A 72,089-nucleotide genomic window follows, 5' to 3' on the forward strand; every position below is an offset into this window, starting at 1 on the left:
GAAGGAGGTTATACCCAATTGTTCTTAGTAGTTTTTGATTGTTTTAAGCTAGATTCGTTATTCAATTTAATTTTCAATCATTTTAACACTTATTTATTCATTTATAGTAATATCTGTTGTATGTTTGTTTGCATTGATTGTTTATTTAATTACTTTTCCTTTTGCGTTTCATTTATACTTCAATAGTAAACCATTTTTATTTCGTTTTAAGCTTTACTTGCATATTCAATTTAATTATTGATTGTTTTAAGATTTATTTATTCATTTATATTTGTACTTGTTATTTTTTTTGCCATGATTGTTTATTTAATTTCTGCTCGTTTTGGATTTCCTTTGTTCTTTAATCGTAATTTCTGGTCGTTTTAAGTTTGGATTTTAACAGGTATTTGTATCTGCTGATCTTAAGTTTACTATGACTTTTTCTTTTCTTTGTAAAACTTCTTTTTCGGATTTTTTTTTTAAATTAATTTTTGTTCATTTTTGATTGCAAAAAGTTTTGATTTTCAAAAATTTCCTTATTTCAAATTTCTTTTTTCAATATAAAACTTTCATCAGAGTATCAAAACTAATATCAAAGCAACAATATCAAAATTAAAAAATAACAAAGTAAAGAAAACATCAAAGTAAACAAGATATCAAAGTAACAATAAGCAGCTTGCGCAGCTTATAGACCTTGCACCGTAAACCGAAGTTGCCACGTAAATCACTAAAGTGTCACAGTAAACAAAGTATCAAAGTAACAATAAGCAAGTTCTATAAATCAGAGCCATTTCCCCGAGGCCTGGGGTGGGATAAGAGACCACCACTCATAACCGGTATAAAGAGCTATCCTCTCATTTGTGCTGCAAATGGGAGGATATTCGGAGATTGAATTCGATGTTAGGGTGTGAACGGGGATGGCTGTGAACAAACTTCCATCGGTCGCCCTGTTTTCACTAATCTTATTGCTTAGCTAGTAACGAATCCAAAATATCCAGCATCAAACGAGCCCTTTTTTCTTAGCAAATAACCTGAAAAAGGAAACTAGAACTTTCAATTTCTAATTAATTGATTCCCCTCTAAAGTGCATACGACCACCTCTTTCCTGAAACCTTTTTCCCCCTGGGTATAAGTTAAAACCCTTCCCTTGTACTGGAGGAGGGTCAAGTTGAACCTCAGTTTTTGTCATCTGATCGTTGGATTAGTTCAAACTTAATGGCTACCTCGAAATTTCGGTCAAATACATTTTGAGAAATGAGGGCGTGGAGGAGAGATACCCTCCTATCATTTTTGATGACTCTTAAAAAGTATCTAGAACTTTCAGTTTCCAATGAAATGATTCATCTTTGAAGTCTGTACCACCACCTCTTACATTAAATCTTATAGGGCCCCGGGGAATAACTTAAAACAATTGCCCTTCGACTCTGGGGGGTTTTGCTGACCCGGGAGTTTTCGTTATTTGATCTATAAAGTATTTTGAACAACGTGGCTGTATCGAAATTTTGATCGGATGCATTTGGGAAAAAAGAGGTTTTTTGAAGGAGGGGTCTAGTTCCCCTTCGATCACTTTTGACTCTTAATAAGGGCACTAGAATTTCGGTTTACAATCGAATTGCAATCGATATTTGCAATCGGATCACTAAAAAACGAACTGTTGACTCTTAAAAATGACTCTTAAAAAAGAAATTATAACTTTCAATTCCTAATCATTTGAATACCCTCCCAAGTTTATACAACCACCTCTTCCATGAAAAACTCTACAGCCCTCAGGGTATAAATAATTTCTTAGACCTTACTGCTTTTCCTTTTTTTTTTAGTTAAAGTGTAGTTTTTATATTTTATTTTTGTTCACTGGTTTGTAGAAATTAAACCCGTTTTTTCTTTGCTTAATTTTTCGCCTCATGGTACAAGTTACAACCCTTCCCCCAGGATCAGGGGGGAGATTATGTTGACGACGAATTTTTGTTATATGATCATTGGACTATTTCAAACATACTGGCTATCTCCAAATTTTGATCGGATGCATTTGGGGAAAAGAAGGTGTGTGTTTGGGGGGGGGGGGTAAATGCCCTCCGACCACTTTTGACTGATAAAAAGGAAACTAGAACTTTCAATTTTCAATTAAATGAGCCACTTCTGAAGTTTATGCGACTACCTCTTACATAAACATTTATATGCTCCTGGCGCATAACTTAAAAAACTTACCCAAGGGACCTCGGGGGTTGAGTCGACTCCAGAGTTTTTGTTATCTGACTTTTTAACAAACTGGCTATCTCAAATTTTTACCGAATGGCTTCGGGGGAAAAGGGGCATGGGGGGGCTAGTTTCCCCCGGCTGTTTTTTAGTCTTAAAAAGTGAAATATGATTTTGAAGTTCCAATCAAATGAGTACCTTTAAAGTTTATATAGGCACCACTCCAAAAGACACCAAATATACCCCAAGGGCATAACTTACAACACCCGCCCCAGGACTCTGGGAGGTTATATGGACCTTGGAGTTTTTTTTATCTGATTTTAGAACTATTTAAAAAAATCCCTATTTCCAAATTGTGTCAGATTTATGTCGGAAAAGGCGCAGGGGGGAGCTAGTTGCTTTCTGAGTACTTTTGACTCTTAAAAAGGGCACTAGAACTTTGGATATCCAATTGAATGAGCCCCCTCTGAAGATTACACGCCCACTTGTTGCATTTTAAGTGATTGGGGAAGAATTAATAAACAATAAAACATTGAAGCCTTATGGTGTGGGGGGGAGACTAGTTGCCCCCCTCGGATATCTTCTGACTTTTAGAAAGTAGAAATAAATTTACAATCAAATGAGCCCTTTCTGAACTTTATACGAGCATCCCTTCCGTAAGAACTCTGTATGCCCCCCGGTCATAACTTACAGCTCCTGCCCTTGGGCCTTGGAGGGTACCCGAGCTTTTGTTAAATGTCCTTTCAACTATTTTTAATAAAATAGCTATCTCAAAATTTTTATCTGATACATTTGAGTAAAAATTGGTAGGGGAGGGGAGTAGTTGCTCTCTGATATCTTTCGACTCGCAAAATTGAACAAGAACTTTAAATTTCAATCAGATAAGCCCTATCTGAAGTTTATCCGAGCATCCCTTCCATAGAAACAATATATGCCCCCAGGGAATAATTTACAACACCTTCCCCTGGGACCTGGGGGCTGCCTCGACACAGGATTTTGTTATCTGACTTTTGAGCTATTTTTAACAAAACGGTTTTCTCAAAATTTTTATTTGATATATTTGGAGAAAAAGTGTGTTTTGGGGGTGTAAGTTGCCCCCGATCACTTTTGACTCTCAAAAAACGTACTAAAACTTCCGATTTCCAGTGAAGTGAGCACCCTCCAAAGTTAATACGGCCACCGCTTCCATATGATGTGCCTCTGGGGAAAAAAAATAATAAAACAATGAAGTCGTATGGCTTTTATACGACTATGTATACAGGGGGATGTGTCGACACCATAAATTTTATTATGTGACCTTTGAACTATTATTAACAAAATGGCTATCTCAAAATATTTATCTGATACATTTGGGGGAAAAAATGTGGGGGACCAGCTGCCTTCTTATCACTTCTGACTCTTAAAAATTTAACTACTACTTTCAATTCCCAATCAAATGAGCCCTCTCTGAAGTTTATGCGAGCAACCCTTCCATAAGAATCATATGTGCCCCCAAGACATAACTTATAATGCCTGTCTCCGGGCCTTTGGGGCCGTATCGACACCGGAGCTTTGCCATCTGACCCTTGACCTATTTTTAACAAAATGTCTATTCCAAAATTTTTATCTGATGCATTTGGGAAAAAAATGGCGTAGGAGGGGGGCTAGCTGCCCTCCGATCAGTTTTGAATCTTTAGAAGTGAACTAGAGTTTTCAATTTCCAATCAAATAAGCCCTCTCTGAAGTTTATGCGAGCATCCCCTCCATAAGAACGTTTTTAATTATTTATGGGCGGAGAGCCAAAATCAAAACATGCATTGATTAAAAAACGTTCAGAAATTAATAAAAAAACAAGTTTTTTTAACTGAAAGTAAGGAGCGACATTAAAACTAAAAACATTTTAGTTTTAATGCCACTCCTTACTTTCAGTTAAAAAACTTGTTTTTATTTATTTAATAAAACAATAGAATCAACAGCCTTTACTATAGGCAACGCTATGGCGTTACCATGATCTGACCTGATCTGCAAATATAAACTTGTCATTATATGAAATTGCAGCCAAGAAACAGAAAAGGTCGTAAATATTATTTTCAAGAAACTTGTAAATTCACAAAATTCTTGTAACGTCTTGTATGTCAAGCAATTTGAGTGTTTCAGCAGACTGTATAAAAAATAGAATTGGGGGCACCAGTTTCATATTATTAAAAGAGCCATATCTACTCAAATCAATAAACAAAATTAATCTTTAAATTATGAACTGGAGCAACCACCACTGTCATATACACCCCTTCCCATAAATCTGACAGTATTTGTAAATAAAAAGTCTCCCAATTTCAAAAAGATTTTATGACATGTGGGCCGCTGTGCTTGGGCCAGGAATCTAATGCAAGGAAACCCGTATATGCAAGTCTGTATTCCTCTGATAAGCACTGGACTTGGAACATTTCATAGATTTGAGGTGTTTTTTTCTAAGCTTATGATGGATTACGTTTACTAATGACAATACTGCTTATTTTTCTTGTTTCTGGCTGTGTTTGGTTGTATTGTTTGTCCTAGTCTATTGGATTGTTCATTAGGATCAAGACCTCGTTCATGTTCTTGTCTGTCTGAATTACTTAAGCAGGATAATAGTTGTCTTTTATATTTTCATTGTCATCGAATAATTAACTCTAACACATTAAAAAAAGAATTATTGACATAAGTGTTATACTGTCAAAGAGCCATACTGACTTAAATAAATAAATTGAAATAATTCAATTCTAAAGAAGGTCGTTGAAATGGGGTAATCAGTCCCACCTCATATGCCCTTCTTCCTTAGTCTGATAGCATCTGTAAAGATAAGTTCACGAGGAGTGTATAAGTTCAAGTATAAGTTATAAGTTCAAGAAGAAGAAAGAGCGGACATGGTATGAAAGAGCCCGTAAGTAGCATTTTTAAAAACTAGCAAGTTCACAACATACTTGTAACGTGTTTCAAGACAGGCTGTTTGATAGTTTCACTGAAAATAAGAAAAAGGAGGACTAGCCGCATATAAGAAAGACTATAGCCGCATATAGAAATATAAGAAAGACTTGCCGCATATTCTTAAATCAATGAAAAAAACTAATTAGAGTTAGGCCTTAATTTTGTGGGCATTAAATTTCGTTTTGTTATTTATGATTTCAGTCAGATTATTAATTAGATTACTTGAATTTCATGAATTTTTTTCATAGAACTGAAGCTTAGTATTTTTTTTCCACTAATTTTTTATATGGTAACTAAAAAGTAACACACGTTTTTTATTTACTAGATTTTCTTTTGCTAACTAATTTTAAACAGTATTTTTTCTGTTAAATAAAATCTGATAAACTTCTCTTTTCCAGAATATTTTTTTTTGGCTTCTCCTGGCCCAGGAATTTTTCCTTTTTTTAATTATTTTTGCTTCATAGTTTATTTCAATTTTATCCAGATGCACTATTGAGTTATTTAGCTTAAAGGAAAATTAAAAAAAAAAATCAGCAGTTTTACTGCTGATGATGAACACTGTATATGAGTCATGGAACACGTTTTACTTTCGTCATGGAAAGGCAGTGTGGTCTTCGAAGTTATCTATATTAAATCTAAATCGACCAAAAGTAAGTCATATTAAATTCAAAGTCAAAACTAACTGAAATTACTACCAACAAATGAAAGAAACTCAAATTGAAAGGAAATTGAAATAAACAATCACGATTGAGTAATCACTTCAATGCTCTTTGCATAGACGTTTCAATTTCAATTTATCCAATTTCATTTATCAATCTCAATTAATTTCAATTTTATCCAGCTGCGCTATTGAGTTAATTAGCTTAAAGGAAAATTAAAAAAAGATTAACTTACAAAAAAATTAAAACGTATATTAAATCTAAAATCGTGCAAAAGTTAAGTCATAAAAAATTAAAACGAACTTAAATTGCTACCAACAAATAAAAGAAACCCAAACTAAAATGAAATTGAAAGGAACAATCCCGAATGAGTATTCACTTCAATTGCTTTTTGCACAGAAACTGCAAGCACTATCTCGGATTCATTTATTGAATAATTGTTAGTATTGTCTTCATATTTAACCTTCAACCAGTTTCGAAAAACACCTGAGAAAATTGTTTCAAATTGATTTATTTTGCGTACGTCATTCTTTTTTTTCATTTAAACAAAGTAACTGCAAGGACAGACCAACAAAATAATTTCATAACACGAAAAGGCAATGTAAGTTAATTACAACTGGTACTAAATCGGGAGATATTAGTCGATATGTAATGTCAAGTAAAATAAAAACAGCGAATATTTTAAAATAGACTAGGCCAGTAAAATATAACAACTATCTACTGCTACTACTAACAACTCTCCGCAGCACCAAGCCGCCAGAGGCCGTCACAGCAATGCACGCTCCTCCTCTATCCTGATCTATTCAGAGCCTCCCTCTTTCAACCCTCCCAAGAAGTTTCCATTTCTTCATTCTTTCTTTATGACATTCTCCCACCCCAGACGAGGACACCCTGCTTTCCGTTTAGCCTTAGACGGTTGGCCGAAAAAGATAATCTTCTGTAATCTGTCATCCTTCATCCACAGAACGTGCCCTAACCATCTCAACCTTTCTTTCATTATAGCCCTCGAAAGCAGGATTGAACCACACGTTTTGTACAGCCTACTGTTTGAAATACGATCAGTCAGCCGGGTTCCCAGAACAATCCGTAGGCAATTTCTCTGGAAAACATTTAGTAAATCTTCTTCCGCTTTTCGGAGCGCCCATGCTTCAAGCCATATTTGACCACTGTCATCACCGTACCTTCCAAAATTCTAATCTTGGTTTGCAGACTTGTCTTCCTATTCTTCCAAACTTTTTTTTTAATGTGAAAAAACACTCTGAGCCTTGGCTATTCTACTTTTAACATCTTCACTGTTCCCACCTTCTTTACTAATAATCCAACAGTTCGTGGTAACGAACTGTAGCAAGGAGCGACCCGGCTCAATAGTAACCGAAACTCTAAAAAACAGAATTTTAATACCAGTAGTTACACCAAAAGAATCGCATTTTAATGCTGATTTTAAATATATATAAGTTTAATCAAGTTTAGTCTTACCCATCAAAAGTTACGAGCCTGAGAAAATTTGCCTTATTTTAGAAAATATCGGGAAACTCCCCCTAAAAGTCATAGAAATTTAACGAAATCACACCACCAGATTCAGCGTACCAGAGAATCCTATCTACAAAAATGTGGAATTTTGTATTTTTTGCCAGAAGACAAATCACAGATGCGTGTTTATTTGTTTTTTTCTTGTTATTTTTTTCCCAGAGGTGATTGTATCGACCCAGTGGTCCTAGAATGTCGTGAGAGAGCTCATTCTAACGGAAAATAAAATTTCAAGTGCCCTTTTTAAGCGACCGAAAAAACTGGAGGGCACCTAGGCCCCCTCCCACACCCATTTTTCCCCAGAGTCACCGGATCAAAATTTTGAGATAGACATACTGTTCAACTTAGTCAAAAATTTAATAAATATGTCTTTGGGGATAACTTAATCCCCCACAGCCCCTGGGGGAGAGGCTGCAAGTTACAAACTTTAACCATTTTTTAGATATAGTAATGGTTATTATGAAGTGTACAGACGTTTTCAGGGGGACTTTTTCGTGTCGGGGTGGGGGTGGATTGGAGAAGGGGGGAGGGGTTTAAGTGGGAGGATCTTTCCAAGGAAGAATTTATCATGAGTGAAGAGAATTTCTATGAAGGGGGTGATGGGTTTTCTAGCATAATTTAAAAATAACAATGACAAAATAAATTTAAAAAAATTTCGCCTGGAGGTAATGAGTAGCAATAAAACTTAAAAATAAACATAAGATATTACGTATATAAGGTGGTTCGTCTCCTCTACAATACCTTGCTCTTTACGCTAAAGTATTTTTAGTAATTTATTCTACGGCCTTTGTGATTCAGGGACCATTCTTAAAAGATTTGGGATAAAATTCAAGCTTTAGTGTAAAGAGTGAGGTATTGACGAGGGGACAAACCCTCATTTACGGAAAAAAAATACACAAATATAGAAGTTCGTTACGTAAGTTAGTCCGTAAGGTACGTATGTTTATTACTAACAAAAACGTTCGTACAAAAAATATAAAAATCTAGTTGCATTTTTAAGTAACCAAGAATTGGAGGGCAACTAGGCCTCCTCCCCCACCCCTTTTCTTATCAAAATCGTCCGATCAAAACTATGAGAAAGCCATTTAGCAAAAAAAAATAATATGCAAATTTTGTTTTAAATATTCATGTGTGCTGAGCCAAAATCTAAACAAGTATTAATTCAAAAATAAATAAAAAACAACTTTCTTTAACTGGAAGTAAGGAACGACATTAAAACTTAAAACGAACAGAAATTATTTCGTGTGTAAAAGGAGTTGTCCCCTCCGCAATGCTTCACTCTTTACGCTAATTTTTTTTATTGTTTTAAAAAGCAGAGTTGTGACAAAGTCAAACTTTAGCGTAAAGAACGGGGTGTCACGGAGGGGACAACCCCTTTCATATACGGAATAATTTTTGTTCGTTTTAAGTTTTAATGTCGCTCCTTACTTGCAGTTAAAAAAATTTGTTTTTTTTATTGAATACTACCAAGGTATGTAAAGGTACAGTTGAGCTAAGAAAACCCTGGTAATGAAGTGAGAGCCATATAAAACCAAATTTGAGTTGCTCAAACCAGACACACAAGTACAAACTTAATTTAAGGGGGGCAGAAAATGTACGAGATTATGCAAAACATCCTAAAAACTTTGAGAGTCCGAGGAAGATTGGAATGTTTTTGCCCACGTCTGCATTCCTAGCCTATTTTTACATAAATAAGCAAGCATCGATCTATGGGGACACCCACTTTCAGAAATCACGTACACGGGGTGATTTCTACTAAACGTGAAATAAACTATGCCGCACGTGGCGGAAACTGTACCAAGCGTGGTGGAACTGTACGGCATACATGGTGTTCTGAGATGTACACCAGACGGGTACGAAGTCGGCAACCCTTCGAGTCGATTAAATTACTTTCAGAAGATGATAAAAGTCATACTTACAACTGTTGAGTTTTACATCAAAGCTTGAGTTAATACATAGGAAAAGTCCCATCAAACAAAAGAAACAGTACTGGTCACACAAATCATCATCCATAAAATAACCATTTCCGAGTACTAAATCATCCGAAAAAATACAAAAGCCGTTTTGACCGCATTAACATTCAAATAGCATATTTGTCTATAACTATGCAATACGGAAGACAATACATTAATTTTAAGCATCAAGAATATATATGAGTAAATGAAAACAAGTCACTACTTCTATTAATATTCTGTTAGTAAAATCCTTCTTGATTTCTGTAAATTCTGAGTGGTCAAACCAAGGCTCGCATGTTTTTTTGATTTTTTTTTCTCATGGGGCAAGGTTGGGGTCCGATTTTCAGTGGATAACTTTTTATCTTAGCCAGGGCTATATCCAGGATGTTTTTGGGATGGGGGTGTTTTACAAAGAATTATTCTCCAAGTGTAAGGGGGCTAAAAGATTAAAAAAGCTGTCAATTTTTTTCTATTCATTTTTGTTGCAGTTTTACGAGTTGGACAAACATTTGAGGTGGTGGGGGGCATGATTCAGACCCCCATCTCCCCATTGATACGGCCTTGAACTCAGCGATTCTCAGCTAAACATACAAGTTCTTGAAATATTTGCTTGCGCGCAGTTGCTTTTACTCAGGGAAAGGGTTCTTAGCTCCGGTAGGTGGTGTACATTGGTAGCCAAGGATAGACCACAGGGACAAGCATTGTCTTTCATCCCTTATTGTTCAGAAAAAAGCTCTAACCGTAAAGTTGTAACCGTTTATTAAAAAGGATATAATCTTGCACTTGGTGACTGGGCCTCGATAATACCTCCTCCCTCGTTACACCTTTGCAACAGCTTAGTCCTTGGATCTATCTCACTTATTCCGTTACCATTGAAAATAAGGAAGTTAAACTTATGCAATTTACAACCCTAAATCACAAAGTAAAATCCCCCTTGATTCTCTTAAATGATTCTGTCTATCGGAAATTCCTGTAAAAATTTATTTTGCTTGAAAAAAAAAAAAACGTTTTTGACTAGTTCTAAGAGCTGTTTTTGAATCTTGGCTGTCCTAATGGTGGTATTCATACCTATGAGACTAGTTTTAGGATTATAATTGTAGTTGAGCATAGGGGGAACCCGCGGTCCGGACTTGAACTATAGTTTCTTGCAAATTCCGTGTGGATAATGCTACCGTTGAGCATCAAGGCAGTTAAACATTGTTTAGCTTCTAAAAGAAAATTGAAATAGTATTTATTAAATGAAGGGTATATTGATTTACGTAGGTAAAAAGTGAAAAAAGAATCATACTGTTGTTAGATGGAAAGAGTGGTAGGAAGGCGAGGTGGTAGGGTTGGTTGTGGTTTTGGTATAGGTTCGTGGAAATGATTTTATTGAAAGAGTCTGCTTTATTGTACATTATTTTGCTCCTGTTTTACTTTTTCTTTTTTATCAATTATTTTTGTAGGCTATTTGAGTTGACGAAACTAGCTAGTCCCAAACCCTGCACGGTAGCAAAAGCGTCAGTTTTTGCTTAAGTGCTGAATTTGTATTTTGTAAAAGTTTTTTTTTCTATTTGTGAATAAAAAAAATCTAAACATAAACCTGATCAAAACCTTGTGATATAAACTGGGGTAGGAGGCAGGGCCAGATTTAACGTTTTGACGCTTCAAGGTTCAAGCATTTTTGCTGCTGCATTCACACCGTAGGGGGAGGGGTCAAATTTCCTTAAGAAAACTATCTTTATGTTGAAAATTTATATTTTATCGCAATTCGCAACAAAATATCACTTATGGTAACAAATCAGAATCAAATATTTATACTTTGAGGGAATTAATTAAATTATACAAACCAACAACGTATTAGAAATAAGTTTAATCCATTCGTAGCCAGCAACATATAAATACATGTGTGCATTGTACATTATTCTGTAAGTAATACTGTTTATCTTCACAGCCAATTAAGTCTTCCTCGTTGCTTTTTTTCGTGTGAAGGTGTCTATGATGTTATCGTTTGGCATCTCTTGGGTCAACCTTCCTTCTATAGTAATCAGGAACAATTATGTCAATCTGTCCTTGCTGATTGAAGATTTTAACTAGTCTTTACCCGACGAAGGGTGGAGAAGGATTTTTCCCCAGTGGAGTTTGTGGCAGGGACACAATGAACCGTTGTTAATACCATATCAATGCTTGGAAAGATGCCGACAGCATCAGAATGTCACGAAGCCTTGCTACCGTCAGTTAGACTCAAGCCTTTTCCCCCTTCTTCCGTATTCTATACCAAAAAGGGTTTCGAATGTAAGATTTCGTCTGGGTACAAACTTAATAGGTCACTTGCATACTTCGGGATATCTGAGACATGAATTGTGTGGCAGTTAAGTGCACCGGGCATTTTGACGATAATTCACATTTGTTTAGTTTTTTATGGCACTTGGTATCTGCCAAGTGACATATAGCTATCGGAAATTCTGTCGGTCTGTCGGTCTGTCTTTCCCGGGTTTGCTACTTTAGGCACTTCCAGGTAAGCTAGGACGGTGAAATTTGGCGGGTGTATCAGGAACCAGACCAGATTATATTAAAAATTGTCGTTTCCCCGATTCGACCATCTGGGGAGGAGTAGGGGTATGGTTAAATCGGAAAAATTAGAAAAAATGAGGTATTTTTAACTTATGAACGGGTGATTGGATCTTAATGAAATTTGATACTTGGAAGGATATCGTGTCTCAGAGCTCTTATCTTAAATTCCGACCGGATCTTGTGACATTGGGGGGAGTTGGGAGGCCTAAAACCTTGGAGAACGCTTAGAGTGGAGGGATCGGGATGAAACTTGATGGAAAAAATAAGCACAAGTCCTAGATACGTGATTAATATAACTGGAATGGATCCACCCTATTTTGGGGGAGTGGGGGGTGGTTAATTCTGAAAAATTAGAAAAATGGGCTATTTTTAACTTACGAAGGAGTGATCGGATCTTAATGAAATTTGATTTTTGGAAGGATATCTTGTCTCAGAGCTCTTATCTTAAATCCCGACCGGACCTGGTGACTTTGGGGGGAGCTGGGGGGACTTAAAATCTTGGAAAACGCCTAGAATGAAGGGATCGGGATGAAACTTGCTGGAAAAATGAGCACAAGTCCTAGATATGTGTTTGACATACTCGGAACGGATCCACTCTCTTTGGAGGAATGGGGGGAGGGTTAATTCTAAAAAAATTAGAACAAATGAGTTATTTTTAACTTACGAAGGAGCGATTCGAATCTCAATGAAATTTGATTTTGGAAGGATATCGTGTCTCAGAGTTTGGAATGATATCGTGTCTCAGAGCTCTTATTTGATATCCCGACGAGATCTGGTGACATTAGGGGGAGTTGGGAGGACCTAAAACTTTGGAAAACACTTAGAGTGGAGAGATCGGGATGAAACTCGGTGGAATAAATAAGCACAAGTCTTAGATACGTGATAGACATAACCGAAACGGATCCGTTCTCTTTTGGGGAGTTGGGAGGGAGGGTTAATTCTAAAAAATTAGAGAAAAACTAAAATGCATTCTAGAAAACTAGAATGTATTTAACTTACGAAGGAGTATCGGATCTTAATGAAATTTCATATTTAGAAGGACTCGTAACAAGGATCACTTGTTTTAAATCCCGACTGGATCCAGTGTCATTGGGGGGGAGGGGACCGGAAATCTTGGAAAACGCTTAAAGCGGAGATATCATGATGAAACTTGGTGGGAAGAATAAGCACAAGTCTAAGATACGTGACTGAAATAAACGGACCGTATCTGCTCTATTTGGTGGAGTTGGGGGGAGGGAGTAATTCGGAAAAATTAGAAAAAATGAGGTATTTGTTACTTACGAACAGGTGATCAGATCTTAGTGAAATTTGATATTTAGAAGGATCTTCTGCTTTAGAACTCTCATTTTAAATTCCGACCAGATCCGATGACATTGGGAGGAGTTGGAGGGGGAAACCGGAATTCCGGGAAAACGTGAAAATTGAGGTACCTTACGAAGTCTTAGATACGTGATAGACATAACCGAAACGGATCCGTTCTCTTTTGGGGAGTTGGGAGGGAGGGTTAATTCTAAAAAATTAGAGAAAAACTAAAATGCATTCTAGAAAACTAGAATGTATTTAACTTACGAAGGAGTATCGGATCTTAATGAAATTTCATATTTAGAAGGACTCGTAACAAGGATCACTTGTTTTAAATCCCGACTGGATCCAGTGTCATTGGGGGGAGGGGACCGGAAATCTTGGAAAACGCTTAAAGCGGAGATATCATGATGAAACTTGGTGGAAAGAATAAGCACAAGTCTAAGATACGTGACTGAAATAAACGGACCGTATCTGCTCTATTTGGTGGAGTTGGGGGGAGGGAGTAATTCGGAAAAATTAGAAAAAATGAGGTATTTGTTACTTACGAACAGGTGATCAGATCTTAGTGAAATTTGATATTTAGAAGGATCTTCTGCTTTAGAACTCTCATTTTAAATTCCGACCAGATCCGATGACATTGGGAGGAGTTGGAGGGGGAAACCGGAATTCCGGGAAAACGTGAAAATTGAGGTACCTTACGAATGGGTGATCGGATCCTAATTAAACTTGATATATAGAAGAATCTTATGTCTCAGAAGCTCCATCTTCAATTCGAATCGGATCCGGGGACTTAGGGGGTTAGAGGCGGCGAGAAATCTGGGAAACCGGAAATCTTGGAACATTTTTAGAGTGGTGAGATCGGGATGAAACTTGATGGAAAGAATAAGCACAGGTTATAGATACGTAATTGACATAATTGGAACGGATCCTTTCTCTTTGGGTGAGCTTGGGGTTTGGAAAAATTAGAAAAATTGAGGTATTTTTAACTTAAGAACGGGTGACCGAATCTTAATGAAATTTTATATTTAGAAGGAACTCATGTCTCAGAGCTCTTATTTCAAATCCCGACCAGATCTGTTGACATTGGGGAGAGTTGGAGGGGGAGTCGGAAATCTTGGAAAACGCTTATAAATGTTGCAGATACGTAATTGACACAACCGGACTGGATCCGCTGTCTTTGGAGGAGTTAGAGGGCGGGGTCCAGTGTTTTGGCGGGTTTGGTACTTCTGGACGTGCTAGGACGATGAAAATTGGTAGGCGTGTCAGGGAGCTGCATAATTGACTTGATAAAGTCGTTTTTCCCGATTCAACCATCTGAGGGGCTGAAGGGAGAGGAAAAATTAGAAAAATTGAGGTATTTTTAACTTACGAGTGGATGATCGGATCTTAATGAATTTTGATATTTAGAAGGAACTCGTGTCTCAGAGTTCTTATTTTAAATCCCGACCGGCACTAAACCTCTGATTTTCCTTTTAAAGCAATCTTTTGATTTTTATAATTTTGCTAGACCTTATACCATATGAGTTCTTGGCTCTTCCGACCTCGTCACAAGGGCCATATGAGCTCTTAACTCTTATTTAAGAAAAAAAAAATCACTCAGTCATAATTTATTGCACCCTCTAGCATTGTGCACCCCTAGGCCCCGACCAAGTGGGCCTATTGGTAAATCTTTGCCTGGTATGTATTAGCAACAAACATGAGTATAGTACAAGAGATGCATCATTAGCATAATCCAGCCGGCATCTCATATATTCAACCTTCGCTGAATAAGAGGAATTAATAATGATTATAATTCTTAATATGCATTAATCCCATGACAATCATATAATTATGAATAATTCATATGAATAATTCAACATTATAATAATAAACTATAAATACATTTTGTTTTCTGCATTGAATAAAATTGGTATTATGAAACGCGCTTGGGTAAAGTAAACCAGCCAACTTGTGTTCCCCAATGAATCAATTGTTATGCTATTTTTTAGAAGGAGCTTATGGTCATCCATATTCCAACTCCAACGGCCCTAATGACCCTCCCCTCCCTCTTATTGCCTCCTTTATTGGATTTAGAATTTTATAGACTTTGAATCAAATGTGTGGTTCAAAATCTTTTGTACTCTGTTTTGCCCAAAGCTGGATGAAGATACTTTTCTTTGAATCAAATGTGCGGTCCAAAGTTTTTTGTACTCACCCCTTAGACCCCGCCTCTTGTGTTCTACATAAAAAAAATCCCCCTCCTTGCCCAACAAAAATTGCCACTGAAAGATATAGAACTACTTTCATTCCTTACATGGTTGACATATTCAATCAGTTAACCCCCTCCTCTTATCTCCCTTTTCCCCTTATATTTTTGGTGTTCATTTTGTAATTGTCGATCTTTTTATTTTTTGGTCGTATAGCTAAATTGTTTTTGTTCAAATTATTTTATTCCCGTTTTAACTTTACGAGTTTTTTTGTTTTAACATTTTGCTGATTTGGCATTGATCTTTTAGTTTTTGAGTTTTAATTGTTTAATTATTTTTGAAATATTTACTTATTTGACATTGACCCTTTTATAACTTTGTTGTTGTTGTTTGTTTTTGGTTTTTCTTTGTTTTATTGACGCTAAATGCAAATTTGGCCCATTTGGGCTCGTGATAGTGGTTTTTCAGCAATAAATCTTATCATATGTTATACGTTCTTTTTAATTAAATGTATGGTTCAAAATGTTTTGTACTCTGTTTTGCACAAACCTCGATGAACCTACCAGTTCTCTTCTAGCATCAATAGGATCTCTCTCATCTAGCATGTTTTGTACAGAGCTCAATAGCGATACTTTTCTTTGAATCAGATGGGAGAAAGAAACCAGCAAACAGCCAGTTAAACACACAGGCACAAAGAAGGGAGACAAATACACCCACTAACACACAGAGCTGGACATCAAAACCAACAAAGATAGACACACAGACAAACAAGCACTCGCTCAGACATACAGGCACAGAGAGAGAAAGAAAGACAAAAACTCCACAAACACAAAGAGTTGCACGCACAAACACACAGGGAGAAACAAGGAAAGCCCCGCTCAGACATACATGAAAAGAGAGTGAGATACACAAAAACACATAAAAGCACACCGATTTAAAACCAAAAACACACAAACCCACTCAAACTCATAGGCACAAAAAAGGAGAGAGACAAGTAAACGGCCGGTAAGACACAGAGAGAGGGAGAGAGAGAGAGAGAGAGAGAGAGAGAGAGAGAGAGAGAGAGAGAGAGAGAGAGAGAGAGAGAGAGAGAGAGAGAGAGAGAGAGAGTGAGAGAGAGAGAGTGCGAAAGAGAGAGATAAACATAAAAACACACAGAATCAGACATGCAAATACACAAAAAAGACACAGTAGCTTGCAAACACCCACCAAGATACACAAAACACAGTGAGAGAGACAAGCAAACAGCCAGTCAAACACACGGGCACAGAGAAAAAGACAAGCAAACACATAAAAACACACAGAGTTAGACATACAAACTCACAAAGATAGACAGAGAGACATGCAACTAGAGTACAAATTATTTTGAACCACGAATTTGATTCAAAGAAGCGTATCTTCATCGAGCTTTGGGCAAACAGAGTACAAACATTTTGAACCACAAATTTGGTTGAAAGAAGCGTACCTTCATTGAGCTATAGGAAAAAAAAATTGAACCACAAATTTGATTCAAATAAACTTACCTTCATCGAGCTTTGGGCAAAAGAGACTACAAAAAATTTTGATCAACACATTTGATTCTGAGTCTAAAAAATTCCAGAGTACAAACAATCCCAAAACTTCTAAGTTATAGAAAAAAAGAGAAGGGGGAAAAAGAAGAGGGGAGAGGCATTGATGTTCATGGATGTGGGACAAAGCTGACCTTAAGTTTTCTCTAGAAAAAGAAATAAAAATTGATTCATAGAGGAACATAAATTCTTTGGTTTACTTTACCCAAATGGGTGTCGTAGTATCAGTTTCATTCAACCCTAAAAATGAAATTCATACATACACACACACACACACACACATATATATATATATATATATATATATATATATATATATATATATATATATATATATATATATATATATAAATATATATATATAAATATATATATATATATATACACTTATAATAAAAAAGCTATATGGACAAATTGCTTTAATACCACAGTTAACTTGAGATGTTACAGCTTGGATATGATTTTTGAGTTATTAGAATTTGTTTTATGCAATACTTATATAAGATTTGGTGGTGATTTGTACAAGCAAATCGTGGTAATTCCCATGGGGGGGGGGGGGGGAATGCCAGCCCATTTATAGCTGACTTGTTTTTAAGTCAACTAGAATATAAATATATGATGGGAATAATCCAAATAATTTAAAACATGTTTTGTCAAATAATAAAAGATATTTAGATGATATTTTGGTCTTAAATTGTAAGGATTTCATTGATATTTCTAAAAATATATATCCATCAGAGCTTACTCTTGAACCTAGTCATGGCGCTGGTCATGAAGATCATTTCTTAGATTTAAATGTTAATATTTGTGATAATAATAAATTAAGTTTTAAAATGTATAATAAAACGGATGATTTTGATTTTGAAGTGATTAATTTCCCATTCCCTGAAAGTAATATACACTCAAATGTCACGTATTCTGCGTTTTTCTCACAGTTACTTCGTTATGCAAGGATTTGTAGTAATTATATTGATTTTGAAAATAGAAGTAAAATCTTAAGCCAAAAATTGATATCAAGAGGTTTTTCTGCAAATAAATTAACCTGGCAATTAAAAAAAATTTAGTTTTCATTACAATGAACTTTTAAATAAATATCAAAAGAATTGTCTGGAAATACTTAAAGAAATTTTCAACTAATTTTGGAGGTTTGACAAATGATGATGCAGCGCCATTTATTTTAGAAATGTTTCTAATAGATTGGATTTTTTTAAAAATAGCCACATGGTAAAGATGAATTCTATAATTGTTTAGTTCATTAATTTTTTTTTTGCAATGTGTTAATATTTGTGATTTGGTAAATTTTATCATATTTAGTTTACCTATTGTTGCTAAAAAGAGGGATATATTAACAGGATAAGCTTGCTTTGGTGTTACTTGGTTGTTTTACATTTGCTGGGTTTTTTTTCATAGGCATGTATTTTGGGGGTGATACCTGACACGGGGATGCCATGGATATTCTGTGGTAGCCACAACACTTGGCTGGGTAGAGAATCTATAGTGGCGAAACCCTATAGGCCAGTGTATTCTCCTGATGAGCCCTTGTGTTGGGTTGTCGCCTCTGAATTATTTGTCTTTATTATTTTTTCTATTGTTTGGTAAATGACGACTTATACTTATTGACGACATGGCTGCCTGTCCGTGGATTATTCTTTATGGTTGATTGTGTTTGGCTATGCTGTTTGACCTATGTGATTGTATGGATGAGTAGGGTTAGGGCCTCATTCAAGTTCTGGTCTATATTAATCTCTAATTTAGGAAAACAGTCTTCCTTTTCTCCTTCTATCTCTTTTTTTTTATTATTTTTTTTTTATGTGTTTGTGCTGTTGCATTGGTGATTTCTCTTTTCATGATATATATATATATATATATATATATATATATATATATATATATATATATATATATATATATATATATATATATATATAGTTTTATAATGACTGATAATTCCTCTTATTCAGTGAAGGTCGAATATACGAGATGCCGGTTGGATTATGTTAATGATGTATCTTTTGTACCATGATCATGTTAGTAGGTCATTTCTCTAATTTTGTGCTAATTCGGTTATCCTAAGGAGGTAAGAGGGGCCTTGATAAGACCATACTACTATATCACCCCCTGAATCGGCACTTATATAGATAAAAAAGAAAATAAAACTTTGAAGCAGCTGTTCACAAAATGTTCAAACCTTTTCAGATATATCCTTTGACAAAGTAAAGCAAGTCTATTTTCTCATTTCACTTCTGCTTATCTGCCATTTCACACTAAAGAGAAACCGAAAAAAAGATTCCAGAGAATTCCTAAGAAACAGCTTCAAAATCTTCCTAAAAAAAGCATCAAAATCTTATGAATCACTTGTTATTTTTTTTCTTTTTACCTCGGGTTCTAGAAAACGAGTAAAATAAATGCTTAGTAAGGCGTGGCAGTGGATGACAAAATTTGGCTCAACTTGTAATTACCCAAAGTAAATGGCCGAAGAAGCTCCAAATTTTCTTTTTTTATATATATATATATATATATATATATATATATATATATATATATATATATATATATATATATATATATATATATATATATATATATATATATATATATATACGTATAGCCAGGAGTTGAAAAAAAATCGCATATCACTGAGATTGTTCTTAATAACAATTTCTACCTTTTTCATTAGAAAAAAAATAGATTAGAAAGAATAGAAGTGGAAGGTTGAAAAATTCAATAAAATAAGAAAATAGGGAAAAACAATCCCATAATGCTTAAGATTTTACGCCTTTCAAATAGTTCGTGGTAACGAACTATAGTAAGGAGCGACCCGGCTCAATAGTAAACGAAACTCTAAAAAACGGAAGTTTGACACTAATAGATACATCAAAAGAATTGGATTTTTATGCTGATTTTAAATATGTAAGTTTAATCAAATTTAATCTTACTCATCAAAAGTTAAGAGCCTAAGAAAATTTGCCTTGTTTGGGAGATAGTAAAAACTCCCCTTAAAAGGCACAAGATCTTAACGAAAATCACACCATCGTATTCAGAGTATTAGAGAACCCTAGTGTAGAAGTTTCAAGTTTTCTACAAAAATGTGGAACTTGGTATTTTTTGCCAAAAGACCGATCACGGGTGCGTGTTTATTTGTTTGTTCGTTGCTTTTTCCCCAGGGATGATCGTATCGACCAAGTGGTCCTAGAATGTCGCGAGAGGGCTTATTCTAATGGAAATTAAAAGTTCTAGTGCCCTTTTTGAGTAACCCAAAAATTGGAGGGCACATAGGCCCACGCTCATTTTCCCCCAAAATCATCGGATCAAAATTTTGAGATAGCTATTTTGTTCAGGATAGTCGAAAAACATAATAACTATGTCTTCGGGGATGAATTACTCCCCCACAGTCCCCGGGGGAGAGACTGCAAGTTACAAACTATGACCAGTGTTTACATACAGTAATGGTTATTTGGGAGTGTACAGACCTTTTCAGGGGGATTTTTGGTTAGGAGGAAGGTTTGATGGGAGAAGGCTACGTAGGAGGATCTTCCCTTAGAGGAATTTGTCATGGAAGAAGAGAAATTCCATGAAGGGGCGCAGGATTTTCTAGCATTATTAAAAAAAACAATGAAAAAATAAATGTGAAAAAGTTTTTTCTACTGAAAGTAAGGACCAGCATTAAAAATTAAAAGGAACAGAGATTATTAAGTACATGGGGGGTTCATCTTCCTAAATCCTTGCTCTTTACGCTAAAGTATTTTTAGTAATTTCAACTATTTATTCTACAGCCTTTGTGATTCATGGATCAATCTTAAAGAATTGAGACAAAATTAAAGCTTTAGTGTGAAGAGCGAGGTATTAACAAGGGGGCAAACTCCCTCAAATACATAATAAAAATATACGAATATAGAAGTTCTTTACGTAAGTTAATTTGTAAGTTGTGTATATTTTTTACTAATAAAAACGCTTGTTAAAAATTAAGAATTCTAGGTGCTTTTTTAAGTAACTGAAAAATTGGAGGTCAACTAGGCCTCCACCCCCACCTTTGTTCTCAAAATCGTCTGATCAAAACTAAGAGAAAGCCATTTAGCAAAAAAAAAAAAAATTAATACGCAAATTTCATTCTAATTATTCATTTGCGGAGAGCCAAAGTCAAACATGCATTAATTCAAAACGTTCAGAAATTATATATATATATATTTTTTTTTTAACTGAAATTAAGGGGGAACATTAACACTTAATAGCAATTACTCCGTGTATGAAAGGGGCTGTTCCCTCCTCAACGCCCCGTTCTTTACGCTAAAGTTATTACTGTTTCATAAAGTAGAACTGAGAGAAAGAGTCAAACTTTAGCGTAAAGAGCGGGGCGTTGAGGAGGGAACAGCCAGTTTTATACAGTAATTTCTGTCGTTTTCGGTTTTAATGTTGCTCCTTACTTTCACTTAAAAACACTTGTTTTTTTATTTAATTTGATTTAAAAATGGATTACAAAAAAGTGCATTAATGCTTGGCCCTTATGGAAGGGAGACACGTACTTTGAATACAGGCTCGGCGCACGATTTGAAGTTGTTTGCGCTCAAGGTGAATAGAAAAATCTTAAATTGACCTACTTTATTACGTTTTTTTTTAATCCGGGAAAAATCTCTTTGCCCAAAAGTTTAAATAATAAAATGGGGAGTAAGGTTCAAATCTTAGATAAGACAAATTTTCCTCTTAGAGTAAAATTAAACACTTTTTGCTCTTAGAGAAGATTAAAAAATCAAAAGTGGTAAAAAAGGATTTCTTCAAAAGGTCATCACCAGAAATACTGCTGGTAACAGTTACTGTAAATATCTAGTAATATCTAGATCAAAATATCTAGTAATGTGATTGTTATTGTCAAATAAAAGAATTTATGCCTCTTTCGACTTTTAATAGCCCCCCCCTAAATTAGAGACTTACCCAATTCATTTTGCTTGGGACTTGACGAACGCTGCACATTTATGAAAAATGATTAAAAATGTTCATTAAAGTTATCCCTCTGATACGGGTAAGGGCAACTATTTCTCGTCTTCTTCCCGCAAAATAGACAGTTTGATTTAGCACCTTATGCCTTAGTGATAGAAAACTAGAAATAGAATATAGCCTGAAGTAGCTTACGTTGTAACTTTTAGTTAGGGTGGCTTCCACTGCATTTAGTAACCTTTGAAATTTACCCCTCATTATCTGGGCAATGAACTTCCTCAACACGAATTTAAAACTAAAATAAACAATGATATGAGCACAATACTATTTTACATTTTCCTCCCAAATTTTCCTCGATAAAATTTTTTTGACTTGCTTATAAATGGAACCTATTCCATTTTCGTAACTAAAATTTTTTTTTCCTGGTATGTTCTTTAATTTCCTTTACTAATAATCTTAAAGGAAAGGAAATGCATGGCCAAATATAGCGGTGTATATAAACTTTACCTGCCTATTAAAGCCAAGTCTGAGAGAAGAAACTTATTTTGGTGCTGACTTAATGTGGCTCGTCGTTACCCGGGCTGGCGCTCTTTAGGATCTAAAGTCGGAGTAGAAGTTTGCTAATTTTGGGGCCCAAAGACATCCTAAATTGGGATATCCCTTTGCCAATCCCAGTACCTGAGCAAACTAAAAACTGCAAAATACAATAATATCTACTTGTAAGTAAGGCAGTATATAAAGTGGGTAGTTCATAAGCAGTGGTTTAAATTTGAGGAGAAACTTTTCCTTCCATATATTGGCCTCCACTAGATTTTGATTTAGTGCTTGTCTTTGAATTTTTTTTGTTCTTAAGACATTTATCTGATAATTTTTAACTATTAATTTAGTTCTGTGGACAGATGACGGTCAAGTGGAGGTCTCGATCATTATTCTTCTTAAATTTTTCTTTTGCCCTCTGAATATTTTCTCCCCTCTGAAATTTTAAAAAGGAACCATGTTGGTATTTTTTTTTGGAAATACCAGAAAAATACCCCCCCTTCCCCTAGACTGAAAAAATACACTTAGCCACCCTATTATTTCTGTGAACTATCGCCATTGCATATAAGGCCTACATATAAGGTAGGCTTATTGTTAATCTCAACACATATCCAAGAACATTCCCTCAAGAATATTAAATTTGGGAATAACTGACCTCACCACCCTGAACTAAGGTACCTCTACAAAAATTTAACTCCAAGAATAAACTGCATGAAGCTTCAAGCCCCTCCTCCAGCACAACCTTCGTTTATTATTGTGACTTTTGGGGGAGGAGGATAGGAGTAGTAAACGAACAAAAGTTTACCACCATTTTTCTTTCATATCCTCATGGAGGAGCTAGCAAACTATTTATGGTAGTTCATTGATTCTCTTCAGCCTCAAAATTAATAATTAGTATTTACAGTTTAGAGACACCTAAATATATTGAGTCCCAGAATTAGCAAAATACCCCCCCCCCCAAATTTTAGATCAAAAGAGGCCGACCCGGGTATTTAAAAGGCTTAAAATTATTTTTAAGCTTTATTGTTTCCCGGCTAAGTAACTAAACAGCATCGCTGTCTAACTAGTTTAAATGCCAACTTATGCATCCAATTGAAAAAAAAATTTAAGAAAATTTCTTATATATTTTGCTTACAGTAAATATCCCTTGATAAGGATATTGGAAATATGCCTGTAGGATATGTGACTTCAAACCCTTCTATCAGCCTAGTTTTTAGAAAATTCAATACTCTCACTTTATTTTTAAGTTTGTTTTTATCATAGCGCTTCGAAAAAAGAGCTCGTTCCATGTATTAATTAAAAAGAATTTTCCAAAAAAGGATTTTCAAACAAAAGTAAAGAATAAGAAAAAGAAAAGCGGGAATGAAGTTATAAGAAAAACAGAAATGAAGTCATAGTTATAAAAAATAAAGGAGCTAAATTTAGTAATAGACGAGCAGAAATAAATTCAAATGTTAATGCAAACTCAGAACGAACCGAAATCCCTACCAACGGATAAATGAGATCAAAATCGAAAACAAGTTACAATTATCGGGACAAATTTAAAACAAACAAAAATTACCACACATAGGAGTAGAGCTAACGCCCTCAAAACCTTCAAAACTCCAGAGCGTCATTTACGCTTTACTGAAAACAACTTTTTATTTTGATCTGTTTGTATTTGTTGTCTGAGCATCAGCAACAACACAGCAATAACATTTTTTCTCAAGGCTAAACATGATTTAAAAACAAGAGCGGCCCTATCTATCGCCTTCTTTCCCTCGCAGAAGACTAACGAACATTTATTAGACTAATGAACTTTATTAAACACAAAATACTGAATATATATTTGTTTTAGTAAAGTGCAAAAGACGTCTTGGCTTTTAGAAGGCTTTGTCTGACTTGGCTTTCCGTTGTGATTTCTAACCATTTTAGTTACTCCTTCATCAGAGGTATTTCTATGAGGGGGGAAGAGGGGGTAATTGCCCCCTTTTATTCAGATCTATACCTTTATTTTTGTTTGAGCACCATATTTTAAACAACATTTTTGTTGAGTTTCTAAATCCTTTAGAAGTTTTAACTAAATACCATTAGCTATTCCTGAGACATCGTAGATATTTCTTCTTGGCAGCCTGGTTGCACACAATGTCTTGATCTATTTCAATATCTTCCCTATATGCCATGAAATTTACATACCCTTAGCTGTTCCTGAGATATTGTATATATTATGAGGAAAAGTTTTGTGATGAAAAGTTTATTATCAAAAAAAGTTTTATGAGGAAAAGGATACACATAGTACATTTTAATGTAGCTCAATATGCCCAAAAAGTTTCAGCTCAATGTCTTTAGCCGTTTCTGAGATATTGGCGATCCTTCATTTTGACAAACTGAATGCACATAGTGTGCTAATGTCAGCTCAGGAAGGAGAGAAACCTTAGAGCAAATGGGCAAATGCTGGCATGATCCCAACTTTCCGTACGAGTATAAACTGAGATAGCACGGCCCATCGACCTTTTACGCCCTAAGAGTTTTAGCAAGCGTTGTCAGAAAAGCTACGACAGTGATAACTGACTTGTGGTGACCAAACGTTCATAGCGACGTCATTTTTCGCTCCTTCGATATCGGCTCTTCTGACAATTGCAAATCAGTTTTCACCAAGTGTAGGATAGTTCACCCACCTACAGGTAAAGTGAACTTGGTTTAGACTTTCGTGGGATAGGTTAGTTTTAGCTTTGTCGACGCCCTATGCGCCACTGATGGTTCAGGAGGGTTTAAGGTAAGGGATAGGTTAGTTTTACCCTATAGACGTTCAAAGCTGTTTCTATAGCCCTCCTGCAAATTACGATTGCAAATTTTGCTACGGGTGCTAGTGCAGTGTACCGAGTGCCTAGGGACGAACAAGCAGAAAGAGTAGCCCAAAGATAAGTTTGTAAGAAAAACATAGGTGCAATGGGAAGGGTTCTAATACCCCTTCTTACCATTATTAAAGGTGCAGGCACAAAATATTCCGGGAATTCGAAGGAGCTTGATATCAATTATTATCAAGATCTTTTCCCCAGATATCATTATATATTTATCTAAAGGCTAAACGAGAGATGGAACATTAAAGTCTTCTATTTGAGGTATCGGGCAGATGCCTTAATATTTTTCTGGCAAAAGGGAAATTAATTATCTTCTCAAATCCCATTAGCCTTTTCTATATTTATCTGAACCTTCATTAGATGAGAGTTAGATAATCTGGACATTGAACTACATTCTTTTCAGTATTCGTCCTCCTTCACCAGGTACGCAATGACCCGCTACCTCTCATTTTTTAATAGCCGATGCGAAAATATACCTCACTTAAAATAATTTAAGAGAATTAAGCGTTTCAACATAATTAGATCAAGCATTAAGATAAATGTTTATATTAACCAATGGTCTTGTATGGGCTACGTGTCATTTTGGGAACCAATGCACTACCGTGCAGCAATATCTCTTCTGCAACTGGGAAGCTCAATGTACAGTATTTTCACACTTATAAATTAATTGGCTATCTTGAAATTTTCAATCTAAAAAAATTCTGGTTTAAAATTATTAAAACTTCTTCTAATGGAGTTCAAAGATGGCACTTACTGCAATTTACAACTACGATTAGCTCTAATTATTAACTACAATATTAATTAGCTAAATAAACCTAATTTGATAATTAAAAATTAACTAATAGTTAAATAAATATTAGCTGCAATTGTTTATTATACCAATGCAACATCTCTGAGAGGAGTTAGAAGTTGTCATTTATTTTGTTTCTTTAAGAAAGCAGCTTGAATTTCTTTAAACTTCCCTCAGTAAGTTTCTAAATCATGGAACATTAAATGCGCAAAACTATTTATCTAGATTGGGGGTACCTACCCACAATAGAGGGCTAAATAATGTGGTTGAAAGTAGCAATGAACACGTGCTCTCTCCATTTTTAGGGGGCCACTGTTGTCAAAAATAATAGTTTCTTTTTGTATACTAGATTCCCCATTAATAAGGAACTTGGGGGCTATAGGTTTACTTATGAATTTACAAGCCGAGAGTTTAAAATTGATGAAGCAAAGCAAAGGTTTTGGCTAATTTACAATTTCTCTAAAATTTACCCGTCCAAACACAAAATACATGGTCTCGTTAGCCCAGTAATGTACCTTTGAGTTTTAGCCATTTGAAGAAAAAAATTTTCGGGCCGCCATTTTTTGGCTACAAAAGAGTTTCTTTCAAATCATAACAGCATTTTCTTAAAGCTCGCCTGCATGCCTTTTGTCTTTCTGGAGAGTGAAGGTCAAATACACCAGCTTTCTCAATAACTTATATAATATGTAACCAATGGACGAATTGCCAAACTTAAAGACCTATCCAAGAGGGCTGCACGGAGTTGAAATCCCAAAAGACATAATTACTGGTTCTTTTAGCAAAGCTGAACAAAATAGCTGCATTCAAATTTTTATTGGATACGTTTTGGGGAAGGGGGTTGGTTGCCCTGCAATTACTTCCTACTCATAAAAAGAGCTCTATTTTTTTCTGAATGTCTTTCAAAGGAGCCCCATCCAAATTTATACGACCACCCATTCCAAAAAAAACTTATATGCCCCCGAAGCAGAACTTACAAATCTTGCCCCTGGGCTTTCGGGGGTCATTTCAATCCTGTTGATACTGTTATGTGTTGTAGAAGTTGCTGATGGTGTCTTAGGGAAGAAATTAAGACTGCAGCTAGGAATACTGGTGAAAAACCTTTGTGTATAATAGAGAGGAGAAGGGGTTTGTACAAGAGTTATTTGAGTGATAGATCATATGAAAACATAAGTAATGTAAAGAAAGTGGGAAAAGCATTAAAATATGAACTAAGGAGGTGTGAAGCGGAGGCCATGGACAAAATTCCCGAGGATCCGGAAGGTGCAGCTTGATGACATAATTGTAAAATATTATACTGGCAGGTTAATAAATTGAGAGGGATTAGTCAATCCGAAATTGACCCAGTGACAGATAGGAATGGGGCCACAATTAGTGAGTGATAAGGAGAGAGTTAAAGAGATATGGGTGGAAGATTTTGAGAATGTGCTCAACAGAGATACAATTGCAGGAAAATAAATAGAGGAAAATAAAAAGTTTGTTATACCTTGAATATGAAGAATGATTTGTTTTGTGAGAAAGAGTTAGTGAGAGCACTAAAGGGATTAAAAAATAAAAAGGTTCCAGGTGCTGATAATGTGGTAAACGAGTTTCTTAAATATGGTGGCTCTGACGTTAGAAATAAGCTATTGAAGATTATGAATATGATTTTTAAAAAAGGTAAAGTACCTAATGATTTTAGGAAAACTTAATTAAACCGCTGCATAAGAAAGGTGAGAAGAGTGAATGTCTTAATTATCGAGGTATTAGTCTGGTTTCTGTAGGTATCAAATTACTTGGTAATATGATACTTTTTAGACTGAGAGATGCTGTAGACAAAATTTTAAGAGAAGAAGAGTACGGTTTTAGAAAAGGTTGAGGATGTGTCTCTTAGGCTAATAATTGAGAACTGTCCTAGTTTTCAAGCAACTTTGGTCCTCAGTTTTATAGATTATGAGCAAGTGTTCGATTCTGTTTATAGAAGAGCTTCAGCAAAGGTCCTTATCCTTATATAGTATACCAGACAAATACATTAAAGTGATAAGTGCTATGTACGAGAATAATACTGCTGCGGTTAAGGTAGGAAATGAGGTTAGCAGCAGGTTTTGTATAAAATCAGGAGTTAAGAAGGGTTGTGTTCTATCTTTCTTTATATCAATTATTTTGATGGACTCTGTCTTAAGGAACACAGGAAAGGCAATGGGAAACCACGGAATCAAATGGGGAGGGAAAATTCTCTTGGACTTAGATTATGCTGATGATTTAAGCATGTTAGATGAAAGTGTGAGTAAAATGAATGAAATTTTAGATGTTTTGCGAATTCAGAGTGCTAGAATAGGTTTAAAATTAGTATTAAGAATACTAAGTTATGAAGGCCAGGAATAAATGAAGACAAAAAGGTGACGTCGGGTAACGAAAAGTGGTAGCATTATTAGTAAAGACGGTGGGAGTAGTGAAGATGTTAAAAGTAGAATAGCCAAGGCTCAGGGTGTTTTTTCACAGTTAAATCAGGTTTGGAAGAATAGGAAAATAAGACTGCAAACCAAGATTAGAATATTGGAAGCTACAATGACGACAGTGGTTGAATATGGCTCTGAAGCATGGGTGCTCCAAAAGCAGATGAACATTTACTATATGTTTTCCAGAGAAATTGCCTACGGATTGTTCTGGGTACCCGGCCTACTGACCGTATTTCGAATAGAAGGCTGCACGAAAAATTTGGTTCAATCCTTCATTCTAGGGCTATAATGAAAGAAAGGTTGCCACATTCTGCGGATGTGCGGATGAAGGAGCCACGTTCTGCGGATGAAGGATGACAGATTGATGAAGATTCTCCTTTTCGGGCAACCTTCTAGAGCTAAACGGAAAGCAGGTCATCCTCTTCAGGGATGGGAGGGTGTCATAAATAAAGTAAATGGGAAGTTCCTGGGAGGGGGTAAAGAGGGAGGCTTTAAATATATTGGGTTGGAGAAGGAGCGTGCGTAGCTGTGTTAGCCTCAAGTGGCTTTGTGCTGCGGTGAGTTATTAGCAGCATTAGCCCTAGTAGTTTGGGTTACTCAAAATCTTGATTGGATGCATTCGGGGAAAAAAGGACGTGGGGAGGGCCTCCGATTGCTTCTCACTTTTAAAAGAGATCTAGAACTTCGGATTTCCAATCGAATGAGCCCCCTCCAAAGTTTATTCGACCAGCCGATTCATAAGAATCTTAAATGTTACTAATGGCAACTACTATGACTACTAAGCCTTGCTTTGAGAGCTGTGAAGGGAGTTGTAATCCCCAAAGACATAATTTCTTGACCTTTCAACAACTCTGAACAAAATTGCTATCTCAAAATTCGGATTAAATACATTTGGAGAGGTGATGAGTGTTAAAAGAGGGGGGCTAGTTACCCTCCAATCACTTTTAACTCTTAAAAAGTTGCCAGATCCTTCAATTTCCAATCAAATGAGTTCATCTTGAAATTTCTACGACATTTTCTTCTATACGAAATGCCTTAGTCAGAAAAAAGTAAATAACAGACTCTGTCCACACCACTTTTTCCTTAGGCAGCGCTATTGCACTGCCTGTAATTGTTTCCCATGACCTACCAGGCCCAACGTTGTTGTGATTTTCTCACTTAATTTTACTCATTTAAATCTTACAGGCGAATGGACTGTAAATACAAAATCTATAGACCTTGTATATGAACCTCATAAATACGATGGGTAAAGGGAAAATGCATATCAGACTTTTCAATGTGTCCATATTCACTACTAAACGCAGGTTCCATTTCTTCAGTGTTGCCACATTGAGCGGTGAAAATAAACAAGCGGAACTAATAATTTAAATTTAACACTGCTTTTTGCTAGCAAAAAATTATGCGTTAATAGTCCAAAGACAACTTTTAATCCCAAAGACAATTACCGCTTCAAAGGAAACCTACGTCTCTTAATGCTGTTTCATACCATTAGCTTAATCCTGAATTCAGGAAAGGAGTTAGAAGGCTTGAAGAACTCCTAAGTAGTTCTGTTTGGGAAACTCTATTAAAAAAAAACGTCTAAAATTCCGTACAAATCAGTCCTCTTCTACTGTAGTTTTTGACATTTTGCGGCAGTTCACAGTTTAGGATTGAAAGAAAACGGATACACAATATAAAAGCCAATAATAAAACAGAAATGCAATTATTTAATGAACTAAGGCTTCCCTTCCTATTTCTCTTTAATTTTTTTAAAAGGAGCATCTTGTTTCAACCAAAGCTTTATGTAAAATATAGCTCATTCAATAATAATGTCAATACAAATAAACAATGTTGTTCTACGCTTACAACACGCTACAAGTTCTAGTGTCAAAGTTTGTAGGAAATTGAGCTTTTTTAACTCAACATTTTCTAAAATTAAGAATAAAAACTTAAAAATAGATACACTATTCTATAGAATGACATTTTTTCACATTGTTATCACGACTGAACGAGAAACATCATAAAAAGAGCTTTGTCAGATATAGGATTTGTCCATAAGGCAGATAAGATACAGAGGGTAGAATCCTCTTCCCTTTTTTCCTGTAAAACATTACAAAAATATATTGCATCAGACAGCTTCATTCAAGGTTTTTCTCATACGGTCATTGTAAACAAATTAACACATTATAAAAAACTTAACCATAATATACAATAACAATAAAAAACTTCCAATAACATACAACAAAAGATTTTAAGAAATGTAAGCAATGTTACTACAGACAATAAACCACAAATAAACAAATTCTATTGCTCTTAAAATTTAGTTAGAAAATATAGTATACTAGTTTAAGTTTAAAAATGCTAATAGAAACACATTATATAGCCTCAATTTAGAATTTCCCCATAAATAGGGCCCAAAAAAGACCAAACTTTACGAGAAAGTTACTTCAATAGAAGACAGTCATTCTACCATTAATTAGTGTTAAACAACAGATTGATAATTGCAAAAAGTACAAGCTAAAGTGATCAAAAACCTAGGTCATTAGAATACAACGGGAAAAGTGTAAATTTGGCAGAACCGGCAGCATAAAATGGAAACCAAAGGATAAAAACAGTAAAAATAAAAGAAAAAAAAAGGAAATACAAACAGTACAAACATCAAAAGATAAAAAGCCAAAAACACAGGTATATAAACCGTACCGAAAATAAAATATATATGAACGACAGCAGTTACTGGAAAACAATTAAAACGGGAAGAGCACTTTAACATCAAGCACTTTAACATCAAATTGCAAAAAATGTATTTCTACATGTGGATATTGTGTCTTAGAAATTTTAAAACATTTTTACAGTGCTTCTTAATATCTATCCAATAAGTTTTTTTTAATGCGTGCTAACAACGTTTGAGATTTTTTTAATGTGCCTTAGAAATTATTAAATGTTTTTATAATACATCTCTACAATCGTTTAATATTTTTATAATATGCCTTAAAAATAGTTTAATATTTTTATAATATGCCCTAGCCATCGTTAGATCTATTTATAATGCAAGTTAACGGCTGTTGAATATTTTTATAATGCGCCTTAACAATCGTTTGATTTTTTCACGATAGCCACACGTTACGATTTCAAGAGATTATTATTAGGTAATAAAATCTGTCGTTTTACCATTTTATCCTGATTATCAATGTCAGCTTAATGCCTTAAAATTTTTTGCATAAAACAACTTTCTTATCTTTGACAAATCTTTGTTATTTGTAAGCCCAATATTAGGACCTTTAGCAACAGTTTTTTTTATTTAAAAAAACCGTAACAACTTCAGCCCCTGCCTTTCTTGCTGTCACTTGCTTCCCCATGAATAGGGCTCAGATAAGGCCAAACTTTACAAAAGAGTTACTTTAATAGAAGACAGTCATTCTGCCATTACTTAGTGTTAAACAACAGATTGATAATTGCAAAAAGTACAAGCTCAAGTAAACGAAAAGTCAGGTCATTGGAATACAATGGGAAAAGTGTAAATTTGGCAGAACCAGTAAGATTAAATGGAAGAGAAAGGTAAAAATAGTAAAAATAAATAAAAAAAAATGCAAACAGTAAAACAGCAAAAGATAAAAAGCCAAAAAAGCACAGGTACATAAACTATAGCAAAGATACAATTTATATGAACAACTGGAAAACGATTAAAACACTGAGCCACTGGAAAACAATTAGAAAAGAGAAGAGCATTTTAACGTCAAATATTCAAATGTAATAAAGAAAAAAACTTGCGAGAAACATATTTCTAATTGTGGGTGAAACAAAATACTATAAAAACACAGGAAAAAGGCTGGAAATGTGACTAAACTTCAGTTATTTCCTTATAATATAGCAAATGTGACAAAAGAATTCACAAATAAAGACATAGTTTACAATTAACATATTTACACAATTTTTATAAAATTAGTTATAATATCAAATAAAAAAAAAACTATTTTCCAACTCTAAACTTGGCTATATAATATTGGCATAGTAGCTAATTCAAAAGCAAGAAACTTGGCCAAATTGCGTTTTCTGGCCAAAAAGCACAGTTATCAATTTTAGAGATGATCGTAGGATATCAGAATAAGTTTCCCCATTAAATGTCCTTTCCGACGAATAAATCGTGGTGATGGCGTAGCTTTATCCAAACTGGCCTGTTTCTTATGCCTGTTAGCATATTCTTTCTTATCACAATTATAGTTTTGTCAGTTTTTTTGTTTGTAAACTTTTCTTTGTTTTATTCGAAGATTTTCAAATTTATTAAATTTTTATTATTGGAAGAAGAAATTGTAATGTGGATTTTCTGAAGTAATGCTAATAGTAATGGCTTATTCCCCCAGAGGATTACAGACCATATACTTGAAATCATACGACAAGGGATCTAAGGGATATAAGACACCACATTATTTAGACTTCCATCATTTTTTGCAAATGGTCATAGCTAACTAATTTTTTTTTTAAATGAACAATAGATTTTAAATTGTTAATCTAAAAAAATGTATCCATTTTTATCATATTTTAATGTTTTTATAATACTCCTTAACAATCGTTTAATGTTTTTATAATGCGCCTCAAAAACCGTTTAATATTTTTAAAGTGCGTCTTAATATTCATTCAATATTTTTTTAATGAGCGTTAACAGCGTTTAATATTTTTATGTTGTTCCTTAGAAATCATTAAATATTTTTGTAATGCACCTTAACAATCGTTCAATATTATTATAATATGCCATAACAATAGTTTAATATTTTTACAATATGCCCTAGCAATTGCTTAATCTATTTATTATTCGAGTTAACAGTTGTTTAATATTTTTATAGTGCGCTTTAACAATCGTTTAATCGTTTAATAATAGTCGCATGTTACAATATCAAGAGATTATTATTATCAAATAAGATCTGTGGTTTTACCATTTTATCCATTTTACCTTTATCAATTTCAGCTTGATGCTTTAGAATTTTTTCATAAACTTTCTTATCTTTGACAATGTATTCTTAGCTAGAATTGAGACGGCCTTTATGCAACCCTAGTTTTCTGTAGATAGACAATTATTCCTTGTAAGACTAATAATTATTAACATTAGCAACTTTAATTTGTTTAAAAACACCGTAACAACTTCAGCCCCTGCCTTTCTTGCTGTCATTTGCAGTGGTAAAACCTTTTCCCCATATTGAAGTACATAAACGTTTGATATTGCCATTTAAACAGCAGAATATTTAAACTTCAAATGCAAGGAGTAGTCTGGCCTGTTTTGGAATAGAGACTGAAAAGATAACTCGTTTTGTAAACATTTGTCTCTTTTCTAGGTATAGGAAATATGCTATAACATTGGATGTGTAGTAATGTAAGTCTGCTATAGTATAGGAAGTATAGTAAGGAGTATAGAGAAGTAGAGTGGAGGAAGTATTCCTCTCTTAGGTTAGTGTATGAAATACACTTTTCACGCAGATTCTATATTTCAGAAGATAACCTACATTCAGTAAGTATTTTATAGGAAATAAAACATGAAGTAAACTCCTATGATTACAATCTCAAGTACTTAAATTGAACTTAGCATTTACCACGGCTGGGCACAAGGTCTCTAGCGGAATTATTCAGAGCTTCAAAAATTCAACGCCAATCTATATCGTCAATTTGTTAATTTTGAAATCTTTTTAGCAATTCTAGCAATTTACTCGCAATATTTTTGTGTCCATTAGCTATAGCAACTACCAATAGTTTATTCCCTTCATTATTACGAGCATTTGTTATAGCTAAGACCTCATTAAGTTTTACTCCTTCAAGTTTGTTGATCGAATCAACATTGCCATTTTTTATATCTCTAAACAGTTCTTCGATTAATTTCAGAAAATCAATAACTTTCTGATCCTTAGAAAGGTCTATAGGTAGTTTCCCATCTTTGTTCTCAATATTATAAGTTGCGCCATGCTTTAATAAAGATTGTGCAATTTCCAAGGAGCCGTTTTTAGCGGCAATATGAAGAGATGTAGTACCACTAAGAGTACTTTTAGCATTAATGAAGTCGTATAACTTGTCGTGACTGATATTCTCTAACAAAAAATCAACAATTTCTTTGTTACATTTGGAAGTAGCAATGTGCAAGGGTGTATTACCTTTATTAGTTGTTTGGTTAAAATTAGCTCCATTCTTTATTAAGGTTTTCATACAATCTAAGTCTCCATGGTAAACAGCGAAATCCAACGATGTTCTTCCATCAACATCTGTCTCATTGATATCGGTCCCATCTTTTAAAAGACGCTGAACACTTTGTATATCACCTATACTAGCAACAATATTCATATCTTTCTGCAGATAACAGAAATCTTTTGATGGCTCTTTACCTTCAAGCTTGAATCTAGAATTTATCTGCTCTAACTTTTTCAAAATATCTAAGGTAATCGGATGATTTTGCCCAAAAACAGCTGTAATTTGATCAAAACATTCTCTGTAGGCTCTAAGCGCTCCAGTTAAATTACGCTGAGCAAAAAGTATGTTTCCTATTCTGTATTGAGTCTTCAAGGATTCTGGATGATTTTGTTGTAAAACTTTTTGTTGAATGCTCAGACGCCCTTTACTAGTATTGAAGGCTTCACGATATTTATATTGTTTTAAGAGTACTTTAGCAATGCTTTCTAGTGTTCTCAAGGTATTGGTATGATTAACACCAAGATTAACTTCTTTATAGATTTTTAAGGAATCTTCTAATTTACCTTGTTTAGATAGTACCACTGCTATATTAATTTTTGTAAACAGTGGCAGGATTATTGGCACCTACTGCTTCTTTCCGCTTTTCAAAAACCTCTTTACAGATTTTTAAGGACTCTTCTAATTTACCTTGTTGAAATAGTACCATTGCTATATTATTTTTGGCATTAACAGTAATAGGACTATTTGCTCCTAGTGTATCTTTCCACTTTTCAAAAACTGCAATATTGATATTTAACGCTTCCTCATATTTTCCCAGCCTACTCAATACTAAAGCCATATGAAACATAGTATCTAAGGTGTCTGAGTGACTTAACCCTAGTACTTTTTTTTGTTTCTTATAGACTTCTTCATAAATATCCAAAGATTTTTCATTTTCCCCTTGTGAATACAATACTAAGGCAATGGAGTTTCTTGTGCTTAATGTATCCTTGTTATTCAAACCCAGTATTTCACTCTGCTTCTGAACAACATATTCAAGCATATTTAAAGCTTCCTGGTACATTCCTTGTCTAATTAACACTTTGGCTATTTCTTTCTGAATATCTAATGTACCAGGATTATCTGGTTCTAGAATTTCTTTTCTTCTTTCAAATACACCTTTCAAAATGCTTAAAGCTTTTCGGTAACCTTTTTTTAAAAAGAGGTTTGAGGCTGTATCCATCTGAGCAGATACTCCTTCTTGGAATATTTCCTTCAACTGTTGGACTTTGGGAAAATTTCTTTTTATTGCAGCAGTCACTAACGTTTGGTTCCCTCTATTACGAGCACTCATAATCGCTTTTATTGTATCAATATCCTTTATCTTGTTTAGTTCATGAATAACTTTAATATCACAATCCTTCACTTTTTTAAATAATTCGCTTATTAAATTGAATAGTCTAGTCATATCTTCATTAACAGAGAACTCTGTCGGTGTTATGCCGCTGTCAGTAACAGCATTATATGCTGCACCATGAGACAGTAAAACTTGTACAATTTCTAAATGTGAAAATTTGGCAGCATAGTGTAAAGAAGTATATTTCTTGATACCAGCCACATTGGGATTGGCCTTATTTTGTAAGAGGACCTTGACAATTCCTTCATAGCTTTTCCATGCAGCATAATGTAATGATGTTTCACCTCCAATATTTCTTGCGTCAATGATGGCTCCAGATTTGATACAATTATTAACTTCTGAAGAATTGTTCCGTTTTACAGATTTATATAACATTTCAGTTGATTCTAGTAAATCGACTCTGTCTTTTTTGGTACTGATTTCTATTGGTTTTTTATTAATCTTATCTTCCAAATTATAAATTGCACCATTTCTTAATAAAACTTCAATAGCGTCTTTACAACCAAACTCAGCAGCTATATGCAAAGGACTTGAGCCTGAGATATCTTTTGCGTTGATGTCAGCACCTTTAGATATCAAATACCTTAGAACCTCTGAATGACCGTTCATTACAGTATAATGTAATAAGGTTAGATTGGCTGTGTCTGTGTCATTAATATTAATTCCTTTGCTAAGGAAAAATTTCACGATATCTTTATGACCTTCACTAGCTGCAATATGTATAGACTTTAAGCCAGCTTTGGTTTAAGCATTGATATTTGACCCCTCACTTACAAGGTATCTTACAATTTCTAATCTATTTTCCTGTGAAGCCATATACAGTACCGTCCATTCATCGTCACCTTTAGCATTTATATCTATTTTATCATGCTGCAGTAGCAATTTTACCACTTCCAAATTGCCGGATAGAACTGCCAACTCTAATGGTGCTGCCCCATCATTGTTCTTAATGGTAAAACATTTGCTCTGCCTGCTATTAGAGCCTTTATTATCTCTGTGACACCTTCTATAGTAGCAGAGTGTAATGGAGCTGTGGGATTATCTTCAGTACATTTGATATTAACATTGGCCTTGTTTTTTAATAATATCTCTACTATATCCCTAAAACCAGCATGTGATGCCAAATGCAAGGCTTTACAATGATCTGCATTAACATTAGCTCCATTTTCTATGAGAACTTTGACAATCTCCCTGTGGTTTCTCTGAATAGCAGAAATCAATGGTGTTGTGTTTTGATAGTTGACATTAACATCAGCCCCTTTTGCGACAAGAATTTCAACTATTTCCTTATGACCTCCTTCTACAGCATAATGTAATGGCGCGCTTTCTGTAGTCTCTACAAAAATAATCTCTTTAACTTCAGCTTCATTTTTCATTAAAAGGTTAACTGCATCTTTGTGGCCGTTTGAGATAGCTACATCTAACGGTGTAAGACCAAATTCTGCTTTAGCCTCTACTTCAGCTTTATATTCTATTAAGGAAACAATGGCATCTAAATTGCCCTTGCTAGCAGCTACCCATAACGGTGTGATTCCATTATTAGTTCTAGCATTGACTTCAGCTTTATTTTGTAAGAGAAGTTCAATGACATCTTTGGTGCTGCTCATAGCAGCTAAATGCAGTGCTGTAATATCATCTATGTCTTGAGCTCCAGCCTGAGCTTTATGCCTTAATAGGAGCTCAATGATGTCTTTTTTACCTTTAAGAGCAGCTATATGTAATGGTGTTGTTTTAGTATCGGTTACATCATTGATTTTTACTCCTTTTCTTATTAAAAGCTCAACTATTGCCTTGTGCCCCACCTCTACTGCATAGTGAAATGGTGTTGCATTATGTTTATCTTTAGCACAAATATTGGCCCCATATTCAAGGAGAGTCCAAATTATTTTTACATGACAACTATGTACTGCCAAATGCAGTGGGGTTAAACCAAAGACAGTGGCAATGTTAACGCTTGCACTATTTTTTAGTAGCACTGATACAAGCTTCTCATGTCCAATCATTGCTGCCAAGTGCAAAACACTATTATGGTCCTTATCAACAGCATTAACGTTAGCTCTATGCTCTAGTAACATATCAGCAATTTGTTCGTGACCATATGGTACGGCACAATGTAATGGTGTGCAACCATCGATATCTAAAGCATTTACATTTGCTCCCTGTTGAATTAATGCCTTTACTACTTCAAAGTGACCATTAATGGCTGCTAAATGTAATGGTACCTTATCTCTTAAACAGGCTCTGTTGTTAACATCTGCCTTTTTTTAAGTAGAAAATTCACCGACTTCAAATGACCCCTATCTGCAGAGATGTGCAACAACGTATAGCCACCTCTCATCTCATTGCTGTCAACATTCACTTCTTTTCTTAGCAAAAGCTTAACAATATCAATATGGTTGTTTTCTACTGAATAGTGTAAAGGGGAGAATCCGAAATAATCTGTGATATTAGCATTAGCAATATTTTTCAGTAGAACTTCAGCAGTATCTTTGTAACCATTTTCAACTGCAGCATGTAGTGCTGTTTGGCCAATATTGTCTTGATCATCAAAATATACACCTGTTTTTCTTATGAGAAATTGTACAATATTTTTCCTTCCATGTCCAGCAGCAACATGAAGTGCATTTTGTCCATTCACATCTTTAATGTTTACATCTACTTGTTTATCAGTGACAAACTTTAAAGTCTCAACACTGGGTCCTTGAGCAGCAAAATGTAGTGATGTCATTGAGTTAATACTTCTTCCATTGATATCTGCTGCTTTTCCGAGACACCTCTTTAAGTCTTCAAGATTTCCTTTTTTCAACGCAGCAAACATTTTTTCCTGATTAGTAGTAATATCAATGTTTTGATCATATTTATTTTTAAGTTTGGGAGGATTGTCTTTTACTGACTAGCCAATTCTTCTCTTACTTTTTCTTATATTCTCTGTAATAAGTTTTTTAGCGTTCAAAATAACTGCTATTGAGGGATCAGATGACAGTATATAAACTATATCATTATAGTGGGCTAAGTGATTCCGCAAACATTTGCCTGTTAATAAAGGATTGTTTTCTTCTAAAAAAAATAATGTGTTTTCTAGATGCTTGTCTAATCTATTTAAAATAGACAGTATATCTAGTACAAGCATTTCTACTACTCCAAGCAGCTTTTTATTTATCTTGTAGGACGAGAGCTCTTCTTTTACTGTGCTATATAACATGTTACTTTTTAAAACACCTTTCAGATCAGACAACTTACGTTCAAGCAAGCTATTGTATTTTTCTTCTGTTATATTATCAGATTTCTTTTTATTATATTTATTAATAAGTGAACTTGTATCAGTTAACTTGTTTCTTAACTCTTCAACCCATATAATGTCACTTGTTCTAAATTCGGCACAACTAAGAATTTGACATAACAGTAATTTTAATTCATCTCTGTTGTTTCCTGGTGTTCTTGACCGAACACTAAGATAAATTTCCCTGAATATTTTGCTAATTTCTTCAAGATTGTGTGACTCTACTTGGAAACAAATTTTCTCTATTATTTCATTTGCATAAAATTTTATGGTTCTAATAATATTGTGATCAATCTTCGTTTTTTTCAAAATGAGAAATAAGTCCTTTAAATACGTAATTGTCCTTAAAGAGTCAGTTCTAGTACTTATTGATTTAGTTTTCGAAAAATTTTGAATGCTATACATTTTATCAAAGAGCCGCTTCTCATAATCTGTCTTTTCGCTAATAGCACTTCTAAATTTTTGAATGAGTTCGCTGAGCTTGTCATGTTCCAACAACTTGAACCACTCTGTAAATCTTCCATCTGTTTTATCTAATTCAACGCTAGTACATATCCCTACAATGTCTTTTATGTCTTCCAAGCTTTGGCTCTCTTTAATTTTAACTAGGAATGTTCTAATCATTTGCATTTTTTGCTTTAAAAAATTTCAGTAATTACATCATCGATTCTTTTAAGATCATTTTGAACCCCAACAAAAAAGTTGACTTTAGAATTATCCTCAATCTCTATTCTCTTTGAGAGTGAGTAAGCATGTGATAAGGAATTACGTAAATCTATGAAGATTTTTCTTGTGTCCCTTGGTAATGACAGAAGAAGAAGTTCACTTGTAGTCTTAGATAACTTTGGAGATTCTATAGTATTTTTTAAATGTTCACCAGTAACTTGTAGGACCCTCGCAATAATTAATTTACCTTCCTTTTGTTTAAGATCAGCAGATAATTTTAATTTTATATAATCACTTATTTTCTTCAAAGAATGAATATCTCTAATTTGTTGATAATCGCTGTATAGTTCTTCAATTTGAGAAAAACTACTAACGATCTTAGCAACAACTTGCTCACGACTTAATTTTGGGAGTATAGCAAATGTTTTCAGGTCCACAGATGCTGAATAATCTTTTTCCTCTTTAAGCTTCCCAGCAAAATTTTCTAGGTGGTTGAGCATTTTGTTTTTATTCAGTATGGCATTAAGGAATAAATTGATTTCTTGTCGTTTTAAATGAGATGAAACAAAGCTTATCAAACAGAACTCCATTTCTTCCCAAGGCATTCTGTCACAGGAAGATTTCAACTGCCGCTTTAATATATGTATATTTTGTGCAATAAACTTTGCTATAAATATAAACTTTTCATCTATTTCTTCTTTGTTGCAGTACTCTGTTCTTAACACGCTAACATTATGAAGTAATAACTCAATCCTCTCTTTTATGCTATTAAGATTATTCTTCGTATTCTTATCTTTTTCAAAAGGATTGGAGAAAAAACGGAGGTCTATTAACTTATTCTCAACAAAAATTTCCATCTCTTCTGACAATAAAACATTCTTAAGTTTTAATTCTTCGTAAGTTCGAGAAAGAATTTCATCTAATTCACTCAAATGAACAGAAAAGTAATTGCCAGGCCATTTACTAATAAGTGTATCAAGAAGTTCCACATTACCAGACCGTATAGCATAATAGAAGGCATTATGGCAGGTTTCATCTTCATCACTTGGTACTATTGCAGCTTCTCTTGCGCCAAGGGAGAAGTTACTGAGAATTTTACCATTACTGCTAAGTAGATATTCTAAAATATTCACCTTATTATGTTCACAAGCCAAAATAACTAAATTGGTACTCCCAAAAGGGTTGTCAAAACTGAGTAGCTCCCTTGTTTTTTCTAGGTTTCCTTCCCGAACCGCATTAATTAAACAGTAATTTATATCTTCATTGATCATCATAGTTACTTTCGGCTTTGACATCAGTTATTCACTGTTATCTAATTTGTTAGGAATACTGTCCTTGAACTGAACTTTCTTTGAAATATGGATTTCGTCTGTTATCCTCTAGAAAGAAAGAAAAAACAACTGCATTATATACAAACACATCTAATACCACACATATTGCAATACTTTAACATTGCACACAACAATGGATAAACTAAAAGGAAGGCTGATTGTTTAGAGTTACCTAAAATTTAAATTATTGCTTAGGATTTTTGTTTCAAAATAAAAACCAAAGTAATCAACATTTCATCAACTAACGAGCAACAGAATTGTAATGACAAGCAAAATAGCTGGATTTAATAAAATATTTTTCAGACTATGTCATAGGATAATTAACGAGCAGTGTTGGTGCTATATATTGTTTATTTGTTTCTTCTATTTAAAAATAAATAAGGAAAAGAAGCAATAATAAAGTGTAAGATGATTAGATACATAAGCAATGTAAAAAGAGAAATTAAAAACGAGCGGAAATTACAAGACTGAATAAGTAGAACCTAAAATGCACAGAAATTGAAAAAAAACTTAATAGTTAAACCTAAAAAATTAACTTTAATAAAAATTAAATTAACTTAAAGACAAACTAATAGTTACACTAATTACTTAAACTTAAAAAGAAGAGATAAAACTATGATTAAAATAATATTATCTATAAAGAACCAAAAAAAGACAAGTGAGAATAGAGTTGCCGTCCAATCCAACTTACACAAGGCTATTGTGTTAATATTGTTTCTCTGAGAAACAAAATATACTCGTATCAACTTTACTTTTCATTGTAAAACTAAATGATTATCAAAACTCCTGTTTTTATAGGTCATTTTTGGAACCCTGTCGATTCTATTACGTAAAAATAACGGGAAATAGATTTCCCCCTGTTATCCTTTCATATGAAATCGCATTCGCTTTAGATACACAGAAAACCGTTTGGGGAGTCCAGAGGCAAATAAAAAACCTGGCATTTCTAAACAAACCAGATTCCTTCATGATTACCAGGCAAATCTACATCTTTAAAATATTTCTTATGGGAAGCAAAATCAATAGAATAGTTACAAAAAGATTTGTTTTTATTAATAATTTGACATGAATGGAAAGTTCTAAAAGTATTTGTTCTTGCGACTGTTTATCATCTTTCAAATACACTTTTCAAAATGCTTAAGGCTTTTTGGTAACTTCCTTGAAAAAGGAGCTTTGAGGCTGTATTAATTTGAGTAGATACTTCTTTTTGGAATATTTCCTTTAATGAACTTCGGGGAAGCTATTTTGTATTGCAGCAGTTACTATCGTTGGGTTTTCTCTGTTACAAGCACTCATAATTGCTTTTACTGTATCAATATCCTTTATCTTGTTTAGATCATGAATAGCTTTAACACCTTACCCTTTAACTTTTCTAAATGACTCGCTTATTGAGTTGAGAAGCCTAGTTGTATCATTATGTACAAATACATCTGATGGTGACTTACGACTGTCAGAAACATTATTATATACTGCACCATAGGACAACAAAATTTTTACAATTTTTAAATGAGAAAATTTTGTTGCATAATGTAAAGGGGTAAATTTTTTGCTACCAACCACACTGGGATTGGCCTAATTTTGTAAAAGTAGCTGGACAATTCCTTCATAGCCTTTCTATGCAGCATAATGTAATGACGTCCCAGCGTCAATATTTTTTGCATCAACAATGGCTCCTGCTTTGGCAAGTTTCTCAACTTCTAGAGACAAATTGTGTTTTACAGATTTAATTAACTCTTCACTTGATGCTTATAAATTGATTGCGTCTTTGCTGGTACTCATTTCTATAGGTTTTCTGTTAAGCTTATCAACCACATTTGTAAATGACGCCTTTTTTGAAAAAATTTCAATAACGTCTCTATAACCAAAATCGGCTGCAATTTGCATAGTATTTGCACCATTTTCATCTTTGGCGTTAATATCAGCACTTTTAGATATTAAATACCTTAGAACCTCTAAATGACCCTTAAATGCAGCATAATGTAATAATGTTTGATTGGCTATGCCAGCGTCATTAATATTAATTCCTTTACAAAGAAAAAACTGCACGGTATCTTTATGACCTTCTCTAGCTGCAATATGTATAGGCTTTGAGCCAGATTTATTTATAGTATTGATATTTGACCCTTCACTTACAAGATATCTTACAATTTCTAATCTATGTTCCTATGAAGCAAATTTCAACACTGTAAAATTATCGGTGCCTTTAGCATTTATATAATTTTTTTTTAGGTTGTAGTAATAACCTCACCATGTCCAAATGCCCATTTGCAGCTAATAAAAACAGGGGTGTTCCTCTTTTATTTCCTCCTCTGTTCTGTCCTTCAGCTGTATTTCAAACAGTTCGTGGTAACGAACTACAGTAAGGAACGACCCGGCTCAATAGTAAACGAAACTATAAAAAACAGAATTTTGATCCTAAGAGATACATCAAAAGAATTTGATTTTCATGCTGATTTTAAATATATAAGTTTCATCAAATTTAGTCTTTTTCATCAAAAGTTACGAGCCTGAGAAAATTTACCTGATTTTGGAAAATAGGGGGAACACCCCGCAAAAGTCATATAATCTTAACGAAAACCACACCATCGAATTCAGCATATCAGAGAACCATGTAGCAAAATTTCAAGCTCCTATCTACAAAAATGTGGAATTTCGTATTTTTTGCCAGAAGACAGATCATGGGTGCGTGTTTATTTGTTGTTTTTTCCTCCAGGGGTAATCGTATCGACCAATTGGTCCTACAATGTGACAAGAGGGCTCATTCTAACGAAATTGAAAAGTTCTAGTGCCTTTTTTAAGTGATCAAAAAATTGGAGGGCATCTAGGCTCCACAACATTAACGTTAGCCTTATGCTCCATTAAAATATCAGCTATTTTTTCGTGACCATTTTTTACGACATAATTTAATGGTGTGCAACCTCCGATAACTGCAGCTTTTACATCTGCTCCCTTTTGAATTAAAGCCTTTACTACATCAAGGTGACTATTTAATACTGCTAAATGCAACGGTGTCATAACTCTGTCGGTTCTGGCATTAACTTCTGCCCTATTTTGACGGAAAAAATTAACTAGCTCCAAATGACCCCTTTCAATAACGTGAAGCCACCCTTAATCTAGTTAATGTCAACACTCGCTTCCTTTTTCAGCAAAATCTTAGCAACATTAATATAATCGTTTCCTACTGCATAGTGTAAAGGGAAATTACCACCATAATCTTTGATATTATTTTTAGCATTATTTTTCAGTAGAGGTTCGACAACATCTTTGTGACCATTTTCAGCTACAACATGTACTGCAGTTTTTATAAAAATTATATGGATCATCAAATGATAAACCTATTTTTCTTATGATAAATTCCACAATATTTTTCCTTCCTTGTGCAGCAGCAACATGAAGTATACTTTGTCCATTCACATCTTTAATGTTGTCATCCACGTCTTGATCAGCGATAAACTTTATAGCCTCAACACTGGGTCCTTGAGCAGCAAAAAACAGTGGTGTCAATGAATCAGCACTTCTGCCATTGATATTTGCTCCTTTTCGGAGACAGCTTTTTAAATCTCCAAGATTTCCTATTATCAACGCACCAAACATACTTTCATGATTTATAATTATAGCAAGGTTTTTCTCATAACTGTTTTTCAGTTTGGGAGGATTATCTTTTACCGACTTGCAAAACCTTATGTTACTTTTCTTTCGTTTTCTGTAATAAGTTTTTTAGCATTTGAAATAACTGCTACTGAGGGATCGGATGACAATATATTAACTATATCATTATAATGGACCAAGTAATTCCCCAAACAATTTCCAGTTAACAAAGAACTGTTTTCATCTAAAAAAAAACTGTTTTCTATGTGCTAATATTTTTTCTATCTGCTTCACTGATTTAGTCAAAATAGACAGTATATCGAAAACAAGCATTTGTACAACTACTTGCAACTTTTTATTTCTTCTGTAGGTAGGGAGCATTTCTGTTAAGTTACCACATAATGGATTACTCTTTAAAATATCTTTTAGATCAGACAACTTGTATTCAAGTAATTTATTATATTTTTCTTCAGTTACATTATAACCCTTACTTTGTATACATTTATTAACAAATAAATCCTTATCATTCAACTTGTTTCATGGTTTTTCAAGCCATGTAAGGTCACTTTGTACAAAGTATGTGCTGGCTTTCGTTGATTTATTTTTCACAAAATTTTAAATGCTATTAATTTGATCAAATATTCGTTTTTTATGATCCGTCTTGTCCCTTGTAGTACTTCTAAGTTTTTGAATAAGTCTTATGAGCTTACCATGTTCCATCAGCTTAAAACACTGTAAACATTTCATATATTTTATCTAGTTCAAAGCTAGTAAACATCCCTACGACTTTTTTTATGTCTTCCAAACTTTCTCTTTCTTTAATTTTAACCAGCAATGTTCTGATTATTTTCATTCTTTTGCTTTGAAAAATGTCTGTAATTGCACCATCGATTCTTTTAAGATCATTTTGAACCCCAACAAAAAAGTTGACATTAGAATTATTCTCAATCTCTATTCTTGTTTGGACGGAGTAAGCATGTGATAAGGAATTAAGTAAATCTATGATGATTTTTCTTGTATACCTTGGTAATGACAGAAGAAGTTCACTTGCAGTCTTTGATAATTTTGGATATTCTGGAGTATTTTTTAAATGTTCACCCGTAAGTTGTAAGGTCCTTGCAATAATTAATTTCCTTTCCTTTCTTAAGATCAGCGGATGAGGCTAATTTTATGTAATTGCTTATTTTCTTTAATGAATGAGGATCTATAATTTGTTGATAATCACTATACAGTTCTTCGAATTGAGGACAATTGCCAATGACCTCTGCGACAACTTGCTCACGATTTGTGTTTCAGACTTTAACTAGTGTTTCTATATCCACATATGTCAAATGATCTTTTTCACCTTTAAGTTTCTCAGCATAATTTTCTTGGTGGTTAAGTATTTTTTTTTTTCAACGTGGTATTAAGAAATAAATTGATTTCAAGCCGTTTTATATGAGATACAACAAAACCGATTAAACAAAATTCTATTTTTTCCCAAGGCAGTCTATTGTAGGTAAACTTCAACTGTCGCTTTAATATATGAATATTTTGCACAATAAACTTTACTATAAATAAAAACTTTTCATCTATTTCTTTTCTTTGATACTACACAGCTTTTAACAAGCCAATATTTGAAATACTAATTCAATCCTTTCTCTTGCGCTGTTAAAATTATTCCTCACACTCTTATCTTATTCAGAAAAATCAGAGAAAAACCGGAGGTATATCAAATTATTTCCAACATAAGCTTATATCCCTTCTGACAACAAAACCTTCTGATGTTTTAATTCCTCGTAAGCTGGTGACAGATTTTCATATAATTCACTCAAATTAACAGCAAAGTAATTGCCAGGCCATATGTTAATGAGTTTGTCAAGAAATTCTACATTACCAAATCGTATAGCATAATATAAGGCATTATGGCCCGTTTCATCTTCATCACTTGGCAATCTTGCAGTTTATCTTATGAATAGAGGGGAAATTATAGCAAAATTTTACCTTTACTACTAAGTGGGTATTCAAAAATGTTCACCTTATTATGTTCATATGATAAAATAACTGCATAGGTACTCTCAACAGAGTCGCTAGCATTGATTAGCTCTCTCGTTCTTAAAAGGTCTCCGTTACGAACAGCATCAATTAAACGGCAGTTTTTGCGAAGCCTTTTTTTATTCTAGTCCATGACCTGAGCTGTTTAAATATTCACTTCCATTAATTTGATGAGACTACTGTCCTTGAATTGAATCTTCTTTTCATGATTAATCTCGTCTGATATCCTCTAGAAAGAAAAAATGAGTGTAAAATATATGAATACATTGAAGTGCCACAATAATTCTAATATTTTACCATTGCACACATTTAATGCTTTCAATTTTGAATTAAATCATTGTGTGTTAATGGATTCTATCAAATTTATTCTGCATTTAAAAAAAAGACATGTACTTCATTGCTGATTTAAAATCAGCAATTGCAATCCCAGCCAAAAGCAGTGAATCAGGAGATCGGCATTGGAGAAACGCAAACCATTGGTCAGCATAAAAAAAACTTCTTAAAGTTGTAAGGTTTAGAATGTAGACTAATTATTCAAAATTTTCCAAATAAAAAATTTATCAATATTTAAACAACTAAAGAACATTGAATTCTATCATTTGCAATCATTCTGAATTTCAAATCAGCCATAAATTTTATGGCTGATTTGAAATGGAGAAAAGTTTTCAAAAAATTAAAATCAAAATTTTCAAAAAATTAATGTCATAGCTTTTATTACCTTTACAAAATTTGCTTCAAAAATTAAAGTCAATTTTGATAATATTGCAACAATTAATGAGTGACAGGATTGTTTCAATAAATAAACATACATTGATTCAATAGAATTTCCACTAAAAGGAACCCATGGGTACTCCGGTTGTCAAAATATGCATCTGCTCCTTTCGAAGAAAGGCAATTACTGCCAAGTATAATTTCTTAGAAAATATTCGATGGGATGCTGAACTAATTAAAAAGGCAGCATTTGAATCCAGGTCGTCAAAATAAATTGTCTACAATATTTCAAGAGCATTTAATACTATTAAGTTCAAACTTTTAAACAGAACAGGAAGGTTTAAAATTCATAAATTTCAGGGTATGTCGAGAGAGATATTAGGATAAATTAACATAAATATTATTTCTTTCATTCCATTTTGATTTCAAGTTGCAGAAATTCCTATAGAAATTAAATGGAATAGAGTAAGAGAGAATATTGAGATAATCTAATGCATATTAAGAAATTAAATTAGAATCTGATGCTTTATTTCTTTAGTGAAAAACTTGAACAGTGGAGAAATAATTATTATTTTCATGAGTAATAAGTATACGGATTAAAAACGTATTTTTATTGTAAATTGGTGTTATCAACATAAGAGACGTTGGTAAAAACGTCATATTAATGGGGATGACAGACCAATTTTAGAATCAGCAGCATTTTATTTGCTATTAGAAGAAAAAGTTGATGAATTTAGCACCTAAAAATTCAGCATTTTTTCATTTTTAATTAAAAGAATATTCAACATAGTGTTGCAGAATTCAAAAACAGTTAGTGAAATTTTCAAGTCAATGGACCAGTAGCTTGCTTTGACCTACTATTCAATGCAGCATTATAAAATGCAAGAGCAGTTATAAAACTTTTTAAGTCAATGGACCGGTATTTGGTTTGACAAAGATTATTTTGTTTACTTGCTTTTTTTTATTACTTTTGTTTATTTTGTTTTTCAATAAGGCAAATGACACAGTATATTTTCAGAGGTTTACGTTTACGAAAAGAGCATTAACCATAATCTCGTGTACAAAAACTTTTGTTCATTTTAGATTTAATCTGAGCATTCATTTAAATTTTTACCCTTTTTATGATATAACCATTAATCGTATCATAACCTGATACCTTTCTATCTGATATAATTGTTTATTTTATATTCTATTTGTTTTGGGCTCGAATTGGTCTTTGGCAGTAATTTCTGGTTGGCTAAAGTTTGAATTTTTAAATGACTTCAATTGTGATTAGCTTAAGCTTTAAATGGATCAAATTCTACTTCCTTTTTCAGAATTTATTGAATTTAAAACCTTAGTATCAATTTGTATATACTTTATTCCCATTTCCGTTTTCAACACCAGAGATGACTTAGCAAAGATTTTGCAAAAATATTCGCTTTCTCTTTTTTGGCTGTTTTTCTACTTGCTGAATATCATTCATATTTTGGCTTCTTAATATTGTACTTGCGATTGATTTTTTTTCTCTTACTTCATGTATTGATTGAAAATTAATTAAATTTAAAAGGCTAGTTTTGTTTTGTATATGATTTTTATCCTTCCTTTTTTTAGTGTCAAAAATGATTTGACGGATGATCTTTGCCAAAATTTTTGCTGGATGTTTGCTGTTTTCCCTTCTTTTTTTGTTTTTTCGTCTTCAATTGGATGTATAGCAACTGCGGTCTTAAATCATAAGTCTGTTTCCAATCTTAAATCTAGTGAATTTAAGTTTTCAAGATGTAAAAAAAAGATCACAGTATTAGTTTCAAGATATTTCTATTTTAATACTTTATATCTGTTAACTCCTATTTTATTGTAATAATAATAATAATAATAATTATAATAATAATAATAATAATAATAATAATAATAATAATAATAATAATAATAATAATAATAATAATAATAATAATAATAATAATATTTATTACCCACAAACATCCAAAGTATAAACAGTGGAGTACAGAGAAAAACATTGAACAAAGCAAAACAAAATTACACGTAACTCAACAATGCAAACACAACAAAGCTAATATAACAAAGAAAACTGTATAATAAAATAGACTAACAAATCAGTAGAAAACACGAAGTAAAGCTGCATTGATAACTAGAAATATTTACAAACAAAGTATTGTAAGTATTTTAAATTATTATAGCACAATATAGATCACCACTCCTGTTTCAAATTCATCATGATCATCATTTATTTTTAACCCACAAAGATAACACTACGGAGAAAAGAAAAAGCAAACAGAGAACACAAAAGATACATAAATAAAAAGAGAAAATATAACTAAACTAAAAAGATAACTTATAAGAAGAAGAAGATTGTGGCACCATCTTCCCATACAGGGAGTTATTCTTGCAGAAAGATCAGAGATAGCGAGAAAGCCAATTTTTGATCAACAATGCCATTTCTTTCACAAATCCAAGAGTTTCTAGTCCAGGATGGTAGGCCTAACAAGAACTTACAAAAACGATAAAAGTTCGACCGGATTGTACGCTTATTCCGATCGGTTAACAGAGCCCAAACAGAGAAAGACCAATAGCCTGTGGCTGTACCAGCGTATTGAAAAGCCTTGCTCTGATATGTCTATTATAATTTTTTTTAACAGATATGAGTAGACCAAAAGATTTGCGGATCTTGCTGGTCAAATGTTCAACTAGCATTTATATTGTAGATTTCAAATCGCAGCCGATTGGGATCCCAAGGAAAACTAAACTAGGCACTGGTCTCAAGACATAATTTCCAAGTCGGATATCAGGAATGTCATCTGAGCTTTGACGGTTGAAAACAGCAATTTCGCTCTTACTTATGTTAACAGACAGGTTAATTTTGGAATAAGCGTTGCTTATAGCATCGAAGTTCTTCTCTATCATCCCAAAAGAACGGCTTAAATTCAGTATATCATCGGCATAATTTAACAGTTATATATCTATACTTCTAAGCATACAGCTCATCTCAGTTCAGTTTTTATACGAATTTCGGAGTTACATTACAACTGATATGGTGAACATGTTCCTACTAACAGATTGTTTAAAACCAAATTGGTTATCAGGGCTTTCACAAACTCTACATAGCTCATGAATAAAAAGAAGCTAAAAATTAAAAAAAAAACTGGGGCAACTATAATGGGGTTGTGAGAGCCGCATTGAGCATGGTCTTTTCCTTTCTTTAATACTGGGGCGACAACCCCAACACAAAAGGAATATGGCACTAAACCACAAGTGAAAACTATCTGGTATAACAGAGTGAGATGCTCAAGGACCCTTTTGCTGCCTTCAGCTAAATTCTTTCCACACACTTGTTGAACACCTCGCGAAAATTTCTTCTTTGCACTAACTATCGCCACCCGAATATCAGAAACGGTTTCCACAAACCCGAGTGAAGGCTTTGCTTCACTTAACAAGAGATCAAGGTTATCTTCATATTTTGCCACAAGCTGAGCTTCGGTTGCTGTAAATTCTAACGTGTAATAACTATTCCACTGTTCTTCTGTGGACCAGAGGCTGGGACCGTCGCAATCACTTCTTTTTTTCCTTTTGAGGAAATTCCACAAGGCATTTGGGTCACTTTTCAGCATGTTGCTATAATCATCCAGAATTATAGCATTGTGCTTCTGCAATCCTTTGGTAAACTTTCTTTTCAGAAAAATCCACACCATATTCACAGCACCAGACCGGGGATTTCCTATATCTATCCTCATTTTTTGCCGAAACTTAGAAGCGTGACAAAGCTGAGCTACGAGTGGGTTTTCTTTCCAAAGTGGAACTTCAGTACCAATGCAAGCCTTGCGTTGTGGTGCCGCTGCACTTTCAGCAATTTTAATAGCATGGATCATTTCCATGCAGTACACATTTAAAACAACCTTTTTCTTAGTGGTTTCTAGACTGGCATTTGTAGAAGGTGTTAAGATACATTGATCCTTCCCATAATTTCATCACAAACAGACTTCTATGTTGATCTTCTTCCAGTCGTATTTCTTACGCCACTTAATGATTTTGCTGAGACCTATGCTTGGCTGTATAGTTGTATAGAAGGAATAGGATACGGGTAAGTGATCATAAATGTTAATGGTAATATCCACATATGGAGAGGGGAAAGACTATGTCGTATGCTTTGTTTGAAGAAATAAATCAAGGGTTGAGGTGGCCCCTAAATTATGGATGTATATAAAATCAAGATTGTCCAAAAGAACCTCAAGACCAGTGAGGGCTTTAAGGAACACTTGTGAACGTGGGTGAACTAAATGGATTATATTGCATTTCATCACTTATGAACAAAGATACAACCTACAGTTTCCTTGATAATCTCAAATAAAGCCAATAAAATGCTTCAAGCATTAAACAAGTCGATGACAAACCTTCATTCTGAAGTTCTGAAAGCTGCACTATTAGATGTCTTAAATGGAAAATATATCCTAAGTGAGTGCTAATTAAATTAGATACACGATTAAATTTGTAATAAAATACTATTTGATTAAAATATGACTTAGAGGCAGACTTTCTTACTTGTTTTTATTTATCATTATTATTTATTACCTATTTTCATTGTTCCCTTGGAGGGGGAACCAGGTGTTCCAATCTCCACTAGTATCGATGATCTTGGACACTTCATTTGACAGTCACATAGTTTAACCCTTGTGAATTTTCTGAAGCATCATACATATTTAAGATTCAAGTAGGCCTTTCATTGTCCTTCTTTGTCCTCTTTTCAAGAAGGTATAAGATTCACCTGACTCTGCACTTGTGAATCTGTAATTTGGGTGTTTTAGCCCTACTACTCTAGAATTTGCTTTTTAACAGTGAGTACAACATCCCTCCGGTAAGTTTTTCGCAATCAACGTAAATTAAAGCAGAAGATTTGTTCACATAGTTGACTTCTGACCTTTATTTGAACAGATATCCTTAAACACTGCAGGCTCATTTTCTTGTTGCAGCAGGAAAATAAACTAAATACATAACCTCCATTGTCCCTTCAAAGCAATCTAAGAGTGTAATTCTGAATATCATTTCCGTAAGCTCCAAAAGACCTATTCCTTATTAGTTTTCTTGTGCAGTTTTATCCCCATTCTTAATGAAAGGGAAAATAGCTAAATTTGTCCAATCTTTGCTGTCCAGAGTTTTAGAGCTATAGAATTTGACAGAATTTGACAGCAAAAGAATTTGATGTCCATAATTTGTAACTAAAGCCAAATAATACTTTCAGTGACATATAGTTTAAAAATATATATCATTAAGTAACTCAAATATGAGACATATGTAGGTAATTCAAATTTGTCAGCTCTAGCCTATGATAATGACTAACTATCCTATAATAATACCAATCACTAAAATGGAGCAAATGCATTATTTTAAACTAGAAAATGACTGTAGATGACACTATCATGCAAAATATAGGCTCAGCGTTGTTGCAAAAGAGAGAATATAAATTAAGGAGGTGTTCACAAGGTGAGATAAGCACAATAAGCTATTCTGAAAAGTAGTATTTACGTTTACGCTAGTCCCCTTTACCAGGGAAAATACAAAAAAAAAACATAGACATAATTGTTTTTAAACATAGAAGAAATATTATGGTGTAATGTTAAGGGAAAAGAAAATTAAAATCAGATTTTAAAAAATTAGTTTTTTTGTAAATTATGTATTCATGGATAGCCCAGTAAAATTTTATAGAAATACCAAAAAAACAAGATACCGATCACTGTTGAATTGCTCTGCGTATTTACTTCAATATAGCTATTTTAAGTACTATATAATAAACTTAAAATAAAATTACATTAAAATGTGAGAATTAAAAGTAATAATATGTTTTTTAATTACTTTTCTGAAAAGCAGCCCTAGTATCTTTATTTCAACAAAAGTAAGTCCTAGTTGAACTTCATTGAAGTAAGGGCTACTTTTAAAAAAAGTTTAAAAAAAATATTATTAGTTTTAATTCTCACATTCTAATGCAAGTTTATTTATATATACATATTTTCTCTCTCGTTTTCGTATTGTGCTAAAGACTGCCCTTGGATATAGGGTCGAAATATTCACAGAATTGATTTTTACTGTCTTGAAAAGATTTTCCCTATTGTTTCTACTTTGTATTTGTTTGTTACTGAAGAGAACACAGAAAGCAATTATTTCGATATAACAACTGCCTCTCTTCTTCAGCGCAAACAAAATAATATGATCAAAGAAAAAAGGCAAAAACCAAAGAACAAACGCAGAAGTGAGTTGTTTCAATTTTTCGTTAGTATACGTGAATAGCAGGTCATATTTGTTTGAGTGTTGTGCAAATTTCGGATATTGGTGAATAACTCACTTAATTTTTATTAAGAACTTCATTTCAATTCTTTTATTTTTGGTCTTTTATTGCATTTTATTAATGTTTTTATCAGTTTTGTTGCACTTTCTGCGGTTGTTTTTTGCTTTTTCTTGATCATATCATTTTGTTCAAGCTGAAGAGGAGAGGCGGTTGTTCTCTTGAATTATTCGCTTTTTGTGTTTTCTTCAGTATTTTAATTTGGCCTATAAGAAGCTCATTTTTGTTAGTCTCCTTTCTTTATGCTATGGCAGGCAAATACGGCTAAAGAAATTATCTTAGACCACATTATTTGTCCCTGGTTACCGGCAAACGGATAGAATCAATTAACTTGGGTGAATATCTTTTCATCACAATACCATACAAAGAATTTGGTAATATGAATGATTTGTATCTTGCTATCGCTAGTGGAATCTCTAATCGTAAAATTATGTTTTTCAATTAACTATTAGATGGAATGGGGAAAGATCTACATTATTTCTCCTATTGACAATGAGATGTATATTTTCAACGATAATCCGACAGATCTTAACTTTCTTAAACAAAATATAATCAATGGTAGAAGAGCTGGAGGGACCAATGGCATCGATCATTTAATTTTTGCCGACTATCCACCTAAGTTCTCGTCAAACTGTTTTATATTTCTTTACGTTTTGTTCCTTGAAACATTAAGAGTTGGCAATAGCAATGTTCCCCTACTACGCTGTCTTGAACGAAAGACTAGTCAATATCACATTCATCATTACTACATAAAGTATCTTTAATATATCCCTGTAAAAACATCTTTTTTGGAACTCTGTTATTTAATATTAAGAAATGAGTTGGGTGGTACTTTAACAATAACAAAAGGTGAGGCTGTAATTACGTCATTTTTTACCGTTCAACAACAAGGATGTGTAATAGAAAAACTACATTCCTTTATTGATATTCCTTGCTATGTTTTTACTCTTGATCCAAGACAAATGGGTCATGGAAGGAACTATTACACAGATCGTTCATTCATGTCGGGTTATAGTCTTAGCAGTTGGATCGATAAGCTATTTTTCTTTGCACTACCCTTGGCTAAAAAATATATTGTACCGGCTGCCACGGATTTTGCATTTTCAGAACTGCCCGATAGGAGCTCTAGCAAGGACTCTATAAAAGGTGTCTCAAGAAATGTTGAGCACGGTGCACAATTCTTTGACGAGTTGTTGAAATCTTGACAAAGTAGAAAAAGTTTAAAAAGGTCAAAAAACACTATATGAATAATCAGTCTCCACTCAGGTCAGAATCAAAAGATATCGCTTTTTTGAAAGAAGAAAAACTAAGGAACCAAGGAAGAAAATTATAGGATTAAAAACGATATCTTCTCCTAGACTGAAATGGCATATCTACCACACAAGGAAACCCCTCTATTTATCTCTTGATCGTTAAATTGTTTCAATGAAGAAAATACTGATTTGTGTGTAAAACATGGTTACTATGAACAATTCTACCCCCAACAACAAGTTTCTAAAAGCATCCATTTTAAAATTTAGTCCAAAGAAGATTATTTCATGGAATTATCTTCTACATTTATATATTTATATTTGGTAGTCAAGATATCTGACAATGAAATGCCAAATGATACTGGTGGAATATCCTATGACAAATTGTGTATCACATAATTAATTTAGACAAATAAGTGTCTACATAAATGGAGCATTGGTGAGCCCTAGGAGCAGTCTCCAATTATACGAGCTAAATACAGTTCATATTTATGACACCAAAATCATATGGGATTGAGGGGCTCCCCGATGAATATGAATATAAGATAGACACTGACGCTACAAATTCACTTAGAGAGGTGATGACCAGTAAATTACATTTATTTGGGAAAATAAATCATGAGAAATATAATACACCCCAGTGGGCTCTGTTGCCTTTGTAGTGGAAAAACTAAGAGCTACTGAAAATAAAATTGAACTGCTTGTTCCTCATACAATCATCAATCAACGACATATTGTCACAGGCTCAAGCATAAGTGCTGACTCATTATTTATCAATAGTGTAAGTAAGAAGTAAGTAAGACGGTATTAGACGCTTAAGTTCCGAATCGGCAGTGCTGATCCCCGTTTCGTGGTCGTTCAGACAGGAACTGCAATGGGGGGATGGGGGCCAACCAACCTGTGCTTCGGCACACCCTTCCTCCTTACCTTGTCCAGATTTCTCCAGGTACCCATTTAGAGCTGGGTAGACTCTGGCTGAGCTTGTAGAGTCAGGCCACTTACCCCCGTCCTAAACTAAATAACTGGTCAAAACTGGGATTGAACCCGTGCCCTTTGTACACAGAATTCCCACGCCAGCACGAAAACAGTTGATTCCATCAACAGTTGAAATTTATCAACAGTGTAAATTCATTTACACTGACATTTGTAAACAGTGTTAATGTTCTCCACAGAAATTTGAAATATTTGGAATTTGAAATATTTGGACTTTCTTCTGTTGTATGTAAAGTAATTTAAATCTCAATCGGCAATTTATCCTTTGATAAATTCCATAGAACATTGTAAGAGTTCACAATGCAGTCCCTAGATCAAGATTCAAAACTATTTGAATATAATATGACCAATACTTTGTTTGTAATGTATTTCCATTCTTCGAAGGCAGTTATCTACTAGACCTCACAACATGAGCAAAAATCAAATATTCAGCGTATTTAATATGGATCCGTGTATTTCCAAATATATATTCTATCGTATACCCTCGTATTTTTTTGAAACACTTTAAAGTTTTAACAATACCCTTAGCATTATTAATAGCAGTCCATCGAGTGTAAAGACGGGTCACTGGCTATTCGTCTTTAAAACAACGAAGAAAACATGATTATTTGATCCACGTAGCCAACCATACGCATTCTACACTCCGTTTATCAACAAATTTATTGAAAGTAGTGGGAAAACTATTATTCAGAACCAAAAGAGAATACAAGATTTAAATACTAAAAGCTGTAGTTTTCAGGATCTATTATCTTTCATTTTCCAATGTCAAGTCTATACTAATAAGGAGTTTCTGAACATTTATGCAGACAAACCACGCCTGAATGCCTTTCTAGTGGAAAATATACTTTCATACCTGTATAACACTGATTTCAGTGCCCTACGAATAAAATTTCTAAAAATATTTGTAATTTTTTTTATCAATATTAATGTTTATACACAAAAATGGCATTTTTTTCCTTCTTAAATGTCATCTTAGATGTCCTCTTTATCTGTCGAGAACAACTGATAGCGTCAGATCATCTGAATTCACTGCGTTTTGATCTTGATGTGCAAAGTCAGGGTCAAGTTTTCTGCAGCATAATTTAACTTCTCTCTTATTGTATCTCTTCTTTTTGTGAAGTCTATGACACTTTTTCATTCTTAATGGAAAATGCATTTGTTTTAATTTGCTTATTTTAAGCAATATCACATATAGTGTTTTCAAAATTAGAATCACTTTTTGTTATAGCCAAATAATAATATGTAGCCTTACAATCATAGCAGCCATTGTCTTCACAGCGATGATGTAGGAACCATATTCTCTTGTTATTCTAGCAGTTGAAGCGGAGACCTAATTCGTTCTCCCAAGACAATTAAAAACCATAAGATACCAATCACTTGGAAAGAAAACTAAATTCTCGATTAGGATTCTTTCCAATAAGACCAGGATATGTATTCTCCCATTGATCAAATTTTTCACAGTGACAATTAGAGCATAATAATACTCTAGTGTGAGAGTAACACAGCTTTTCAGTACACTGAAATTCCGTAATCAAAATTTTTCATCATACTCGTCAACCATTCTACGATTCTCACCGGATGACCAGTTGCCGAATGTATACATGCATAGTGGATAAGTATAAAACATTTTGTTACACTGTCGACTCTCTCACTGTCAATGTGAAAATGACTTATGATCAATGAAAAGAACGTTCTTTTCTAAATCTAGAGAAAAGGGCGGAGTAATCGAGTGACGTTACACTTCAAATTAGATATACCCGTTTGGACACGATTTTCTAAATTGCATGAAAGGAATATAGAACAAAAAATTACTTTAAAAGAGTCTTAAATCAACATTAAATTTTCAAGGTAGTGTACAAAATCGAATCTACAATAATATTTTGTTTCGTTTAGATTACAGCGAAAATACATTGAGTAAACACGCTTGAGTCACTATTCGTAAGCATCATCCAAAAATGTAAAGTTGAAAATTCATCTGTCCTGATATTTTCAAACTTTCTTTGAGAAAACATTTTTTTGCACTCTTTCTATTTTCACTTTCTTAATCCTAACACTCTCAGAGACTAAGAAATCCAATGATTCTTTCTTCTTCGATAATATCCCTAGAGAGATACCTACTAAAGAAATATCCAAGAGGTAACCTACTAAAGAAATATCCAACAAAGAAAAAAAAAATCTTTCATAATTACAGTAACATATATATCACTCATTTTTCTACTATCTCAAGTTCATACACCCCTCGTAGACGAGTAACTGGGGTTTTACCCTTACCAGAGTTGATAAGATTCGTTATGCTTAAATTACTTGTGAATACAACACGCAAATTCTTTTTAAACAAACTTTTTTCAGTTTTAAAGTAATATTCGGAATATAAGGTAGGTAATTCGTGCTTGTGGGTTTATACGAATCGTTTACTGATTCGAACTTACGAGCGCCATGAGGTTTGGGGGAGGGTGGGCACGAAGCGCCCCCACCGGCTAGGTGCTGGTGTCGTAGGAAGCGTCACACCATAAGCTAGTTGGTGGGGGCGCTTCGCGCCCCCAAGCCCCCTCCCCCCGCGCGCTTAAGTCGTTACGCGCCATATTAGTTACGCGCCATTGTAGTTGTGTCCCTATGTCCCACCTGTGAATATAGATATATATATATATATATATATATATATATATATATATATATATATATATATATATATATATATATATATATATATATATATATGTATATATATATATATGTTTTTAACTACGTAAAACTTGCGAATATACATTATTCTTTGCTGTCCCATTGTCTGTGCATATAAATAGATTGTCAGGTTTACCGACTCTTGAATATGCAACATATAATATTCCATGGGAAAACAATCCGTATTCAGATCTATACCTCATGATTCTAATGATTGCCCTTGAGCTTTGTTGATGGTGATTGCTAATCGACGATTCTCTGTGTCGCCGTCGTCATTTATATATCTCCCTCTGCCCCCCCGCGTCCCCGTTGTAGTTGTGTCCCTGTGAACTGGTCATAATTTATATTCCCTGTGTCCCGGTTGTCATTTGTGTACCGGTGTCCCAGTCTGTGATTTCTCTTTGAGGATCCCAGGCGTCATTTATATTCCTTGTGTCCCGGTCGTCATTTGTGTCCCGGACTGTATAGGCTATACATTCGTTTTTGAATTGGTCTTTTTTTAGGTTTTAGTTTTTTACCTTTTTTTAGTTTTTTTAGTTGTACCTCATGATTCTAATGATTGCCCTTGAGCTTTGTTGATGGTGATTGCTAATCGAACATTCCCTGTGTCCCCGTCGTCATTTATATATCCCCCTGTGCCCCCCAGCGTCCCCGTTGTTGTTGTGTCCCTGTGTCCCGGTCGTCATTTATATTCCCTGTGTCCCGGTCGTCATTTGTATCCCGGTGTCACGGTCTGTATATACATTCGTTTTTGAAATGGTATGCGATGAAATAAATTTTTGTATTTTTCCCCTTTTTTTCTTTTTAGTTTTTTTTTGGTTTTTACTTTTTTTTAGTTTTTTTAGTTTTTTTTCTTTTTAGTTTTTTTTATTTTATTTTTTTTTAGTTTTGTTTTTCTCCTTTATTTTTCATTTTTTTTCCATTTTTATTTTTTTTTTCTTTTTTAGTTTTTTTTAGTTTTTTAGCTTTTTTAGTTTTTTTATTAGTTTTAGTTTTTTTTTCCTTTTAGTTTTTTTGTAGTTTTTACCTTTTTTTTGTTTTTTTTTACTTATGTCCTGGTCGTCATTTATACTCCCTGTGTCCCGGTCGTCATTTGTGTCCCGGTGCTTTGTTGATGGTGATTGCTAATCGAACATTCCTTGCGTCCCGGTCGCTTTCTCTTTGAGTGTCCAGGTCGTCATTTATATTCCCTATGTGCCGGCGTCCCGGTCGTCATTCGTGTCCCGATCTGTAATTTCGTCAGTCGAAAACATGACGTCAGTCGACACACAAACATTACGTCACTCAACAAACACACACAGACAACTTATTTATATATATATATATATATATATATATATATATATATATATATATATATATATATATATATATATATATATGTATATATATATATATATATATATATATATATATATATATATATATATATATATATATATATATATATATAAGCATTGGTGATTTCTCTTTTCATATATATATATATATATATATATATATATATATATATATATATATATATATATATATATATATATATATATATATATATATATATATATATATATATAATGAAAAGAGAAATCACCAATGCTTATATATATATATATATATATATATATATATATATATATATATATATATATATATATATATATATATATATATATATATATATATATATATATATATATATATATATATATATATATATATATATATATATATATATATATATAAAATCACCAATGCAACAGCACAAACACATTATAAAAAAAAGGAAGAAAAAGGAAGACAGAAGGAGAAAAAGAAGACTGTTTTCCTACATTAGTGATTACTATAGATCAGCACTTGAATGAGGCCTTAACCCTACTCATCCATACAATCACATAGGTCAAACAGCATAGCCATACACAATCAACCATAAGGAATAATCCATGGACAGGCAGTCGTGTCGTCAAGAAGTATAAGTTATAATTTACCAAACAATAAAAACTGTAAAGACTAATAATTCAGAGGCAACAACCCAACACAAGGGCTAGTCAGGAGAATACACACTTGCCTATAGGGTTTCGGCACTTTAAATTCTCTACCCAGGCAAGTGGCGTGGCTACCATAAGTTCCCCACGGTATCCCCGTGTTAGGTATCACCCCCAAAATATATGCCTATGAAAAAACAAGCAAATGTAGAACAACCAAGTAACACCAAAACAAGCTTATCCTACCTTAATTCTGGCTCTCATGTATTTAAGTTAGCAATTCGCAATCTGTATTAAAACTAAACAATTATTCAAAGTTTTTTTCATAGACCTAAATGAAAATTAAGGAAATGAATGTAAAATAAGACCATTTGAAACGACAATATATGCAAATTCCTCCGGAAATCCACTGTCAAAATTTAGGGACACGCCAAACTCAATAACAAGGAAAATCAAAATTAGCCAAAGATTTCCCTAAGTATTTCAAGATAATTCTTTTGGTATTTATTTAAAAGTTCGTTATAATGAAAACTAAATTTTTTAAATTGCCAAGTTAATTTATTTGCAGAAAAACCTCTTAAAATCAATTTTTTGGCTTAAAATTTTACATCTATTTTTAAAATCAATGTAATTACTACAAACCCTTGCATATCTAAGTAACTGTGAGAAAAATGCCGAATATGTGATATTTGAGTGTATATTACTTTCAGGGAACGGGAAATTAATCACTTCAAAATGGAAATCATCCGTTTTATTATACATTTTATAACTTAATTTATTATTATTAGAAATATTAATATTTAAATCTAAGAAATGATCTTCTAGACCAGTGCCATGACTAGGTTCAAGAGTAAGCTATGATGGATATATATTTTTAGAAATATCAATGAATTCCTTACAATTTAAAACCAAAATATCATCTAAATATCTTTTATTATTCGACAAAACATGTTTTAAATTATTTGGATTATTCTTATCCATCATATATTTATAATCGAGTTGACTTAAGAACAAGTCAGCTATAAATGGGCTGGCATTCCCCCCCCCCATGGGAATTCTCACGACTTGCTTGAACAAATTATCATTAAATCTTATATAAGTATTATATAAAACAAATTCTAATAAATCAAAATCATATTTAAGCTGTAACATCTCGAGTTAACTGCAGTCTTAAAGCAGTTTGTCCATATAGCTTTTTTATTATTAGTGTCTATTTTTAAGAATCTCTTACTAGATAAGAGGAAAGATTTCTTGATAACCGTTTTTAAATTATCTAAAACTACATTAAGTGGTAAATTAGTATACATTGTCGCAAAATCGAAAGACTCAATTCCTTTAGCTGAAACCATTGTTAAGGATTCTATCACCTGCAGTGAATTATTAACACTCCATATGGATTAAAATTCGAAAATTTTTTAATATAAGAACAATAGGTTTAAAGTTTATTTATAATTTCCTTTAAAATTAAAGAGGGATCATTAGCAGCAATGCGGGTTGGACATTTAGCTGCTCCAGAAATAAACCGTGGTTTAGGGGGATTCTTATGAAATTTCACAGTCCACTATAGGAAAGGGAACTTTTTATGGTTGTTATTAATTTTTATGTTAATTTCTTTTAAATGTATTTCTTCAGTTTTTTCAATTAAATTCTCATCCTTTAAATTCACCTTTTCCTAAACATTAGTCGTGCATAACTCCCTTGTTAAGACATCACAATACAGCTTCTGAAAAATTATGGCAAAATTGTTATTAGCTTTATCCACCGGCACCATTATAAATTCATTCTGTAGATTAGTAATTGCTTGTTTTATCTTAGCATTATAAAATAATGATTTAGTGTTACTATTTTTAAAGTTAGAATATATTTTATTTCGTATTCTACTAATAATTAAATTCTTCCAAATTTGAAAACTCTCTTTATTTTTATTCTCTTTCTTACACCACTTATCAATAAATAAATCAAATTCATTTTCCAAGCTATCAAGAATACTCGATGGTTTCAAATGATGAGAAAGACGGAGATTCGCCCCTTTATTCATTATAATTTGAAGATCATCTTGCTTTATTATTGACAAGTCCCCTGTTATAACATTTTGATAAGTGGGATTTACAAATGGGCCAAGTTGCTAACAGTTACAAACAGGTTTCCGATTTATATCACGATCCAATCTTTTAAATATTAAATTATAATTAAAAATAATTTTCTCAATAGTTTTTGAAAATTTATATGTTAAAATTGGAATATCATTATAATTCAAATTACTAGGAAGGGCCTGTTTCACATCCCGCTGATTTAAAATTTTTGGTAAATTAACATATTCAATCTGCTTACAAGTAAAATTAATAGGTAAATATAATCTGTTGTCCTTATTACCAATCTTATCAAACTTATTTTTTTTTAAATAAATTTCGTTTTAGTTAAAATGCAAATTGTATCGCATATTACTTTAAAATTAACGAAAGTAAAACAGTTCAAAATATGGATGAAACCTTTTTATTGACAGTGAACATATATAAAATTTAACTGGATATTTCGAACACACATAAATGTTCATCATCAGCAGTAAAACTCAGTAAAAAAAACAGTTTTACTGCTGATGATGAACACTTATATGTGTTTGAAATATCCAGTTAAATTTTATATATGTTCACTGTCAATAAAATGGTTTCATCCTTTGAACTGTTTTACTTTCGTCATGGAAAGGCAGTGTGGTCTTCGAAGTTATCTACTTTAAAATTATATTCAAGAGCTGTATTATTCTTAACAATCCAGAAAAGTTTGATTAAGTTCCTCTCGGATACTTTATTTAGACATTTTATTACAGAAGTCATATCCTTAGATTCAAGTAGCTGGCCTAGATCTATAGAAAACATATGGAAATCTATTTCATTTTTTCTATTATTTTTCCTATGTCCTCTCGATCGTTTTTTACGTTCAATAGGACAAGTAAAAGAAGGATGGTCCATAAAACCATCAATACATTTAACAACAACATGATATATATATATATATATATATATATATATATATATATATATATATATATATATATATATATATATATATATATATATATATACATATATATATATACATATATATATATATATATATATATATATATATATATATATATATATATATATATATATATATATATATATATATATATATATATATATATATATATATATATATATATATATATATATATGTATATGACTCTCATGTCTATATACCTTTTATAAATTCTATTATCCGTAAGTTGTTGTCCATTTGGTCAATATTATCTACTTATTTCCTTTCAAGAGCAAGTTTACATTTTTGAATATCGCAAATTGTACGCATTATAATAGCATCAAAACGGACCAAAATCCAACCACTTTATTTTGCTTGATAATACCTCCAATATCGATCCTGTTAAAGACCTCATCTAAGTTTTCAGGAATCGAAATGAAGAAGCACATTCCCCTCAAGGTCGCCGTTGATAGAGACACTGGAGTAAATTTTCTAATTCCCAAGCTTGGCCCACGGCAAAAAGTCAACTTTTGAACTAATATAGATATATTCTTTTTCGACGGCAGTCGATAGTTTTTGATGACATGATCAAAGTTTATGTCAACTATTTTTGGTAGAAAAATTCCTTCATGAGATATATAAGTTTAGTAATGGTATCACATGTGCCTCTTAAACATTAAAAGTTCTCTCATTGCTAAGGAAATTAGAGTTCTAGTTTTAGAGTTTTAGAGAATTAGAGAATTACTTTCTAAGTGATGACGTTAGAAACTTGGCCTACGGCAAAAAAGGTCAACTTTGGAACTAAGACAGATATATATTTTTTTATCTCAACGGTAGTCGATAGCTCGTGATGAATTGACCAAGTTGTATGTTATCCATTAAAAATCCCTCATGAGATATACCAGTTTGAAAGTTTAAAGGGGTTGACAACTTCAGTAGTAAAGTACACACTGAAACCAAAAATAGGCCGATACCAATTGTGAGACATATAGGGGAATTTAGTCACAGTTGGCTGTTAGCTCAGAATAATCTTCAACGATGAAGGGTTCGAAACTTTTGCTAGTTGGTGTACCTATTGTTTGTTTTCGGTGTATTTGATGGTAAGACCAATTTGGTTCCAGTGGTAAGACATGTAGGAGACATGTAATTAATAATCGGCTGTAAGGTTACAATCATCTTCAGTGATAAGTGTTTCGCAACTTTCACCAATTGCAATGAGGGGTTTGCAAATTTTGCGAGTTGTTGTACCTAGTATTTATATTAAGATCCTTACGGATTAACAACTTCAGCGTTTAATCGAAGCGAGGAAACAAAACCAAAGAGTTGCTCTCACAACACATTACTCGACAAAGCCGAACAAAGGCTCAGCCACAACACCTCACGTTGCCAATACAACGTAGATCTAGTCTTATTTTAGTTTTGTATTTGTTCTAAGGTTTTTTTGTATTTAATCGGTATTGTTCTACACAGAGGACGGTCAAGTTGAGGTCTTGACCAAAATACTTGCATAGTTTTTCGCACCCCGAAATACTTCTGAAAAATGAGCTTAAGAGTAAAAAGGGGAGTTTGCGCTATCCAGAGAGTACCCCCTGAAAAGTGGCCTGAAATACTGCTGAAAAAGTATGGTTAAAGTAAGAATGAAGTTAACATCTAAAAAGTGAAGCAGAATGGAATCTTGACGAAAAAGTAAGGTTGAGAGTGAAAAGGATTTTACACTATGCAGAGAATAGCCTCCTGAAAAGTAGCCTGGGATCCAATTTTGCTTGTAATTCCCTTGTAATCGTAGACTTTTGCTCGTAAGTATCCATCTTGCAATAACCAAACCGGCTAGTAATGACATAGCCAAAAAGTGAAAAAAGACTTTTTTATACATGCATTCTTATTAATAAACAAACTTATTATTATAACTCTTTATTCTTCGGCCAGTAGTATGTATGCTTGGAAATGATCTGTCTAAGAGGTATTTTCGCAAACTCATAAGCAAAATACGTTCCAGGAGATTATGTTCACTTGTGGCAAGATTTTATTTGGCTCTCATGTTAATGGTCAGAAGATATAAGATTTTTTTTTTACACACAAGTCAACATAAGCGTCATGAATTCTCTTAGCGGAAAGGTTGGGATCTAGAAAAATGACTAGTAAAGCAACAGTAGCGCTATGACCCCCCGTGTGTACCGGGAATTTAACAGGGTCGCCCTGTTGCTCTCTCAGGCCACACGCAGTATATGAGGCAAAAATTCCACAGTTTGGGACCTTTGTGAGTAAGAATTATCATATGCTTCATTTTGGACAATGCGTATTAAAGCCACTGGAGTGGCACTGGCTTGAAGTGGTGCAGCAAGTAAATGCCTTTTTGATTGGGAACCAATGTACAATCGTATCCTGAGAGAATGTTTTGCAACTACTCAGGAAACAATGAGGTTTATTGCAGTGTATGCTCCAACAAATGAATGAAGCTACTCTGATAAAGACACTTTTTATTAGTCGCTTAGTGATATCACAAATAAAGTTCAAAGCCATGATATATTGTTTGTTTGTGGTGATTTTAATGCGAAAGTGGACTGCTTCTAGGATTATACACCAACAGAGATTGGTTCTGATGGTCTTGGTGAAATCGGTGAAAATGGCATGAGACTGATTGATTATTGTGTCACTAATGACAAGATTATAGAAGGTACATGGTATCCCCATAAGAATATCCGCAAATACACGTAGAAATCATCTGGTGGTACCACTCGAAACCAGATCGACCATATACTAATCAGCAAGCGAAGAAAAAGGTCCCTTGAAGCTGTCAGAGCTTACCGTGAAGCCGATTGCTACTCTGACTATTAAATAATTATATACACATGCGACATTAAGGTAAAGATGGTGAAAAAGTGAAAATTACAGTTAAGAAATTTGATATCCAGACATTTCGTGAAAAAAAAATATTCTTCAAAATATAATCTAGCGCTAGAAAATAGGTTCGCAGCTTTGAGCCTCGATTACTCCGACACGATTCGTTCAGAATGTCTTTTTAAATCAGTATCAGAGTTCCTAAGAGATGCTGCAGCGGACGTTCTTGGAAGATTGGCTTAGTGAATAAACTTGGCAGCTGATTCTGGAAAGAACAAATCTGAAAGTTCTTATTGATAAATACTCACCTAGCCATTCCTCTGTCAGCCTAGCGATAGGCAATACTCTGATAGTTTAAAACAGCTGTATAAATGTGCCCATTAGCTATTGAAATTCACTGCCAAGAATTTCAAGAGAACTTATGCTTAGAACGCATCAGCGGATACCGAAAGAGAAGCCAGTTGGGGTGATAGTAAAACCGTTTATATGCTTACTAAGAAGCATTCCAGCGTGCAAATAAACCTTTGCCGCTTCATAAAGGATAAAATTGGGCAGCTGCTTACCAATCAGGTAAATGTCCAAAACCATTGGAGTGAATAAATCTCGGATTTTCTGAGCCAGCCAATACCCCATGAGCAGCTGCTGGGTCCCTGACGTGCCGCTATTTAACTTGGAAATCTATTCGGACTCCATCATCTTTCAGGAAGTTGTAATAAACTCTAAGTCAATGAAAATGGAAAAGCAGCCGGATGCGTTGGATTTCCTCTGGAGCTGTTGAAATGTGGAAAAAAAGCTTTCACTGGCCCACGATTTAAACTGCTTGGTAAGGTGTGGGACGACGAGGCTGTCCCTCCTGACTGGAATGAAGGCATTATCGTGAAACACTTCAAGAAAGGTTGAAAACATCATGCGATAACTGGAGAGGTATCACACTCCAGTCAGTCAGAAGTATAGCTCTATGTCAAATTACAATTAGTAGAATCCAGGCCAAAGTGGAAAAAGCTTTAGGGGATGAGCAACATGGTTTCCGCCCAAACTGTTCTTGATGCGACCTGATATTTAGCTTACGTGTTCTACTGAAGGAATCAAACAAATGGAAAGCGCAGGTTATTTTACTGTTTATAGACCTCTTGAAAGCATTTGACTCTGTGCACCGTTGACTCAGAGACAATGTGGAAAATTTTTATATTGAATGGAATACCTCCAAAAATTGTGAGCATAATTAAATCTGTGTGTTGCACAAGTTTGTATAGTCCAGATGGAACATGGGCTGTCAGAGTGGTTCCTTCTCAAGTCCGGCGTACGTCAAGGATGTTTACTATCTCCAGTAATATTTACAATATTTATTGATTTTGTTCTCCGAGCTTGCTACTTTAGAGGGGGCCTACATCTAAACCCCGAGCTTTAAATACATGACTGAGATTTTGGTGACAATATCTCATGACTCACTGCCAAGAGGACATCTAACATAATCTGAATGATTTAGCTGCAAAAGCTGCCCCTATGGGCCTAAAGGTTAATAATAATAAAACGAAATGTATGTCAAACGCAATTGTGACGACCATTGCACCCAGGACTCGATACGAAGCCATAAATATAGAAGAGGTCAGGGAAATTAAGTACTTCGGTAGTACAATCACCCAAGATGAGAATTGCGACAGAGAAGTCTTGCTACGCATAGTGTATTCAGGTGGAGCGTTTTCTCAGATGAAGAATAATTGAAGATTCAAATACTACTCTCAGAAATTGAAGTTGCGATTGTTTAGTAGTAAAGTACTCTCTGTACTTCTATATGGATGCGAGTCCTGGAGCCTTTTAAAGAATGCTGAGAAAAGACTGTTTGGCTATAAGAATAACTGCTTGTGTAAAATCCTTGCGGTACATTTTACCAATGGAGAAACGAATGCCCAGATTAGGGCTGATACCGTACAACCACTGGTGACCGATGTGATCAGAATGAGATGATGGAAGTATTGGGGGCATATGACACGCATGAGCGAAGAACACCTCCCAAACGATTTATGGTGTTGATCCCACCCGACATTCAAAGGAGTGGAAGATAACGCACCACACTTGGTGGATCCGTGGAAAAAGAGGCAACGAGTTTCCGAGCCACTTTTAATGAACTTGGTCTTTGAGACAAGCCCGGTCCAGCTGGAAGTCAACCGTCACAGCCCTATGCACCCCCAGGTTTAGGAGGATCTAAAACACTAACTAAAATTTGGGTATTAAAATTTCTGCCAGTATTACTACACCAAAAAAGGTACCACTTGTACAGTTTTATAGACTATAGTTTTCTGGGGTAGTGGCGATTTTGAAATACAAATCGCTTTATCCTTTTTTTGTATATTAAAACAAAAATTGAACTCACAGTTTGACTATTTAATATTGCCGGATACTTCATTCTAAAATACAGACTATTGGATGATGGACTTCTTATAGATTACAGGAAAGAAAGCAAAGATAAAACTGTTTATTTTCTGATGTAATTTTAATGCAAGATTGTAAATAATAAATATATTTTATAGATTTCAAGTAAAAGGGCAGAGATAATACTGTTTATTTATGTAGGAAGATTTTTTTAATACTTTTAAATCAAGATTGTAAATGATAAACATTCAGATATATTTGGGAATTTTAAATGAAACAGCAAGCACTTGACATAGAAATTTTGACTATACAGGCATTTTAATTTTTTGTCTAATTTAAATTTCCATTAATTTATTACTAAAAGTTAGTTTTTGTGCCAAACCATTTCTCATTTCAATGTAATTTTGTTATTGTTGTTTTGTTGTCGATTCACAGGATTCACTTTTGAGTCAATTAAAAACCGTTTTCATGCGAGCCATTGTTATATAAGCACTTATAGGTGAATCCAAGACCTATGACAACAGATACAGCCTCTTATTAAACTTGTCCTCCCTATATTTGTCCACCATACTCTCCTGTAGTGTTGCAAACCCTCCAAAAAAGATTTTTTTTGATGCTATCTTTGGTTGTTGTCTGCTAATTGGGTATGTCTTATTTAAATATCGCTATTGTAAAATTGTACATAAAATTAACTATTTATGAAGTTTTTGGCTTCTATGGCTTACCTCTTCTTACAAAATTTTCTACGGTTTATCTCCCTTTTTTGAGATCACTGACCCAGAATACTAAATATTTCTAAGGTCATTTGGGGTTTCAAGGGTCATAAAGGGTCATTGATTTGAAGTCATTAAGGGCTTATACATAGAAGAAATAAAGACATAATGATAAGTTTCTTCTCGTACACAGTGAAGTAGGCTAGTCAAGGTCGTTTGATAGTTCACAGGATCATCCTATCTCGTCCATTAAATAGTTTTTTAATCTATGTGACCAAACTGTTCAGAATTGATTGGGCATCTTACCAAAATTTGTAAAGCTTAGAAAAAAGATGCAAATAAACGACAGAAAACTAACACCTAATATCCCACAAATCTAGGGAAAAAACATTTAACGTATTCAGTTTTATTTCAGACAGAGATATTCAGATTTATTAAAACTTACATTATAAGATAGCTTTTTTTGAATGTAGGAAAATTTGTCCGTTTAACTTGAATAAATGGTATTCCCATAAAATATTCTAGTATAACTGCAAAACATTGAAAATCAGCTCGAAAGAAGTATCTTTGAATGATTTTACAGCTTTCGGAGTTTATTTGTTGTGTTATCATTCTTAACAATTAGTAAGAGATTATAGATTTTCTATGTTATAACATAGAATTTCTTATGATTTTCTATGGATGCAACAATTAATAAGAGATTCAGGCCATGGACATTGGACAAATTACAAAGCATAGAAAGGCTGTAAAACTTATTGAATTCTCTGATTGTTTTCTAATTTTGGAGTGAGGGTTATACTTTTAAGTGTGTATTTTAATGCCAAGACGCCCCAACTCTCATTGAGCCAACAAATACATTCAGAATTAATTTTAAGGGAGAGACGAAAGGAAAGTGCAGGTAGAAAATGATGCATACTTTCCAGGCCCGTAACAAGCATTTTTGTTTTCGTATCAAAAATTCCAAATTGATATCTAATCCTTTATGATTTCTGAGACTATTTCTGGCCTACACCGTTCGGAAGAAATCAAGGATAACAATAAAACCCAGAGTGAGCAGACTTAATTCCATATAGCAGGAGAATTAACCCTTTCTCATCCAAATCTTCAGCTCAGGGTCTCATTAACTCTGTACTTATAAGTGGACTTCGACTTACAAGTCGAAGGTGATTAGAGCTCAACGGGGGAGATGATAGGTTTAAAAGAATTAATTTAAAATTTTTTTGAGAAGACAAGTTTTCCAAAGAAAAACCAAGCGCTCTATTGCGCTAGAAATAAGTAAAATAACGTCAAACTCTTTCATGCCTAAAACTACCACAAATTACCATCAATAAATGAATGAAACTTGAAACGAATAGGAGTTCAATAAATAAACGAGTCAAACTCAAAACGAGAAGAAATAAACACTAGTAGGGCTGACAACCGCCAAGCCTTCTGAAGACCAGGACATACTTTAAAATTTCCTGAAACAAAAAGTATATTTTGAATTTTTTTAGTTTTTTAACTTTAATAAATCAAGGTTAAGTCTTTAAGGAGTAAATATAAGCACATGTTTTTAAATTGTCAATCCAGATTCTTTCAGTTTTTTCAGCATAGTGAAAATTATGTTCTGGTATTCAGAATGAAAGGGGGGGGGGGGTCTCAGCCCTACTCATGTTAATTCCTTTTTGTTTTGCGTTTAAATCGTTTTTTTTATTTCTTTTTGTTTTAATATTCCATCATCGTGATTGATCATTATTGAACGTGATTTGTGATAATTTTGCGGTTGGAAAATTATTTCACTATAGTTTTGTTCATTTTGGTTTAAAAAAATTAGTGGGAGAGTAAATGTTAAAACACGGTTTGAGTCTTTGATTTTGTAATCCTACGATCTAGATTTTCTTGTTGAAAAAAAAGAAAAAAAATGAAGTGTGACATCGTCACTGAATTCTTTGCTCACTGAAAACTGGAAGCCTCCCCTCTTCTGTCCCGACATGAAACTGTTTTCTGATACGACGATCTTGTCTTCGAATGGGTAACCTGGACAACGAAGTTTTTTAATTTGTTATTTTGGACAGCTACGAAGCCAGGGGAAATACATTGCTGTCATCTATGATTTACCTAACAATGAATGTACATAAAAAGATATTTAAACTTTTTAATGCACAGTCAATATGTAATTTACTTCAATCAATATTTTGCATTCTCTAGGATTTTCTCCTGGCCAGGGTTACCAAAGATGCAGTTTTTGGTGCCACAAAAGTAAACAGGTTGCGCCACTTAACCCTACACTGGAATAGAAGTGAAATTAGTGTTCATCTAGAAATACAGACCAGAGCTGAAGAAAATTCAATTAGTCAGAATGAAACTAGAGTAGATATAAAAGAATC

The 72,089-nt window shown here is 33.6% G+C and overlaps 4 protein-coding genes across 4 annotated transcripts; all 4 read right to left on the minus strand.

Moving 5' to 3' along the window:
• Positions 1-30,376: 30,376 nt before the first annotated feature.
• LOC136040299 (uncharacterized) lies at positions 30,377-34,696 on the minus strand. The gene is made up of 2 exons (XM_065724542.1): positions 34,109-34,696; positions 30,377-30,478 (listed from the first exon to the last, which is right to left on the minus strand). Exons 1-2 carry the CDS (start codon positions 34,694-34,696, stop codon positions 30,377-30,379), a joined length of 690 nt encoding a protein of 229 aa, XP_065580614.1.
• A 436-nt stretch (positions 34,697-35,132) lies between these two features.
• Positions 35,133-36,548, minus strand: LOC136040300 (ankyrin-1-like). Its single transcript, XM_065724543.1, has one exon. The coding sequence runs from the start codon at positions 36,546-36,548 to the stop codon at positions 35,133-35,135; it is 1,416 nt and encodes a 471-aa protein (XP_065580615.1).
• Positions 36,549-36,859: 311 nt separating this feature from the next.
• On the minus strand, positions 36,860-44,231 carry LOC136040301 (ankyrin-1-like). The gene is made up of 6 exons (XM_065724544.1): positions 44,058-44,231; positions 43,068-43,379; positions 42,662-42,788; positions 40,260-41,005; positions 38,221-38,763; positions 36,860-38,098 (listed from the first exon to the last, which is right to left on the minus strand). The coding sequence occupies exons 1-6, from the start codon at positions 44,229-44,231 to the stop codon at positions 36,860-36,862; spliced, it is 3,141 nt and encodes a 1,046-aa protein (XP_065580616.1).
• A 261-nt stretch (positions 44,232-44,492) lies between these two features.
• LOC136040302 (uncharacterized) lies at positions 44,493-44,810 on the minus strand. The gene has a single exon (XM_065724545.1). It carries the CDS (start codon positions 44,808-44,810, stop codon positions 44,493-44,495), a length of 318 nt encoding a protein of 105 aa, XP_065580617.1.
• Between the last annotated feature and the right edge of the window lie 27,279 nt (positions 44,811-72,089).

This window comes from Artemia franciscana, chromosome 20 (genome assembly GCF_032884065.1).
Source record: "Artemia franciscana chromosome 20, ASM3288406v1, whole genome shotgun sequence".
NCBI lineage: Eukaryota > Metazoa > Arthropoda > Branchiopoda > Anostraca > Artemiidae > Artemia > Artemia franciscana.

Excerpts from the sequence above, each read along its gene's own strand:
- LOC136040300 (XM_065724543.1), bottom strand. The coding sequence starts at position 36,548 with ATGAACGGTCATTCAGAGGTTCTAAGGTATTTGATATCTAAAGGTGCT.
- LOC136040302 (XM_065724545.1), bottom strand. The coding sequence starts at position 44,810 with ATGTTTGGTGCGTTGATAATAGGAAATCTTGGAGATTTAAAAAGCTGT.
- LOC136040301 (XM_065724544.1), bottom strand. The coding sequence starts at position 44,231 with ATGACACCGTTGCATTTAGCAGTATTAAATAGTCACCTTGATGTAGTA. Across the intron at positions 43,380-44,057 it reads TAATGGAGCATAAGGCTAAC|GAACATAGATTAGAAATTGT; the intron begins GTTAATGTTGTG and ends TTTGCTTCATAG. Across the intron at positions 41,006-42,661 it reads TAATAATGTTTCTGACAGTC|AATATCTACTTAGCAGTAAT; the intron begins GTAAGTCACCAT and ends TGAATATTTTAG.
- LOC136040299 (XM_065724542.1), bottom strand. The coding sequence starts at position 34,696 with ATGAATATTGTTGCTAGTATAGGTGATATACAAAGTGTTCAGCGTCTT. Across the intron at positions 30,479-34,108 it reads ATGAAGGGAATAAACTATTG|GAAAAAAGGGAAGAGGATTC; the intron begins GTAGTTGCTATA and ends AATGTTTTACAG.